A 54,754-nucleotide genomic window follows, 5' to 3' on the forward strand; every position below is an offset into this window, starting at 1 on the left:
AGGAGCCGGCTCGCGTCGTTCACTTCAAAGAGCCGGCTCTAAGAGCCATTTCGTTCGCGAACGACCCATCACTACCCTGAAGCCCTGCCCCATTCACTGTATATACACATCACTGTGGTTTCCCTTCTGTGTTAATAAATTGTAAACCTTTGCTTACCAGAACGCTGTCTGCATCTGAATCCATCTGTTAGCCCTGACACTGGATACCTGGAAATCAGTGAAGGGACCATTAATGCTTAAACATGTACACAGGTTTGAGAGCAACCACCCAAAAGCTTCTGCTAATAAACACTAGTCTGTGTTTGTGATGCAAATGTTTCTGGCTGTGTTCACAAACATTTAGTAAGGTGAGTGAGGAATATTAATACTTATTATTAGATCATTAGCAAGACTAGAACTTGACTGCACGCCAAGGTGGCAGTTCAGCCATTTGGTTCATGCTGCAGCAGCTCATGAGTGAATGAACATCGTGCAATAAAAGTACTTCTAGAAGTACATTTTTGCAAAAACGTACATTGTGGAGGAATGTAGGGAAGACACGAGAGAGCGCAATATTTTACTCAAACGTTAATCGCTGCATCACACAACTGAACATTCAAAGCGCCAAAACCTAACCCTCTCACTTCCCGTTACACTGGGTATGAGTGGAGCTACCTGGTGGTATGTACTTACATTTATTTAAATTTACTTGAGTAGGGTAGAGTCATGCTAATGACCTAATAATTTTATTCAGGTGTGTTGCAGCAGAGATGCATTTAAAAGCTTCAGGACACTGGCTCTCAAGGCCTGGAGTTCGACACCCCTGCTTTACACAAAGATGGGTTAAATCACAGTGCAAAGAATGAATGAATAAATAAAATATAAAATATAAATAATTATTAAATAGTCTTACACATCAATGCCATTGGTTGACTTTTGAAGTATTTGAATCCTTATTGGGCTCCCTGAGTGACAGAAGGATTAAAACACTTTAAAATCAGTACTGAAAATATGTGCAGACATTACTAGATAGATTTTGGGTTAGCCTCCAAGTAGGGCTGCTCAATTAATCGAATTTTAATCACGATTACGGTCTGGGCTTTCAACGATCATTAAAAATGACTGAGCCGATTATTAGCCCCTCCCTCGTGCTTTACTCTCGCGCTGCTCCGTGTGGCAAATCGAGCGCACCTCTCTGCATTTCGAACACGTGTCACAACAATGAAGAGCAGCGGTCTCCAACCTTTTTTGCGCCACGGACCGGTTTATGCCCGACAATATTTTCACGGACCGGCCTTTAAGGTGTCGCGGATAAATACAACAAAATAAAACTAGTACCGGTACCGAAAAAAAGAACATTTATTCATAACACACGTGAAAAGACCCAGGAAAACCGAGTAAACGATAAAAATGATAACAAAATAACGCTGAAAACCGATAAAACCCCTGAAAACTATACATTTCACACCTGAACCTCAAGTCTCGCGGCCCGGTACCAAACGACTCACGGATCGGTACCGGTCAGAGGCCCGGGACCGCTGATTAAGAGGACCCGAGGGAAGCTCGGAAAGCTAAGCAGAAGTTATTTGGAGAGGAGAGTGACTGCTGTTGGTTGAAAAGAGAGGTAAAAAAAAACTTCAGTGGTGTGGAAACATTACGGGTTCGCGGAATCAGACGTGGATCAAGTAGACACAGTGTGTAAACTTTGCTACAGTGTCGTAGCTGCACCACAGAGCAACACTGCAAAGTTCACTAAACAGATGTTTAGATTTTTCATTTATTTTTTGACAATCAAGTCATTATTCAATACATTGTTATTGTTAAATAAATATCGTCAAATAATCGAGATCTCAATTTCAGTGAAAATAATCGTGATTATCATTTTTGCCACAATCGAGCAGCCCTACCTCCAAGAGTCAATAAATCACTATCATGTTAATAAGATAAGACACATTACAAAACGACATACATTAAGTAGAAAGTGAAAAGGTAACTTTTCTTCAAGCAGCATAGTGGAGCAACAGAAAAAGACAAACCCCAACACCAGCACTACTGCAGCTATTACAGTGATTGAGGAAAAATCTGTGGAAAAAACAGAAAAAAGTGACACTGACCAACAATAATACATCACTCATGGATTGAAGGAAAAGGCAGAAGTACTGAAGTCATTGTTATTAGAGTCCAGTCAAGTATCATCCATCTCTAGTCTAGTCTGTGGTATACAGAAAGAGTTTCTCACCACCAACAGATGTTTTTTGGACCTCAGGAATCGTCACCATCATCTCCCTCTGAGGAGCAGAGAGCACTCGTGCTGCACATCCCACCTGTGTGCTGTGTTTACGTGAACCTGAGAGCACAGCTGTAGTGGTGACAGTGAATGTAGCGTTGGTGTTGGACACACTGACAGTGTTGTACTGTGAGAAGCTGAGGTCTTGTTGTGAGACACTGAGTGTTACAGTGGGAGCAGGTCGACCAGTGGCTGAACAGGAAACAACCCACTCTTCAGTAGAGTTTGACTCTCTGACATCAACAACAGGTTCATGCAGCTCTGTGAAGGATCAGGAGATATTGCAAGGGATATGTTGTTGAAAGGAAATCAGTAGCACATTTAAAGACATTAATGCAAAAGTTCTTACCATAGACTTGGAGGCAGGTTATACCTGTGAAGGCTCCTTCAGGATAAGTGTTAAACAGACAGTGATAGCAGCCTTCATCCTGCTCTGTTACATTCCTGACGACTATGGAGCAGTTCTGCAGTCCAGTGTATTTAAACTTGACTTTATCGTTAAAGCCATCATTCACTCTCTGACCAAACTGCTTGCTGTACGTGGCGACATTTGTCTCCACATCAGGAGAGATTTTCTGCCATGTGACCTGAACAACATCTTTAGTGTCCAAGAGCTGACAGCTGAATTCAGCATCTTCTCCCACTGCTGCCAGCACAGTCTGCTGTGTTTGGATCACTGCTGTTAGAGCTGCATGGAGAATAACATGAGTTAGAGATGTGGAACTGAGAGGTATTGATGGGAGGGATAAAACAATAATTCGGGTCATGGAGTAGTCTGTGTTTTAGGCTCAAACAAATTGACATATGGGGTACCACTTAAATGTGATGTAGACTATAAATATAAACCCGACAGTCATCGTTTCATACTGTATGTTTCAGGTACATTTTCTTTCATCTATAAAAAAAAAAGTAACACAATTCAGTTATCTACCAACTAAACAAAGAAAGTCAGATAGACGTACAGATCATGTCTATATTGGTTCTGTTGGTCCATGACCAATTCTGGAGGTCTGTACTGCATTTGAACTATTTCAACAATTTGGAGGTCCAACCATGATTTAAGCTGGACATCATTATGGCGTTCAACATTAGAACCTTGGACTTGATGTATATTTTTTGGACATCATGTAGATATCTATGACAAGTGCAGGGAATTTACAAGATTAATTGAGGTCTTATTTTTTATTTACAAAATATCAATATTGGGGTTACAAAACAATCCCTTCAGTGGACCAAAAATGAATTATAAAACCCATCACTTCAACATAACCAATACCAGGACTGGTATCGCTCAAAGGCGTAGATTTGGCATGGACAGAAGGGACATGTCCCCACCAATATTCAACGATTATTGAATTGTCCCCACCAATAATTTGATCTCTTCGAGTAAAGAAAATCAAACCCGATAGAAAGAAAAAACGAAAAAACGATCTGTCAGCGTCTCATTCACCCAGCGGTGCAGAAAGAGTTAAATTATGTTCTCTACTGGAGTCCTACATCATGTGACAAATATGGCCAATGTGATTGGCTGTGCCTTTCAGGGAGCTCTGTTTAGTTTTAGCAGCGGCAAGCATGCGCTGTGAGGAGGAGAGGAGGACAGCAGCAAAGAGGAAGAACCTGGATATAAGAAAGTATTTTTCAAAGAAACCTGTAAGTCACTTAAAGTAGTGATGGTGAGATGAAGCCTCATGATGAACTGAAGCTTTCCACCCAATTGGTCGACTCATGGTTCGAAGCATTGTGATGATTCATTTGCTCTACTGCGCCATCAAGTGGACAATTCAAGTGAAGCGGGCTCTGTGATTATAATGATGTGTAAACCTCTAAACTGAATAAATAAATTGTTTTCTTGGTTATTTATCCCGAATATTGTCTCAGTATGTGTGATACAAAAGAGAAAGTGGAAACTATCAGGACAGAGTTTTGGTATGATTGTGTAACTGTTAGCCTCAGACAGTCAGTCAATAGTATAATTCAGATCATAGATTAGTACATTTGCATATTTTTATAACTATAAAAAGAAAGCTGACACTTTCGAGACTTTATCTAATGTGTAAGCATCACAGCAGATGCCTTAGATCAGAATCAGTGAGCTGTCGGCTTTCAGCCCCGACCGTGTCCGTGCTGTCTGGTGAGAAAGGCGACATCTCACTGATTCTGATGCGTCGGCGCTTTGTGTTTACGTCTTTGTGCAGAATTGGTGTACCTGCTCTCATTTACTGTTTTAGCTGTTTGGTGGTGGTTGAAATGTAGTAATATTTATATTAATAATCGATTCAGGATTTTAATGAATCGATATCACGTTATCCAAGCTAGAATCGATTTTAATCGATAATCAAAACCCGCTAGTACCTGTGTAATCATGTTTATGTACATCTGGATAATGACACAAACTAGTATTTGGCGCTTCACTTTTTAATAAACTAAAAGACATAAATCAGATTATAGGATCTGTAGTGTTGTTTATTTATATTATGGTGCTTATCATTTGTGATATTTATTACTGTGTGCATACTTTATTAGGAGAGATAAAATAAAATAAAAAATCTCTTCCTTCCTGGTTCCATCGAAGAAGAAATGCTCAAGTAACTATGTAACACGTACGTAATCCAATTCCATAACACAGTGTGATGGGAAATCAGCTGTGTTTTTCTGCCCATTTTATTTCGAATCTGGCGCGAACCGGTGAACCAGTCCCTGAATCAGTCACGTGGTACGGACTGCCCGCGAGGCCTCGAACGTCACTGCATACGTAATCAAAGCAAGCCTCGATACGCGCTTCACAGACACGCCCCCGAGATTACCCGACACACGATTCGACGCTTCGACACACAGGACACATCACTAACTTAAAGCCAAACTCATAAAATGTGTCCATCATAATAACGTTACAGGCTATGCTAGGCTTTGGCCCACATCAGTCTAAAATTGTATGTAACCACGAATAACGTGTTTTGTAAACTAACTGCACAGCAGGCAGCACTATTAGTTCTCTCAGTCTCAGAGTAGCATTTCTAATTTTGATTGAAACTGTCAGAGAAAACGGCAGCCTCGAGCGAGCCAGGGTATTAGTTTACAGAGGCTGTTAAAATTATATGTCTAACGTTAAAATGTTGGTGACACAATAATTTCATCCTAATGGCACTGACATATTCATAGGGTTAATTTTTGAGACAAAATGTCATCAGGTAGTCATGATTTTGCAAATATCCCACCCTGTAGTGCAGTTTGCACAAATTGTTGTAAAAATGCACTCACCCTACAAACATTACTGACGAGTCAAGATCTGCACAAAGTGACAGAAACACTGAAGCAGCTCCACATTTTATTCTTATTGTCATGTATGTCCTATTTGTCAGGTGATAGAAGAACCAACACAAAGCTCAGAGAGTAATGGTGACACAACATCACAGGTGAAACTGGATGATGACTTGTTGGTTCATGACTGTATTTGAAGCACATGTGTGACTGCATGTATGTTGGATGTCTCACTGTTATTGATCAGGTGACAGAGGCAGCTCTGCCATGTTGTAGCTCGGACAGAGGTGAAGAGGTCACAGGTGACTGACTGATGATTTGGTGCTATAGATTAACTAGTATTTATTATCATGACAATTGTTAGGCTGCTGATGTAAATTGATTCATTAGTGTATATTTGACAAAGAATCTGAATTGACACGTCTCACTTTTTATATGGCACGAATCCATGTGTTATTTTATCAGGTAGCAATATGTCCTAGTGCAGTCAGAGGGGAAGAGCCAGGGCCAAAGGTGAGGCAAAGCAAGCACAGAGTAATACTTTTAATCTGAGGATAAAACACATGTACTGAGGCTGAAAGAAACTTCGGTGCTCTCAGAAGACTAAAAAGATGGCTAAGGTTAACAATGACTCAAATGAGATTAAACAATGCTGCTGTATGTCCACCAGCAGAGACTGGACAGTACAGATGTAAAACAAATGTGCCAGCAGTTTATCTCGGTTAACGAGAGGAGAAGGCATGTGTTTGGCTGCTTCACATAGTGGACATTGAGTTGTTGTGTGGGTCACCAGTAGTCCATGTCTGTTGCTGTAACAGTAGTTCATGTTTAGAATAATGTTAAGTCTTTAAAGTCATATTCTTTTATTGTCATGACCGTATTTGAAGCTATTTTTATTTCAAATTCAAATTCAAATTCAAATTTTTATTTGTCACATACACAGTCATACACAGTATGATATGTAGTGAAATGCTTGGACAACTGCTCGTGACCTAAAGAAAAAAGAAAAGGCTATGAATAAGATAGGAAATAAATAAATATGAAAATAAAAAAGGGTAAATTTAACCAGGAAGGAATAAAATAAAATATAAAAAAATTAAGTTAAGAATGAGATAACTGTACAACACAAATTAGAATGAAGGGTAAATTTAACTGGGAAAGAATAAGATAAAATATATAAATTAAAGTTGAAAATAAGATAACTGTACAACAAAATACAAAGTATAGACATTTATAAGAATGTAAGAGAAATATAAATATATATACACACAATAACAGCAGCTGCAATCCACATTATACAGTGTCTTGTGCAGTGCAAATATGCTTAAAGTGATGAAGTGTAAACAAATGTCCAGAATGTCCAGTGTGTGTGTAAGAACTATATGTGTGGGTCAGTACTGTGTGGTGGTGTGATTGATTTTTGTATGATACCTGATTTATATGGAATATGGCTGAAGTAAACTAAAGCCTAAAATACTTAGTCAGTCATTTGTTTAATAGTAATTTAACATTATATAATTCACATATAAAACTATGAATTGTGATTTTAAATGCTTTAAAAGCATGTAGAATAGCATATGTAGGCAAGTATATTTCTCCTCTTTTTATTAAGAAGCAAAAACAAAAACAGGGCAGAGTTCGGCGGTTGAATCATCCGTCCCCATCAATGCCAAAACCAAATCTACGCCTTTGGTATCGCTACTATCAATATTTGGATCAATCCGGCCACGTCTAACTCGTGCTACTGTAGAAATTCCCATTGATTTTTTCCCAGAGGCCTCCCCTTCTGTGGATTACTGGTATGTTATTTATTAATTTGTGCCTCAATTATTTCAGATCAGTTATTTCACTGGGGAAGCCCTAAATTGCCCACTTCCTAATTTCAGCACTGTTTGATCTTTCTCTTTAGCATGTATGTAACTTTGGTTTGTTGAGATTTTGCTCTCAAAACAGTCTCATTAATCTGAATGATGAACAACTCATGACACAGAAAGTTGATTTTGTTCTTTTTTATTAGGCTGAGTGTTCAGTGGGAGAAACGTTTTGTCACTCATTCAAACAAAATCTAAACTCTTCAGTAATTGTATCTCCCTCTAATTCTGTCTAAAGACAATCTCTTTGTCACTTCAGAGAAAAGTTCTCACATTTTAGGATCAATTTTTAATTATTACAAGTGAAGGTTCTTGTTTTCTTTTTTTTTTTCTCTTGTCACAATAAATAACTTTAAAAAACAAAAACAACCATACGAAACTTACCTTTTGAAAAGGCCATAAAAAGAAAAAACAAACACATAATCCCACAGTCTGACATGGTGCACGTTTCCGTGTCCCCACTGGCTATTGTACCACGTATTGAAACAACGTCGTACAATAGCCAAATTATTGAAAACTCAAATGTCCCCAAAGGAAGAATCTCCCTTCCTCGTGGGACATTCCAAGGTGTGAATGATCAACTGAACCAAGTAAAGTACAAAAACTTCCCAGTGCAGTAGAGTTTCATCAGTGTTTCAATCAGCAAACTCAATAATTATTTTTCTGCATTTTGAAAATTCAGTAAAGCTGTAGGTGTCAACATTTGTCTCCACATCTTGTAAGATTTTCTGTCATGTGACCTGAAGGACGTCTTTAGTCTCCGAGAGCTAACAGCTGAATTCAGCATCTTCTCCCACTGCTGCCAGCACAGTCTGCTGTGTTTGGATCACTGCTGACGGACTATGAGGCTTTCATAGTCCGTGTTTCATGTTTTATTTAAAAAAACCCAACAACTACATAACAGAACTCATTGAGGTACACACTGAACTTACAGGACAGAAACAAACCACCAATCCTATTGCAGTAGTATATCTCCAGTAACAATACCAGCATTGGTATCAATACTATTGATAACTGCATCAATCTGCCCACATCTAACTCGTGCTATTGTAGAAATTCCCTGTGAACTTATACATTTTCTCAGAAGCCTTCCCTCCGTGCATTACTGGTATGTTATTTATTATTTTGTGCTCCGAGTTCAGTTATTTCACTGGGGAAGCCCCGTAATGCCCACTTCTTCATTTCAGTACTGTTTGATCTTTCCCTTTAACATGTATGTAACTTTGGCTTGTTGAGATTTTAGCATTACTTCTGTCACCAACATTTTTAATGTTAATGCTATCTTTACTCTGTCTCAGGCATAACTGACTGAGATTTCTTTGGAAAAGTTCTCACATTTATGACCTTTTTAGGAGCTTCTTGTTTTGTTTTTTTTTCCTGTCACAATAAATAACTTAAAAAACCAAAAAATGACAATATGGAATAAAACTTACCTTTTGAAGAGGCCATTAGAAAAACTAACAAAGGTATAATCCCACGGTCTGACATGGTGCACCATTTGCCATGTCTCTGTCCCCTCACTGGCTATTATACAATGCATAGAAACAAATTAGAGAATTCCACTTAGTCCCTTCCTTGTGGAAATTCCCAGCTGTGAAATATACACAAAGTAAAGTACAAAAACTTCCCAGTGCAGTAGAGTGTCATCTGTGCATTCCTTGCAGGGCTGAAATCTTTTAAACATCCATCTAAATCATTATTTTTCTGCATTTTGAGAATTCAGTAAAGCCTCTTCATCGCTTGGTAATTTTTATTTTTTAATACCTGCTACTCGAATCAGAAGCTAAGTTGCTCTTGGATGAAAAAGTCACATAAATAATATATTTTAAAAACAACAACAAATATATGTATGTAGTTAATTCTCTGCCCCCCTTTTATGGGTCGCCAAAGCAGATCACCTGCCTCAATTTCACCCCATCCATCCTCTGCCACACCAACCCTCATGTCCTTTACTACATCCATGTATCTTCCCTGAGGTCTTCCTCTTTTCCTCCTTCTAGGCAGCTTCAGCTCCAACACATTCACCCTCCCTCCTCTGCTCATGTCAAAAAGAACATAAAGTCACATGTCTGACCACCACCATCAGTTTCAGCTCTCTTCTCTTCTGCTCTTTCACATAGTTACGGATATAGCTGACCTCTCAGGTGGAGGCAATATTCATCCAGAGGAGAGCTGCTTTACTACAAACTAGTGATGGGTCCAGCAACACTGGCGCACCGACGCTTGTATCAAGCTCACGCAGCGACGCCTGTATCGGTGCGTGCGTCGCTTTAAGAAAAAGTCACGTGATCGATACAGCTGCTGTCTCGCTCATTGCCAACGCGCCAAACTGTGTCGCCACCAAAAAACCCACAAAATTACTCTCGCAAAGATTAAAAAAAACAAACAAAACATCTCTCCATAACATAATTGAGCCAGAAAGAAAAAGAAATGTTTCTGTTGTGTGGGATCATTTTGATCTTTTAACTGCAAATAATATAATATAATAGTTTGTCTTTGTTTCAGTGTAATCTATCAGGACAGGAAAATCAGCAATGTGACTTGAAGTGTAAATTATTTATTTCATTTTATGCAGGTTAAATGTCGCATCTGTTCTGCTTTCTTACACAAACAAAAGCACCTCCTCAGTGTTTAGGCATTACAGAGCCAAACATGAAAATAAGACAAACCCACCGAGAATGAACACAGATTGGCCTATATAGACAGTGAACAGCTTTATCGTCATTTTTTTTTTATTAATAAAAGAGTCAAGGGTGAAAATGAAGTTTAGTTTCCAGATTTTTTTCTTGCTGTGTCTCATTATGCCAGCAGGTGGCAGCACGTTAGTCGAGTCGTCTGTGTCGCTGCTCCGTCCATGCGCAGAATCATGTCAGGAAAAGTCGGGAGCCAGAGTCCAATTTGGGATTACTTTGAATATGACTGTGTTTTGGATAAAGCAAGTGTCTTGTAGTGGAAACAGACAAATTATGAGGGACATTTCTAAAGGGAAAAAAATCCCACAAACCTTAAAGTGCACTAGAAAAGCTCACACAAGAAGGCTAACCTAGCTTACCTTGAGAAGGTAAGGGAGCACACTCAACCCTCATCCCCAGAAAACAGAAGCTAACCCCAGGCAAGGCAGCGTGATGCATCCCGAGACAACAGGACGGGGATATCTACACAACTGTGTGAGTCAATTACCTTCAAAAAGTTTATCAATTCACTTGAACCAAAATTACGAACACCCGGTGCTGCGAGAGTTAATAGTCTCATTGGGGCCAAGATATACATTTTATAGTTGCCTGGTATCAATGGTTGTTCATCTGCCTTTATTTATTTATTTAAAGAACCCATAGGTGGGAATGTGAGTTGTCTGTCTCTGCGTGTTAGCCCTGCGACAGACAGGCGACCTGTTCAGGGTGCAGTATGGTAGCTGGAATAGCAACATACCCAAGGATGAGCAGAATGACTGATATGATGAAACTGGGATTTTGTTACACTTAATTATTGCAAACACAACTAAAACTATAACTGAAACTAATCAAAACTAAACTGAAACTAAGGATTTTCAAAAAAATAAAAACTAAACTAAACTAGCAAACAATTGGTAAAAACTAATTAAAACTGATATAAAATTGAAAATCTGAAGTCAAAACTAAATAAAAATGAAAACTAATGAAAATTGCAAAACTATTAAAACCCTGTTCTGGACCAGGCAGTCCTGAATTTTATTATAAAGGACTGCCTACCCCTTAGTATTGTGGAGAGTGTCAGAGAGAAACATTCCACGATCAGAGGATCCTTTAACGTACTGGGGGATGAGGAAGACATCTTATCAGACCCTTATCCACCTGGCTTTACAGTTTTTGTGTACCCCAGCTTCATCTGTGCCTGTGAGTTGTCCAAAGCTGGGAAAATGGTGTAAAAAAACGCAATAGACTGAATGCTAAAACATTGGATAAACTTATTTTTCTGAATAGAAATTTATAATAAACTCTGAGTCAAATGGGTAATATTGCATTCACAATACTTTCATTTTAATTTTCACTTAATGTCATTCACAATATATTTTAAAGATGTCTACAATATTTGCAATGTAAAAGATATAAAATAATTCCATGGAAAGTATAACACCTTACAGTGTATAAGTATGACTAGGTCATTGAATCAGTGTTGTGAGTCTCAAGTAAGTTGCCTGCAATGATATTTAAGGTCCAGCAGGTGTCAGTATGGAGCAAAACAGCAGCACTGTGTCGACACAGTCTCGATGCAGTTTGGGGAATGTGCTGAAACATCTTCATGAGGCCTCATCTACCCATCACTACTACAAACTAATACACCATGTATGTTAGATGGGCAGAAAATGGCATCCAAGAAAGTAATAAGTTCTAATAGTGACCAGCAGAAAACCACCACACACACTGAAAATAAGGTACACAAGATTTATTTTTCCTCCAAAGCAGACTGGTGGCTGAGGACACAGTTCCGGTCTGCAATCCAAGGCCCAAAGCTGCCACGGTTGGAATTATTAGCCTGGTTACAAACAGGAAAAGGTGGTCACTAACAGAGATGGGCAGTAACGCATTACTTGTAACGCGTTACTGTAATCTGATTGCTTTTTTCAGGTAACGAGTAAAGTAAGGGATTACTATTGCAAAAACGGTAATTAGATTACCGTTACTTTCCCGTAGGAACGCTGCGTTACTGCGTTACTAAAACTGTGATTTTTTTGCGAGAATGTCTCATGACAGTGACGTAAGCGAGTGCGACGTTCGTGACAACAGCTGTGTGCAGATCAACAATGGATCATATATCGAGTGCAGGAGAGAGTATGAGCGTGCAGCGTTTAAAGCGTGGAAGTACTGACCTTACTTTGAGTTTGATTCCATAAAAAGTGACAAAAACATTAGTGTCCGTTGTGCGTGGGAAGAAAACTTCTTTTTACAGCGGAAAAAAACCCCTAAACTTCCAAGCAAGCACCGAGTAGCTACCACGTAATGGGAAACTCACAGAGAAACTCGCGGATTCTTCCACTGACCGCTGCGGCACACCTGCACCAGGGTAACCCTCCGCCTACCCCACTCCTGCTTTACAGGTGAAAATAGAGCAACAGGACCGCTAGTCTTTGACTTTATTTATTTTCTGCTGTGTTTTACTTGCATCTATTTGAAAGAGTGAGTGTAAACACACACACACACACACACAAAAATATTATTTTATGTGCTGGAATGTGCAGAAAATAGGTTTAAATGTTAAACAAATTTCTTCCAGTCAGAGAATGTTGTATATAATTAAATTTTTGCTTGATGCATAAAGTTAAAAGATTAAAACTAATAAAACAAGTTTTAAAAAGAGACTTTTCCATCTGATTACATTTTGTATGATGATTATGTAGAAAAAGTAGAATTGGGCTGAAAGATCTATCGCTTTATTACCTATTCAGGTTGTAAATCGTGTTTTTAAAAAGTAACTAAGTAACTAAATAATTAATTACTTTTGAAAATAAGTAATCAGTAAAGTAACAGGATTACTTTTTGGGGGAAGTAATTGGTAATTAATTACTGATTACTTTTTTCAAGTAACTTGACCAACACTGGTCACTAAGAAGAACAAGCAGCCAAGCACATATAAATTTTGCATCTTCCTGAGAAAGGCTTTCCAACCACCTTATCAGGCCTTGTGTTTTTAGAGAATGGGTTTCCACACCAGATCCTGGGAGTTCAACTCTCAAGCTCTTCTTCCTCAAGTCTTGAACTCCTCTCATTGGTTACCTCTGAATTCCAGAATAGGGTGTTGCTCCTTGAACTCAGCACATCAAAAGTTTCCAATCCAGACTTTTTATCACAACAAGTCCACATAAATCCTGATTAAAACGAGTCCTCCCTCCAGTGTCATTTGATTATTTTAAAAGGAAAAGCTTCCAGGCCAGGTTAAAACTATTTTCCTTTGAAATGTTTATTTCTCTAACTGGAGTCTCCAATTTTAACTGGCTTCCCTTCTGCAACTGTGATCTTTCGATCCATCTGTATAAATCTGTAAATAGTCACTGTACCATTCTATTATAAAATTCTTGACAAATATCTGTTGTAATTCTTCTATTCTTCTATAAATGGTAAAGCATTTAATACTTTAAATGCTCTAGCTCTATTATCCCCAACCCACCCAAAACTATTTTTAAAATCTTTTCTCTTCCCCAACAATTCTCAAACCTTTCTTAACAGGATGATTTTTATTATGACCTTTCAAATGTATCCAATTGTTAACTATTAACTTGTCTTCTAATATATAGTGGAATTTCTTCTGATTCTACCTGTAAAGCACACATTGGCATTGTTTTAACTGCCCTTAAGCAAAGTCTCAGTGCTTGAGTTTGGATAACATCCAATTTTTTTAGCCAATTTTTATCCACTGACCCATACCACATGCCCAAAATCTATTCTTGAGCAAATTAACGTGACAGACCCTTTGTCAACCCTGCTAAAAATGTTATATTATATATATAAATACATATATTTAGGGCTGGATCGCATCATCCTGAATCCTCCCTTAGTTATGATGCAATAGATGTAGGCTGCTGGGGGATTCCCATGATGCATTCAGTATTTCCTTTTCAGCCACCTTTCTCACTCAACATGTGTTAATAGTCCTCTCTGCACTGAATCACACTTTTTATTAACCTCTGTCTCTCTTCCACAGCATGTCTTTCATCCTCTCTTCTTTCTCTCACCCCAACCGGTCGCAGCAGATGGCCGCCCCTCCCTGAACCTGGTTCTGCCGGAAGTTTCTTCCTGTTAAAAGGGAGTTTTCCCTTCCCACTCTCGCCAAAGTGCTTGCTCACAGGGGGTCATATGATTGTTGGGTTTGTTTCTCTAAATGTGTTATTGTAGGGTCCACCTTACATTATAAAGTGCCTTGAGGCGACTGCTGTTATGGGGCTATATAAATAAAACTGAATTGAATTGAATTGACATTTCAGATGCTTCTCACACTGTGGCACAGTTGAAGGTTCACGAGAGTTATACAACTTCATCAAAAATGTAAAATTCAGATCAAGGCTACTTCTTTGTTCATTGCATGTAGTTTCACTTCCCCTGTCCCGTCATTAGTCAGTCAGCTGTTTCCTCATGTGTCCTCACTTCCCGTGATCACCTCCTGTGTGCATTTATGTCCACTATATGTCTTTGTGAGGTCGTCTGTTATCTCCACCATAGTCACAGTCAAAGTGTTTCCTAGTTTTCTTAGTTTTTCTAGGTTCCATGTTTTTCACGTGCCATCATCCAAATAAAAGATTGCTTTTTGTTAAAACCTGCAAATCTTCTTCAAACTCTGCTTCTAGGTCCGTTCAACAAAACACACTGGCGTACCTTGCTGTGATGTGATAGTTCAGCTTTTTAATTCACTGAAAAGAGACCTTAGACTGGGTGTCTTTCTTTTTTGTTATAATTTTTTAAGAGTTCGAAATGTATTCCTTACATAAATAAAATTTAATTTTCTCTATAGCACTTCATGGATTTAAGCAACACACTATAGTTGTTTATACAAAGCATAAAGGTAAAAAAAAAACAATGTATAGAGTGTTATCTTCATGTTAGATGTCAACACAGTATTTGCGGCTCCCAGTGTTTTCTTTTCCGTGGAAACCAGATCCAAATGACTCTGTGGGTGTTCAAAGTTGCTGACCCCTCGTCTAGAATAATTATAAAAATACAGAATTTAAAAAAAATAAATAAATAAAAGTGGGAACAGTCTTTATATAATCTTTATTAGTAATTTAGTCCCGATTTGTCTCTAATATTTCTGCATAAGATCTATTGTTTTATTCTGGCTCTTTACAATTTTTTGTTATATTGTGCATTAAAATAAATCATTATGATAGTCCTACTTTGTCAGGCTATATTTCCCTAAGAGGACCTTCACATAAAAGGCAAGAACAGCAATGCTGCACCCCGAACCCAGGAAGTATCTCACACAACACGCACGATTGAAAGGCCCTATTGATAATGTGCAAAAACTACAACATTACATTACATGCTGCACTCCAGTGTGACTTTCACATCAAGACAGGGACACAGATAAACACAAATCCTGTATAAAAAGTACAAATATGAGAAATATGAACATTATAAAAAGAAAATCAACACTGACCACAGCACAGCGCTTAAGTGTAAAATGCTTTAATGTATTCACATCCATAAAATAGAGCCAAAATTATAACCCAGGCTGTTTAGAGTTTTGAGGGTTTGACCTCAAAAAATTGAACTAACAGGAAGAGAAAAAAACGGAGGTTTTCATGTGACTGGAAGTACAAGGCTGTGCTGTCTATGTGGTCATTATGTTTAGAAACAGGAAGTGTAATTGATGTGATTCACACTGAAAGACGGAAGAGGAGGGATGTTATGTGATCACCAGATTTTTTTTTATTATTTAATGAACTAAAGCGAAAAGACACACGTTACAGTGGATGATGTTTTGCTTTTTGAGAGCACCACTTTGGTGATCACATCTTCTAAGATAAAAAGTGCTGTGGGGCGACTGTTGTTGTGATTTGGCGCTATATATATAATACTGAATTGAATTGAATTTCCTATATAATTCATGACCTATTTCAATGGTTTCATCTCTCTATACAATCAAAAATAGTAAAACACTGTTAGACTAGCCTGTGAGGATTTAGCATACACACACAAATGATAGCTGATAGCATCACACAGTTGCTGAAGATTTGTCTGCTCCACACAAAGAATGACAATCTCCTGTTCCAGTACGTCTCACAGCTGCTCTAAAGGACTGAGGTCCTGAATTTGGAGACCTGTGGATTTAAACAGTTTAAAGTCAGCGCTGCAGATATTTACAGATATATGTGGATGTGGACTCTTGGAGTCAATTCATATAATTCTTTTAATAGGAAGAGCCACATAAAAGGCATATATTAAGTCAAAAGAAAAAACGTTACCACTTTTTCTTCAAGCAGGAGTGCAATGAGAGCAGCTACTAAAGCAAAAACTGTCAGTCCTGCTATTGTAGCTATTACAATCACTGAGGTGGAATCTGTGAGAAAAGCAGGAACAATGTTACAATGGACAACGCTAATACATCAATTATAGATCACAGGGAAATGTAGGCCTACTGAAGTCATTGTTAGTAGATGCAAATTCACTCAGATATCATCACTTTATAAATCTGTGACTTTGAAAGAGTTTCTCACCATTATAATCAGCAGTAGAAGCAGCAAACACCTGCTGGACCTCAGGAAGCGTCACCATCACCTCTCTGTGAGGAGCAGAGAGCACTCGTGCTGCACATCCCACCTGTGTGCTGTGTTTACGTGAACCTGAGAGCACAGCTGTAGTGGTGACAGTGAATGTAGCGTTGGTGTTGGACACACTGACAGTGTTGTACTGTGAGAAGCTGAGGTCTTGTTGTGAGACACTGAGTGTTACAGTGGGAGCAGGTCGACCAGTGGCTGAACAGGAAACAACCCACTCTTCAGTAGAGTTTGACTCTCTGACATCAACAACAGGTTCATGCAGCTCTGTGAAGGATCAGGAGATATTGCAAAGACTACATTGTCAAGAAGAAACCAGCTTCTGATGCATTTTATAGTATCTTTATTTGATTGAGTCTAATCTGCTTGAAGAACGTAAAAGTTCTCACCATAGACTTGGAGGCAGGTTCTACCGATGAAGGAGCCTTCAGGGTAAGTGATAAACAGACAGTGATAGCATCCTTCATCCTGCTTCGTCACATTCCTGATGACTATGGAGCAGTTCTGTAGTCCAGTGTATTTAAACCCAAATTTCTCTGTAAAGCCATCATTCACTATCTGACCAAAGCGCTTGTTGTAGGTGGCGACATTTGTCTCCACATCATGTGAGATTTTCTGCCATGTGACCTGAAGGACGTCTTTAGGCTCCAAGAGCTGACAGCTGAATTCAGCATCTTCTCCCACTGCTGCCAGCACAGTCTGCTGTGTTTGGATCACTGCTGTTAGAGCTGCATGGAGAAAATAAATGAACGGTTAGATGTGAGAATGAGGAAATATTAGTCAGTGAAAGAAGCAGCTTTTCTCTTTTAACCCTTATCCTGACATGAAGTCAAATATTAACATGATAAAACAATCAGCATCAAAGAGAAACACTGGTTACTGTTTCCTACCTTTTGGAAGGACTCCACAGACAAAAAGTAGATAGACAAGCACACAAAATGTCATTGCTGTTATAAAGTGTCAAAGTTTGAGATGAACCCGAGAGCTCTGTGGATATAAAAAGATGTCAGGTTTGTATTGAATAAATATATGCATGTACTACACAAAATTTAGTGCAGACATGCAACACAATGACTGGCGAGTTTTAAAAACACAACTTCAATTAAAGAAGTTACTTCTGTTTTCATGGTTTTCTTTCCGCTTTTTCTCAGGGAAAAAAAGTTAAGTATAAAGTTTGAAATCAGAACAGCCAGAAAAAAATGGAAGTGAAAATGTTGCTGTTTGCATTTCTCGCATTCCTCATCTGAATCAGATCCTCAAGACAAGATTACAAATAACAACACCTCCACTTCGCTGGAGTCCTTATTTCAGTGTCTCTGCGAAGTTCAGATCTGGATGGCCTCAAATTTTCTCGTGATCTTCTTGTGATCATCTTTGGACCAAGCTGCAATTCTAGCACCCCAGATCTCGACCTGCGCAGTTTAGCACCTTTTGTTAAACTGCATGCAATAAATTTTGGGGTTATACGAGATAGTAAGTTTACTATCAGAGTTAATAAACAAATTAACTCTGTTGTACAGTCATCCTTTTTTTAAATTGAGGCTCTTATCCAAGGTGAAATCCTTTTTATCTTTTAAAAACCTAGAACAAGCAATTCACGCTTTTATCTTATCTCAACTGGACTACTGTAATTCTCTATATGTAGGTGCTAGCCTGTCTTGTCCAACACGGCTCCAGCTGGTCCAGAATGCTGCAGCTCGTCTCCTGACACGTTCAAAGAGACACGAGCATATTTCCCCAGTGCTCGCCTCACTTCACTGGCTCCCAGTCCGCTTTAGAATTAAATACAACATTTTGTTGTTGACTTACAAAGCGCTGAACGGTCAGGCTCCAGAACATCTGTCTGACTTACTGCAGCCATATATACCCCCTAGAGATCTAAGATCAAGTGATCTCTCGCTCTTGGCCACTTCTAAATCGAGGCTGGTCCACAGAGGTTACTGGGAATTTGTGGTTGTGGCGCCGAAAATGTGGAATGATTTACCTCCACATTAGAAAGGCCCCGACCATCAGGCTTTTCAAATCCCATCTTAAAACACATTTATTCTCACTGGTTTTCGACATCGCATGAGAGTTACCTGTCTGTCCACCTAATCATCTTTTATCAGGTATTTGTTATTGATGTTATTTGTTACTGTGTAATTTTTTCCCTTCTTTGTACAGGTCAACATTTTGTTGTTATTATATGTGCTATAGAAATAAAGTGAAGTAAAAGTAAAACCTCAGTAAATAAGTTTTTAACAGGAATGCATGAAAAATAAGTAAGTATGCATCCCATCAGGTATGAACTGGTTTTATCTGAACTGCACACACTCAGACTCTCAAATGACAAACCTGGTTTTAAAGCCTGAGAAGATGAAATGTATTAATGTAAATCAAAATGCAATTTTTGATTAAGGGAGAGATTAATGGACAGTGTCCGTGTCAATGAATGCCATCGGGGTTTGTCAGAGATAATATTCTCATTTTGTAACTCTGTCACAGCGCATTACCTCCATTAGATAGTTGGAGGATCGAGGGTCTGCAGAATGACACACAGATTGTAAAATCTTCTGTGTATCGTTTCATCCCCTGGGAGGCGCTACAGTTTCATTCCTTCATTAACGCTCAGCTTGTAGTTTTTAACACTCTAATGCATAAGAGTCCTCTGATTGCAGCACATGTATGTAGATGTAACATGTTGCTGTCACTATATTAAAGGAGAGGAAAGTTCAGCAGCTTCAAACTCAGTTTTCCTCTAAAGGTTACTTTGTTCCACATGACTTGTTTAAACCAGCAACATCATCAGTTCAGTTTTCCTGCTACTAACTTACAGGACTAAACAACAACAACAACACTATGAGTTTAGAATCTAATTTGGATTTTGTCTCCACTGCAGTTACATCTGCCATCATTTAGTTCATATGAAAACAATGTTAGTGTTCGATGTTCAAGTCTGAAGTCACAAAAATCTGCTGTTCCAGTTCCTCTGTAAAATGGACTAATATCACTAAATTATCCATTTATGACTGTTACATGCTGTTGTTGTGTGGCCATTGCCTTGAAATACGTGAAATATATTATTATTATATTAATGAAATAATTACGTATTTTAAATAAAGTTGGAAAATGCTTCAAACATTGATAAGAAGAATCCACACAACAAAATAAAATAAACAAACGAACATGTCACAACAAACAATTTGAGACAGGACAGCTTTACTGTCAGTGTGCGAGGACAAAGTTACAGCAAACATCCCTCCTGGAATGAGGCGTGTGATTAGAAAAATATGAAAATACATTATTTATCATCCAACAAAAGGTTTAAGATTTAACACTGTCAATTCTTCCAATATTTGTCTAATACTTCAAAAACAGAGCTGGCAGTAACACGATAACATATGACTTCAGGGAGTGGCATTGCATCTCTCTCTCTCTCTCACACACACACACACTAACAAATCAGCTAAAAACATTAAGATTGGTGGTTTTCATGTGACCATCATGAGGCTTATGCGTAAGTTCACTAAGGAAGCTCTGTAGTCACACGTCTGTCTGCTTCCCAGGTGTTTGGCAGCTAATGTAAGTTTTACATCACTTCCACTTTCCCATGCTTGTCAAGCTGGTTGTTACATCACGGATCTAGTCCAATCAGCACTCAGCCCTCCTTCTTTAGGCCAATCAGCCTTCACTCCATTTACTTAAAATCTCACTGCGCATCTGTGATTCTTCTTTTCAGATGCCTTCATACAGCCCACCTCCTCCCCACCACCACCACCTTTCACTCATCTCTCAGGCGCCATTCAAGCCTCCATCTTCATCTCCACCACCAGCATCTATACTCTGGGGGTCCTGCCCTAATCGCGATCACAGCTGTGATTGTTCTGCTGCGCTGGACCATCGGAGTCTAACCACCAATGCATGAACTAGACGCGTGGTTTCTCTCTCTCTGTCTTTAGCTGTTGGTCACATTTATTTGCAAGTCAGCTGCAGACTGATGATCCTAAACTATTTCAGCCGTCACACGCTGATGTTGAACTACACCCGCTGCATCATATCTGCACCTAAACGGCAACTTGAAACAATACTTAAATCTTCATTTCATACATGTAAAGTGACACAATGCATCATTAATGACATATCAGCATCAAAGATAACTGAATAATAATAATAACCTGTCAATAAACTATTAACATAATCACATCAGTGGTTTATAACACAAAGATGTTTTTAATCTCCAGTCACATCAACAATACATTTGTTCAGCACTGCTCAAAATTCAGTCTTCCTGCTGCTTCTGAGGAGAACATCAGGTTGTTGTTTTGGTGATTTCTCTCAGACGTTCCTTCGTTTCTGACCTCACTGCCCTCTGCTGTGAATAAAGATGCTTCAGTCCTTCAATGAAAATAAGAAATAGTTTTATTTGATCACATGATTAAAGTACTCTGAGAAATAGCCTGGACAGAGGAAAGTGGGCAAAGTGTTTAAGTGTTTGTGGTTAGTGTTAGATTAGGCTTGAAATTAAAATGATAACAGAGGACTATGGACACATATTAGAAGAAATAAAAAATGAAAATAAAAAAGACATTAAAAAATGTCAACAGTGCAGAAAAACGGGATAAAGAGTGACTTACTCCTGACTGTCTCTGATCTTAGTTTCAGCTGTCTTGTTTATCTTGAGATTCCTGTGTGAAAAACTGAAAGATTTTAAAACAGTTAAAGCTGCACAAAGATTTATCAGGAGAAAATGCAACACAGACACGTTTTAATACGATTACCTGTTGTGAGATTTTGTTCTATGATGGGCAAAGATGAGTGCAGCAACACAAATAAAGGCAACCAGCAACACAGAGGACAGAATGACTGAAATCCTGATTGCTTTTGAGAAAACAGAGGAAAGAAGGAAAAATTAATTCAAACATAAAATAAAAAAAGATGGAAAAAAAACTGAACTCAAAAACATACAAATGTGAATTCACCTAAATTTCTGCGTTTAGATCCAAAGTCTTCATCTAGACCTGGAAAAAAGGAAACATTACAATCACAAAGTAATCATCAATTATAAATCAGTGACTTTAAAAGAGTTTCTCACCATCATCATCATCATCACCACCACCACCATCACCACTACTATCATCAGGAATCGTCTCCATCACCTCTCTGTGAGGAGCAGAGAGCACTCGTGCTGCACATCCCACCTGTGTGCTGTGTTTACGTGAACCTGAGAGCACAGCTGTAGTGGTGACAGTGAATGTAGCGTTGGTGTTGGACACACTGACAGTGTTGTACTGTGAGAAGCTGAGGTCTTGTTGTGAGACTCTGAGTGTTACAGTGGGAGCAGGTCGACCAGTGGCTGAACAGGAAACAACCCACTCTTCAGTAGAGTTTGACTCTCTGACATCAACAACAGGTTCATGCAGCTCTGTGAAGGATCAGGAGATATCATCACATCAATCCACTATATTATTTTTAGTCTCCTGTTGTTGGTTAAAGAAGGTTAAAGTTCTCACCATAGACTTGGAGGCAGGTTCTACCTGTGAAGGCTCCTTCAGGATAAGTGTTAAACAGACAGCGATAGCAGCCTTCATCCTGCTCCGTTACATTCCTGATGACTATGGAGCAGTTCTGTAGTCCAGTGTATTTAAACTCAACTTTATCTTTAAAGCCATCATTCACTCTCTGACCAAAGTACTTGTTGTAGGTGGCGACATTTGTCTCCGCATCAGGAGAGATTTTCTGCCATGTGACCTGAAGGACGTCTTTAGTCTCCAAGAGCTGACAGCTGACTTCAGCATCTTCTCCCACTGCTGCCAGCACAGTCTGCTGTGTTTGGATCACTGCTGTTAGAGCTGCACAAACAAATAGACATGTGAGGCATGAGCACCAAGTGTGTGTCTGCTACTTATCAGCTGCAATAACACCTGTAGGTATCTCACTGTAACGTTTTTCATAATCACGTTTCGAGTTTATTTTCAATTTCTTATGTTATATTGGAAGTCTGTTTACTTCTTCTTTGGTTATTATTAGTAAGGAGTTAGTTGAGTTTCAGTCTAGTTGAGGTTTTATCTATGTCCCTGTGTTTGTCAGTCTTTTTCTGTCTTTTGTGTCAGTCTTTCATGTGTTTCTTGTCTGCGTGTTTCAGGTTATCAAGCTTGTCTTCTCGTGTCCAGTCTCTCCAGGTTTCCTGCTTTATTTCGAGGAGTCCAGTGTTTCCATGTTCAGTGTGTTTTGTTTTACTTCCCCTTGTGGCGTAATGTTCATTTGTATCAGCTGTGTCTCCACTTCCCTCGTTACCTTTGTTTGGATTATTTCATAGTTACGTTGGTTGCATGTTCCTGTTCAGTTTCATCGTTTTCATAGATAGTTTTAGTTTTTCCCAGTTTAGGTTTTAGTTTTGTTTCGCCCTAATGTCATCTTGCCTGGTTTTCTGTTTTTTGTGTCAGCAACAATAATTTATTTATTAACCTTTATTTAACCAGGAAAATCCCATTGAGATTAAAAACCTCTTTTTCAAGGGAGACCTGGCCAAGATAGGCAGCAGCAGGTGTCTCACAGTTACAGAAATTACTCAAACACAGGCAGCAACAACACACATGCAACAATAAGTGAAAGAAATAAAGGCTCACTTTTGGTTAAACTTCAGTACATTTCTCCTGTGCCTGCTTTTGAGTCCGTTCCTTAAACACACGCCGCTCAGCTGTGTCAAATGTTAAAAACATTGCCCCTGCAGTGGTGCTCTAGAGGGCCCGGTTCTCCTTCATGCTTGCTTCATAGGGTTTTTTTTAATTAATTTGTGCTTCGTACACAACAACATTGGTACAATTAATGTTAAAAATTCATTTATTCTCTTTAACTCAAACACTATACTAAAATATAACGACAGCATCCATCTTGTCATAAAACGACTAAACAGCTGATACATGAACAAAATAACTCACAAGCTTTCAAATTTGAGCATTTTTATTTCCTTGAAATCAGGTTGCCCTCATGTAAATGTGTTAATTTACATTCATTCAAGTGGCTACCAAGTGTTTTCTTCAAACACCTGACAAACAAAAAATGTCATATTTAACGATATGTTCACATTTAATAATATCCAGAGTACCTTTTAGTTAGAATCACTGCCTTGTGGTAGTTTTGCCTCAGACAAATGGTTAAGGTGTGGTTTACATCCATGTCTGTCCACTTATGGTACAGTATACACATGTAGTCTGTTATAGCCAAACACCTTTGATTACTGAATCAAAGGTGAATTACATTCACTTCATTAATGAAGTGAATGTAATTCACATTTGTCTGAACATTTGTCCGAGATTAACTCTTTGGGGTCTTTACCTTACAATATAACATACTTGACTGTTTAAGTGGTGCCACATGATTAAAACTGAACAGATCTAAAGTAAATGTTCCTGAACTTTGGGTTTATTCGAACAGGATGGATGGATAACCACAGGACTTTTCCCCATATGATAACTAAAACACAAAATAAATTAAGACAGATTACTGTCCCAAACTTAAAGATAAAAGTTCATTTACTGGACTTGTTTGGTCAGTGAGGAGCAAAGTACAATTAGAAGTGCTTGATCTGATGAAAAGTTAAACTGTAAACAGCAGCGTAGTGAATAAGTATCCTCAGCAGTGACAACACTTAAACATCATAGTTCAAAATCCTTAATGCACACCTTTTTCTCCACGGTGTTCAAATGCTCTTAGCTGTTTAAGTAGAGGAAAAAGTCTGACATATTTCATGACCATTAAATGTTAGACAAGACTCTGAAAACGAGGTTACGGTTACAAACAAAAACCTCTGCTTGTGTGCACAGACCCTAAATCACAAATAATTAGACAATAGTAAGACAAATTACTACAAAGTGACACCAGAGGCTGGAGAAGAGCAAGCGTAAAGTGACACATTGTGTGTGCACAATTTCTCTTGTTACCACTCTTCATATACCAGTGTGACAAAGTCCTGAATGCAGCCTGCATGTTAGTCCATCAAGGTCCATCTGAGCTTTAAATGAATCTCAGGCTCAGCCATTGAGACTAGTCGCAGTTTATTCTGAGGAAAAAAAGAGAAACAACATTCGTTACCAACAATGACAGTAAAACCATTGTGTGGCTCCGCCGTCCGCTTGTTTATTTTCCACATAAACCTTTCACAATAAAGCTCAAGTTTCTGTGGAGACTTTTCAAAATAAATTGAAATGATATACATTATTGTCAAACATAAAATTTCAGAATATGCATCAAACAAATGACCTCAAATAAAAACATCAAGTAACTATAAATGGCGCTTACAGTCACCATGCAGATGAAGGCACAGTGAATACCAGCATGGCCAGCAAGGATGAGGCAGAACCAGCTAGCTCCAAACAGAAGGACCAGTCAAAAGAAATCGAGGACCTTATTGTTAAACGAGGGGCTACCTCTGTAGCATGGACATGGTTTGGTTATGAAAAGTCTGACACGGACCAGAAAACTGTACTATGCAAATTATGCCACAAACTGGTCCCCACCACCACTCAAACACGACAAACCTCTTTAACCACCTACACAAGAACCACATGAAAGAGTTTCGAGAGAGTTTACGAATGAAAAGCAAAAAAGAGCCATCAGGTGCTCAAAATAAACCTTAGACTCAAACGTTAGAACAGGCTTTTCTAACGTTTCTAAAAGCTTGATATAGACACAACAGTTTATAATATGCCAGCATCCCCCACAAGGCATATAAATCCCCTGCACACCAGCACTGCGCTTACATTATAGTTCAATCAATAAATAGTTATTATTGATTTATTATTGAATTCATTTCGTAATAATTATTAGTATTTAATCACATTAGCACAGTGGGGTGACAAAAATATTCCACACACTAGAAATGCTGCTCAGCATTTCATAAATTACATTTTCAACAAATGTTGGAGTAAAAACACAGTTACAGGGAAAATGTGTCTGTCTGTAAATATTAACTAAACATTTCTATGTGCTACAAAATAGACATAATTGTAAATGTGCTGAGGTGAAACTATACTTTCAATAATATTACCACTACAGTCTGTTAACCACCAAAATAATCTATGCTGGTCAGCTAGCTAAAAGTATTTACTTTAGCAGCCCAAATCAGAGGCTAACATTAGCATTTGCTAGCGTCAGCCAGGAAGGTCTGAGGCTTAAACTAGGGTTAGTGTAACTTTGCCTGAAACCCTTTAAAGTGTACAGAAGAGCCAACTGTAAAACAGTTGTCCTAGAATAATTTCTAGAACCATGAAGTTCTCACTTTTCCCAGTTATCCACATCCCTGACTTTTGCTAATTAGCTAGTTAGCAGTCACAGCTGTGTAATGGACTATGTGCACGTTAGCATATGCTACTTCCGGTGCGGAAACTCCTGTGGGGACGTTTGTTTCCGGTATCCTATTCGCGCCCTGTTTACGGTCCAAAACAAGTTAAGCAAATAAATAAATAAAGCGGCGATTCACATTTCTATAGATGTCTCGGGCATTTACCCAATATATCTGTAAATGATGTTCATCGACTTGTCGATATTTTCCCCCCACGCCTCAGGGGAAAAGAGAAAATGGATTCAAACGTTATATTTCTCAGCTGTCCGTCGTTTATCGCGGGTGTTATGTTCTAAAAATAACCAGCAATATGTGAAATCAAGTAGCCAATTTTATTTTTTGACGGTGCAAAACGTTTCGTGGACATCGTGGACATACAGCACTGCACTTCAGAGTCACACTGCTAGCGATAGATGCAGCGATTCTGTACTGTACAGGAGAGACGGAGGAGATCGTCTGCAGCGATCAGGACGCAGGACGTAAATAAGCATGCAAACTTGCACTAAAAATCTGCGAAACAGCGAGGTGAAAGGTGAACCGCGTTATAGCGAGGGACCGCTGTAATTTTGAAGGTAAGTCACAACATACCCTTCGTAAATACTAATGTATAGAAACCGTTACCAGCAAGCATTAATTTTTTGTGTGGCTTTTTTTCACGGTTTGTTAACATGCTGTGTAGGTGTGTACTTGACTAGCTGATATCGACATAACGGGGAAAACACCTGGTTTGACTATTGTTCACCTGTAGTTTGAATGCTGAACATTTGCCTGTTTAAATCATAAGACCAGTCACTATACAGAGATGTGCTTCTGAATGTGGACGATGTGTCTTCTGCTGCAGTTCTGCTTGTGTTTAGTGATGTAAACAACCGATCGATCTAAACTCTTTAAACGTCAAAATTGATCATTAGATTTTTATGACACAACAGTGGTGAGTGTTCCCACCTTCTGCTCTTTGTAACTTAACGCGATCGTTCCGTTTTCGAGTTTTGGACATCAATTTTGGAGTATATCTTCGCAGTAGCGATTGACCGCAAAGTAAAGCTACCGGAAATGTACAACCCCACATCCGGTCTCAAACCAGGAAGTTAGCATTTTCTCGTGCACAGGGTCCATACCCAGAGAGACACAGACAGCTAACTGTAATATTTATGAAAACTGGTTCAGCCACTGAAGGGCAAAACTGGTGGTATCACGGTAAAAATTATTTTTTAACATTAACTTAAATTAACATAAATTCATGTTAAACCTAAATAACAATTATTTTAAAAATGAGTCAGCAAAATATTCCTGACTTGTCTGGAGACAGCCGAAACCAGTTAACAAATAAATTAACAATTCTTTCTAAATAAAAATGCGTGGTCTTTTGAAAAATATTCTTTTAATAAAAGAAAACATGAGTTTTAATACTTACCACAGAAATTTTAATGCAGTTTCTCCAACTCCAGAGTTCAAAATCCAGATGAAGCCTGAAAGAAGCCTAATGGCTGCTCTTGCGCTTACTTTTCCCTCCTTTTCGGGTTCTTTTTCCCACAATGCATTGCAGTAGTTGAGACATACAGAAAAATACCTGTAAATGACTAATACGGAAAATTCCTTCACGTTTATAGAGTAGATTGTACTGTATTCTTTTTTTTACAGTGTATAACAATCAAGTGGACCAGTATAGCATAAGGTCCACTTCTGATTACTACAGTTCTGGACAGGACAGGCAGAAAATAATAATAGTAATTCTTAGTTGTAGTATGAAAACGGCCTATCTCATATTTTGCTATCTAACATAAAAAGTGGGAATCAATTAAACATTATGTTTTTACAAAATGAACAATACTCATACTGTACCAAACATCTCCTGACTGCTGAAGATTTTAATGAATACTAGAATGGTGTATTGGGTATACTCCAGTGATAATGTTGTAGAGTAAAAAAAAATATGGGAAGAGAAAATTAATTAATAAACATCTTCACTAAACCAGTATTAAGAACAGTTTTTTCTTCCATGTGGAGCATCAGCTGCAGTAAACGCTTAATGAAAATAATCCATATTCACAGAAATAAAATCTAATGCCTCCACTGTTCATATAGAATCTCTCATGGCTTCAGATAAAAAACAAAAATCATACTTGTGACCTCTTTGAGATCAGTTTCTAATAATTACGAGTGAAACGTTTTTTCTCCTCCCATCCACAAAACACAGCTTTAAAAACAAATCGGAGAATACTGAACACAGCTTACCTTCAGAACAGACCATTAGAAGAGAAAACAAATATATAATCGCACCATCCGCCATGCTGTAAAGAGAGTAAAACGAGCTGTTTCTATAGTGTGCATTTGGTATTTTAAAGACAAAAAAAGAAAATTACATTAAGTGGTTCTTACATATGAGGTGGGGGGATTCCACGCAGTTGTGGAGTTTTTCTGTGTTGTTTTTGCTCACATGTAGTGTTGACTCATTTTTTAGAAACTTTATTTCACCACAGCAGCAAGTTTATTTATTCCGGGTAGATAAAAAATAACCCATATTCAGTCTGTAGTGAACGTTATGATGTATTATTAGGGGCAAATTAAGAAGAAAAAAAATTGATGTTGAGAATAAAGTTCAAATCATGACATGCCTACAACGCCTTGGAATTGTCACGAGGTGTTCTCTGTGAAGAAAAACTCTTCTAAAACCAGAAGATCAGTAGAGGATTCAAGGCAATAGAGAATATAAAAACTAAGTTTCTAAAAAATAAATTATTCCACATGAAAACAACAATAAAATCCCAGCAGGGGCAAGGCTCCGAACTCCGCTATCCTGTGCTCAACGTCTCCTGTCTCGTTGTCTCCCGAGATAGGACGTCCTTCCGTCATTGAACTCCTCACCACCGAGGCTGTTTCTCAAGACTAAATACAAAATCCACAGGAATTATGTACAGATTTATTTCTTTATTATAAATGGTAAATTTGATTCTTTTTACTGAATCGAGTTTTAATGAGTCACTCACCAAAGTAAATCGGGTTTTTTGAGTCATTTGAGTCACTGAGTCAGTTGACCAGAGAGTGCAAAAAATGTACATTTTCACTCAAACTTAATTTGTTTCTCTTTTCATGTAAATCCCACTGCTAAGATGAATGATTCTAAAAGAAAACAACTATTTTATAGAGCAAAAAAGAGCAAAAACTTTTCTAAAATTAAGCAATTTCCTATCAAAATTGCTTAATAAACATTTATTTTATTTTATTTTTCTTAATTGTGTTAAATATATATTTTCTCATCTAAATGTCCACTGAGCTGTGAGCCAGGGGGCGGTAATGGGCCTTAACATTGTTTGCCAACCAAGAAGAAGAAGAAGCTGTGAGCCAGGAGGGAGGGGGTGAGTGAGTCCTGAGTGATTCGCTTACGATTCAGCACAGGAGGGAGGGGTTGAGTAGCTCAAATGTGCTGTTAGCATGTTAGCAGAGCGATGCTACTGTGAACCGAGGAGCTATTTTCTTGATGTGAGCTTCTACTCAGGGTTTTTTCTTCCAGTTCAGAGCAGAATTTTTTTTGTTACGATACTGGATGTTGTGTTTTTCTCCACAATTTTAATTATAAGCTAGATACATTGCTGCTAACAGCAACAGGGATGAGTCACTGAGTCAGTTGGGCTTGTGAATCATGATTCATGAGTCAGTAAAGTGATTCTCGAGTATTGAACGATTCGTTCATGATTCGCGCATCACTAATTCAGACGTTATTCTAAGTTTCGCAAACCGTTACTAAATCCGGCCCCAGATACTACTCTTAGAGCCGACTTTAATTTTCCACTTAAGTTGTAGACTTGCATTTTTTTTTGTTGGCTGACAATACTGGAATATTTCAGTCAGCTGGGGCCCATTATCAGACATCACGCGCACAGAGACTGTGTCATCTCAGGGTTTTTCTCTTTCCTCTGCCACAGGGCTGAGTCTCTCCCTCCCTCTCTCTCTCTCTCTCTCTTTCACACACACACGCGCTATCACTCGTGCTTCGTGGACTTACCCGGAAACTTCCTCTTGCACAGTCTAGTTGCTTAGTTTAGTTTCTCAGAACTAGATTTGCGTGGGCAGCCTGAAACTGATGACTTATTGTGTGGTTGGTTTGCGGTCTGCTTCTTGTTTACATTTTGGCCGGGGCACCCATCTCTGTTTTTTGTTTTTCTTCATCCATTTTTAGTAACTATCGCTAAAAGCTTGTTGAATCTGTCCTTTGGGACATTAAGCAACATCGTACAACAACACGTTCTCCAACACAAGCTGACTCCAGACTGGAAAGATCGAGCACTGATGTCTCCTGACATACGAAAATTTAGGCAGACTGACGGTCAGCTGCTTCTTTCTGTTGTCAAAACGGAGTCAGAGGTTCGATTTAAATCAGACTAGTTTGCTTTTTTTGGCTGGCTGTACTGACATGCTGCAATAGTATTTTAATTTGAGGCTTTCGGTCTCATCCTTGTTGAACGTAAAATTTAAATAACGTCACTCTGAGTCTTTAATAAGCTGCCAATTTGAGAAACTTTACAGCACGTTACTCATTATTATCCCCTATTCACTGTACAGCGGAACATCCCGAAGCACTTCAGGCTTATTAACACTCTGAGCCAGAGTTTAACAAGTTTAATTCTGTGCTGCTGTTTCTGTTGTAGTCCTAAATTTTAGTGTTACAATATAACAGTAGCACCCAACCCAACACCACAACTGAAGGGTGTCATGATCTGGATGTATGACTGGAAAATTTCTAGTGATGGGATTTCCGGCTCTTTTGGCTCCGAACTGGCTTTTGAGGTTGTTTTGTTGCTTTAATTAATTTATTATTAACAACAACATAAAATTATGCACAAAAGGAATTACTAATGTAAAAAAAAACCCTGTGGTTTTATTTATATATGTTTATATATAAATATATGCGGTGGCCCCTTGAGACAAAGCACGTACAAACTCCCAAACACATTTCTAGCTTTAACTGAACTTCCAAAACAGAGCTACCTAGATCACTTAAATTACACAATTGAAAGCATGTGTGTATTGTTTGTGTATTTATACACAAGCACTCATATATATTCAAATAATTTAAAAAATGTTCATTTACCTGTTACTACCACACACTACCACACAACACTGCGCCTAGCATTCTGGAGCACTTCTGTTGTGTTTTGTACGTGCTTCAGAGTTTTTAACTGTTTTGGAGTTTTTACGTGTTTTGTCTGTAGGGGCCACCGTAAATATACTTTTATTTATTCACTCCACATAAAATGTAATAAATAAATCATATAATACAAAAAACAACTATTCACATTTCAACTTTTAACTATTTAAATTTTCAGCTTTTTCCTTTTACAAATTTAAAGTGAAACAACACAAAACACTGCAAACCACAACACATTTAAATATAAATTATAATATGAAAACAAAAAGAAGATGCACATTCTCTGTCATATGGACCTGCATGAATAAACTTTCTTAATCCTTTATCATCGGACATGAAAATAGTTGTGGATGATTACTATACCTTTCTAATGTGACGTTGTTGTCCCTGGCTCTTTCTCTCTCTCTCCCTCCGGCTCTGTTCCTGTGCTACTGCGAGTATAACTACCCTCCCTCCCCCCTCTTCCCAGCGCAAAGCACAAGGCTCGCATGCAGAGTGAAGCGGAAAAAAAGTGCAAGAGAGAGGCTGAGAGAAAGAAAAAAAAATCCACGGCTCCCAATTAGGAACCAGCTCGCGTCGTTCACGTCAAAGACTTGGCAGTATGTTTTGACTAGTGATGGCCAAATGAAGCTTTCTGAAGCACTGAAGCTTGTATTGAAAAACGGTTCATTACTCGAAGCTTTTCAACACAGTCCTCTCTGGTGACATCTGGTGGCCAAAAATATGAGGAGCAGCTTGAATCCACAAAATAAAACCAACTGCTTCATTATGATTGCCCACTCTACAGAGTGGAATTCTGTCTGATATTGGGCCACCGCTGTGTTGCTTTGAACGTGTATTCTTTGGTGGTTAAAAAAATGTGGTTTATTTGTTTAATAAATAATTTTGACCAGTAAACTCTCCTTGTTTAAACATGCACCATGGTTTGGTCTTTCTTTGCTTTTGACTTCTTGATGTTGGTAAATATAATAATTGAAAAATACCACATTACATATAATATACATATAATAAGGTACAGCACATCATGGAGTAGGCTTCTGCTGTGAGGTCCCGCCTCCATGCACTTGTGCAAGTGCTAGACGGGTATATTTATAAATAATATTATATTAGGGGAATTTTCCAAGACATATTTTTGACCTGGGGGTAGAATTGATTGTAAACTGGAAAGGGAAAATGCTTATGAACTTGCAAATTAAAAACATGATGCATTTAAAGTAGCCCTTTTTCATTTTTATTTAATAAGAGAATTTGTTCTAGTGTGCGATGGCTGAACCTGTTCCTTTTCGTGGAGATAATTTCTCCTGCCTTAAAGAAAATCCCTTCACATGGCACAGAAGAGGCTGGAGTGCAGAGAAACTGGCAGAGATGCAGTTATACATTCTACCTGGGCCCCAAAAACCATCAGATAAAGAGAATAAATAAATTCAATTGCTGCACATTTGGCAGACTAACATTTTTAGATTATATAGAATATATTTAGAATATATATTTTATATAACAAGAATATATATTTTTACAACATTACATGTAAAGAGTCAAGTGGAAGTTTTTCAAAAGCTATTTAATGATATTTATATTATGGAAGCAGATTTTTGACATTTTACTTTTTTCCCGTTTTCAGATCAAATAAACACGCACAAAACAAAAGCAAACAGCCAGAACACAAAGCTGGAACACCCACCAGATTGACCAAAATCAACTCAAAATTCTCCCACACAACAGAACCACCACTATTCCTCGCTGGCTCCAAATCTCTCAGTGGAATGATCAGTAGTTTGCTATCTGTCACCATCAAAACACTCCACAAATCCCGAGAATGATTCATTTCCTAACACACTGTGTGCTCTCTGTGACTTTAACACTGTGCTGTGAGAAACGAACGTGTTATTATGGTGACGTTACGGCGGGAAAAGCATTTTTGCAGCTCAGTGTTGAAGCTGCAGTTCACAAGAAAGGTTTGCATGTTTTGGCTGTAACACGTGAAGCTTAGCACAATCCTATATTTGAAAGTGTGTGACATTTGCCAAGTATAAAAGGTGTTTTCTAGCGGGTTTCCCTCGCTTACGGCCATACCACCCTGAACACGCCCGATCTCGTCTGATCTCGGAAGCTAAGCAGGGTCGGGCCTGGTCAGTACTTGGATGGGAGACCGCCTGGGAATACCAGGTGCTGTAAGCTTTTGCACTTCCACACACAAACTGCAGGGGCGCCGCTGCTCACTCAGTGGAGGCAGCTTCAGGAAAAGCTTCATGACAACGCTCCTGATTGCATTTCGCTTTTGTGCAAAATAAAAACAAAAAAACAACAAGAACGAAATATTTAGGAAATACACGAACTTATTTATTCTGTAAATGTAGAAAATGTCTATGGCTAGTCCGTCTGGGCTCAGTAATGAGGAACTTGTTAACCTTGTGCAGCGGGCACAGCGTCAACCTGACACCCATGTGCAACGAGTTTAAACTCTTATTGGCTGCCGACTGCGGCCCCGAAGAATAGTGAATAAATGCGCATCAGTGTGCTACCCTGAGCAGGGAACACGATATCACGGAGTTTCTAACATGGAGCAAGGTGAAGGTGACGCTACTATGCAGGACCGCCCCTGCTTAGCTTCAGAGATCAGATGAGAACAGGCGTGGTATGGCCGTAAGTGAGAGGCTTCCTCGATAACGGGGTTCATGTAGATACTGTAACCCATTTATTGGGATTTAAAAAACAATTTAGAGTGAAGGATATTGATTCGTTTCTACTTTTATTTTTAATAGCTGCACATGACAGCACAGTTATAATGCATACTTAATGCTGCAATATTCACGTCATAAACAATTGTGAGTGTTTGCAGAAAAACATCCACAGGTGCTCTGTGCATGTACAGTGATATTGATGTAACGCTTGAAGAATTTGACATTACTACACCAGTGGAAGAGCTCTTTGCACAAACTCACTAACCATCCTATTAGAAAATGAGCTTAAAGAGTGCCGCCTCAGATCCGTTTCAATATTTAAACTGTCATTTGTGTGTTGAAGTGCAAAAGCTTACAGCACCTGGTATTCCCAGGCGGTCTCCCATCCAAGTACTGACCAGGCCCGACCCTGCTTAGCTTCCGAGATCAGACGAGATCGGGCGTGTTCAGGGTGGTGTGGCCGTAAGCGAGGCACGGCTTCAGAAACAGCCTTTTTGTAAATGCTGTGATGACACAGTCATCCTTACGTTTTGATGTCCTGTATATAAGTTGAATTGTCCAAAGCACAAAAATGTTGGACTTCCAAACACACTGTGTGCTCTCTGTGACTTTAACACTGTGCTGTGAGAAACGAACATGTGTTATTGTGGTGACGTTACGGCGGGAAAAGCATTTTTGCAGCTCAGTGTTGAAGCTGCAGTTGACAAGAAAGGCTTGCATGTTTTGGCTGTAACACGTGAAGCTTAGCACAATCCTATATTTGAAAGTGTGTGACATTTGCCAAGTATAAAAGGTGTTTTCTAGCGGGCTTCTTTCGCTTACGGCCATACCACCCTGAACACGCCCGATCTCGTCTGATCTCGGAAGCTAAGCAGGGTCGGGCCTGGTCAGTACTTGGATGGGAGACCGCCTGGGAATACCAGGTGCTGTAAGCTTTTGCACTTCCACACACAAACTGCAGAGGGCGCTGCTCACTCAGTGAAGGCAGCTTCAGGAAAAGCTTCATGACAACGCTCCTGATTGCATTTCGCTTTTGTGCAAAACAAAACAAAAAAACAACAAGAACGAAATATTTAGGAAATACACAAACTGATTTATTCTGTAAATGTAGAAAATGTCTATGGCTAGTCCGTCTGGGCTCAGTAGTGAGGAACTTGTTAACCTTGTGCAGCGGGCACAGCGTCAACCTGACACCCATGTGCAATGATTTTGAACTCTTATTGGCTGCCGCCTGCGGCCCCGAAGAATACTGAATAAATGCGCATCAGTGTGCTACCCTGAGCAGGGAACACGATATCATGGAGTTTCTAACATGGAGCAAGGTGAAGGTGACGCTACTATGCAGGACCGCCCCTGCTTAGCTTCAGAGATCAGATGAGAACAGGCGTGGTATGGCCGTAAGTGAGAGGCTTCCTCGATAACGGGGTTCATGTAGATACTGTAACCCATTTATTGGGATTTAAAAAACAATTTAGAGTGAAGGATACTGATTAGTTTCTACTTTTATTTTTATTAGCTGCACATGACAACACAGTTATAATGCATACTTAATGCTGCAATATTCACGTCATAAACAATTGTGAGTGTTTGCACAAAAACATCCACAGGTGCTCTGTGCATGTACAGTGATATTGATGTAACGCTTGAAGAATTTGACATTACTACACCAGTGGAAGAGCTCTTTGCACAAGACTCACTAACCATCCTATTAGAAAATGAGCTTAAAGAGTGCCGCCTCAGATCCGTTTCAATATTTAAACGGTCATTTGTGTGTTGAAGTGCAAAAGCTTACAGCACCTGGTATTCCCAGGCGGTCTCCCATCCAAGTACTGACCAGGCCCGACCCTGCTTAGCTTCCGAGATCAGACGAGATCGGGCGTGTTCAGGGTGGTGTGGCCGTAAGCGAGGCACGGCTTCAGAAACAGCCTTTTTGTAAATGCTGTGATGACACAGTCATCCTTACGTTTTGATGTCCTGTATATAAGTTGAATTGTCCAAAGCACAAAAATGTTGGACTTCCAAACACACTGTGTGCTCTCTGTGACTTTAACACTGTGCTGTGAGAAACGAACATGTGTTATTGTGGTGACGTTACGGCGGGAAAAGCATTTTTGCAGCTCAGTGTTGAAGCTGCAGTTGACAAGAAAGGTTTGCATGTTTTGGCTGTAACACGTGAAGCTTAGCACAATCCTATATTTGAAAGTGTGTGACATTTGCCAAGTATAAAAGGTGTTTTCTAGCGGGCTTCCCTCGCTTACGGCTATACCACCCTGAACACGCCCGATCTCGTCTGATCTCGGAAGCTAAGCAGGGTCGGGCCTGGTCAGTACTTGGATGGGAGACCGCCTGGGAATACCAGGTGCTGTAAGCTTTTGCACTTCCACACACAAACTGCAGAGGGCGCTGCTCACTCAGTGGAGGCAGCATCAGGAAAAGCTTCATGACAACGCTCCTGATTGCATTTCGCTTTTGTGCAAAACAAAACAAAAGAAACAACAAGAACGAAATATTTAGGAAATACACGAACTTATTTATTCTGTAAAATGTAGAAAATGTCTATGGCTAGTCCGTCTGGGCTCAGTAGTGAGGAACTTGTTAACCTTGTGCAGCGGGCACAGCGTCAAGCTGACACCCATGTGCAACGAGTTTGAACTCTTATTGGCTGCCGCCTGCGGCCCCGAAGAATACTGAATAAATGCGCATCAGTGTGCTACCCTGAGCTGGGAACACGATTTCATGGAGTTTCTAACATGGAGCAAGGTGAAGGTGACGCTACTATGCAGGACCGCCCCTGCTTAGCCTCAGAGATCAGATGAGAACAGGCGTGGTATGGCCGTAAGTGAGAGGCTTCCTCGATAACGGGGTTCATGTAGATACTGTAACCCATTTATTGGGATTTAAAAAACAATTTAGAGTGAAGGATATTGATTAGTTTCTACTTTTATTTTTATTAGCTGCACATGACAACACAGTTATAATGCATACTTAATGCTGCAATATTCACGTCATAAACAATTGTGAGTGTTTGCAGAAAAACATCCACAGGTGCTCTGTGCATGTACAGTGATATTGATGTAACGCTTGAAGAATTTGACATTACTACACCAGTGGAAGAGCTCTTTGCGCAAACTCACTAACCATCCTATTAGAAAATGAGCTTAAAGAGTGCCGCCTCAGATCCGTTTCAATATTTAAACTGTCATTTGTGTGTTGAAGTGCAAAAGCTTACAGCACCTGGTATTCCCAGGCGGTCTCCCATCCAAGTACTGACCAGGCCCGACCCTGCTTAGCTTCCGAGATCAGACGAGATCGGGCGTGTTCAGGGTGGTGTGGCTGTAAGCGAGGCCCGGCATCAGAAACAGCCTTTTTATACATGCTGTGATGACACAGTCATCCTTACGTTTTGATGTCCTGTATATAAGTTGAATTGTCCAAAGCACAAAAATGTTGGACTTCCAAACACACTGTGTGCTCTCTGTCACTTTAACACTGTGCTGTGAGAAACGAACATGTGTTATTGTCGTGACGTTACGGCGGGAAAAGCATTTTTGCAGCTCAGTGTTGAAGCTGCAGTTGACAAGAAAGGTTTGCATGTTTTGGCTGTAACATGTGAAGCTTAGCACAATCCTATATTTGAAAGTGTGTGACATTTGCCAAGTATAAAAGGTGTTTTCTAGCAGGCTTCCCTCGCTTACGGCCATACCACCCTGAACACGCCCGATCTCGTCTGATCTCGGAAGCTAAGCAGGGTCGGGCCTGGTCAGTACTTGGATGGGAGATCGCCTGGGAATACCAGGTGCTGTAAGCTTTTGCACTTCCACACACAAACTGCAGAGGGCGCTGCTCACTCAGTGGAGGCAGCTTCAGGAAAAGCTTCATGACAACGCTCCTGACTTTTGTGCAAAACAAAACAAAAAAACAATAAGAATGAATGTTATGTTGCGGCAGGGATTTGTCCACCAGGGGGCAACAGTTGTTGGAGAGTTTTCAGTCTGTGGGGCGCATGCCCCGGTTCTCTTAATAAAGAAGTAACTGTGAGTTAAACATGGTCTCCATGGTTCCTTAGTCCTAGGATATTACATATGGCGACGAGGATAAAAGCCAGGTGTTGCTGTGAAGTTACACCGTGATAAGTGACTTATGAAGTGAGGTTGGCAAGTGGTACAGCGCTAGCATCTGTTGGAAGCGGAGCGTAACCCTCGGTGTGGAATAATGGCTACCACTTTGGGCTCGGTGGCACCGTTCGACAGCGAGCTGCAATCCTGGGAGGAATATTGTGAGATTTTGGATTACTTCTTTGTGGCAAATGATATTAAGGAGGAGGAGAAGAAGCGAGCGGTACTGTTGAGTTGCGTGGGCGCACAGACCTATGCCCTGATTAGGAACCTACTCAGTCCGGTCAAGCCAGGGGATCGGTCTTATGCTGAGTTGGTGGGATTGTTGAACAATCATTTTCACCCTAAGCCAAGTGAAATTGTGCAGCGGTGGAAGTTTAACACACGAAATAGAAGGCCGGAGGAAAGTGTGGGCGATTATGTAGCGGAGCTGAGGAAGCTTGCACAGGACTGCAACTTTGGAGACTCCCTGACGGTGATGCTGCGGGATCGTTTAGTATGTGGAATAAGCGACGACAGGATACAGCGCAGATTGTTAGCAGAGGATTCGCTAACATTTGAAAAGGCGCTGAAGTTTGCTCAAGCAATGGAGGCTGCTAACAGAGACATTGTGGATTTGAAAAGCATGACGGAACAGTCGCGATTCACTAAAGGATTAGGAGCGGTGAACAAGATGGAGGACGGCGGCTCGACGTCACAACAGGTTGTCAGGAAGTGCTACAGATGTGGAGGGCTAAATCATGTGACCAAGGACTGCAGGTTTGTTTCAGAAAAATGCCACAACTGTGGAAAGGTGGGACACATAAAAAGGGTCTGCCGAATGAAAATGGAACAAAAAGGAGGGCGTGGCAGACAAGGTAAACAAGCCCATTTCTTGGAAGAGGAGAATGTGGAGAGTGAGGAAGAAGGAGCTGAAATGCACCACATAAAGGCAAGTGTGACTATGTATAATGTGCAGGAGGAGATTAGCATCCCAAGGGAGGAACCATTCAGACAGAAGCTAAAAGTAAATGGACAGAATGTGACATTTGAAGTAGACACAGGCTGTGGCTACACTATCATGTCGAAGGAGTCATTTAAAAAACTTTTTGAAGACAGTAATGCGCCCAAAGTAAGCAAGTGTGGAATCAAACTGAGAACGTATGGAGGCCACAAGGTACCCGTGTGGGGAGCAGCCCAAGTGCAGGTGGAATTCAGAGACAGTAAAAAAAAACTGGATGTGGTGGTGGTTGAAGGGGCTGGAACTAGTTTGATGGGTCGGGGATGGATTAAGGCCCTCCAATTAGATTGGCAATCTGTACATAAGATAGAAGGCAGAGATGATGCCTTACAGCGGATACTGGCCAGACATGAAACAGTGTTTAAGGACGAGTTGGGAACGCTGAAGGGGTTTGCAGCAAAGATACATGTCGCCAGTGATGCCAAACCGTGCTTCTATAAGCCCCGATCAGTTCCGTTTGCTATGAAAAAGAAAGTGGAGCAGGAACTGGAGAGACTGTTGGAGGAGAAGATCATCCAACCAGTGAAATTCTCAGAGTGGGCCGCACCCATCGTACCCGTACTAAAGCCAGACTCCAGCGCCAGAATTTGTGGTGACTACAAACTGACTGTTAACAAGGTGTCGCCTGTAGAACAATACCCCATTCCACAAATGGAGGACATGATAGCGGGGCTGGCGGGAGGAGAAAAATACACCAAGTTAGATATGAGTCACGCATATCAACAGGTTGTACTGGATGAGGAATCTAGAAAGTATGTCACAGTGAACACACACAGGGGTTTGTTTACATACACCAGGTTGCCATTTGGTGTGAGTTCAAGTCCTGCCATTTTTCAGCGCACCATGGAGAGTGTGTTGCAAGGTCTGACCAATGTTGCAGTGTATCTGGATGACATCATCCTGACGGGAAAGAATGACAAAGAACATCTTCAAACACTGGATGGAGTGCTGCAGCGCTTGGAGGAGGCGGGCCTGCGCTTAAAAAGGAGCAAATGTCAATTCATGGAGAAGGAAGTGACATTTTTAGGACATCGGGTGGATAAGACCGGTTTACATCCAGTGCCAGCAAAAGTGAAAGCAGTGCAGGAGGCGCCACCCCCAAAATCAGTGACAGAGCTCAAAGCTTATTTGGGGTTGTTGAACTTCTATAATAAGTTCTTGCCAAACTTGTCCACACTGTTGGCCCCACTGCACAAGCTTCTGAGAAAGGGAGAACCATGGTGTTGGGGACCAGCACAGGAGAAGGTTTTCTGCAAATCAAAGGAAATGTTGCAGTCAAGCAGTGTATTGGTACACTATGAGGTTTTTTCTCGTTTGGCTCTCAGCGGAGGCGGTCGCACTTTTCTCCTCTCCTCCTTACCCTTATCTTCCCTGCTTAGCCTCTCTGTCCTTGTCTGTCTCATGTGCATTACTTTTTCCCTGGAACAGTCTCTCACTGTCGTTCTCTAAAACCTAAAAGAGAATTATGGATTTGATCAACTGGTCTCTGAATGCTATTGACACCCTCTTCTCAACGAGAAGTCTGGGCTCGGGAGAGCCCGAGTGCCCTGGAGGGACTTTGCTGGATACACGATGGACGGGTGGCAGAAATGGAGGCTCATGTGCCTGGCGGGACTGTCGATCGAGGACGCTGAAGATATTTACCTATTCGGAACCATGATAACAGGGTTCTTGCCGATCGGAGCTGGCATGGCCCTGACTTATCGGAGAAATAAGAGAGCGGAACCGGCTATTCAAACCCCCCCAAGGCTGCCCGCTGGAATCGAAGCGACGGGACGAGTCGCGACCTCTCACAACGAACGCAGCATGGTTAACACCTTGGAGACGCTTACAGCTGCTGTGAAGGCTCAAAACAACACCATTGAGCGTATGGTGGGATACATCAGAGAGGGCCCTGCTCAAAATGACAACCTTGAGCGAAAGTTGGATCACATCACAGAACGGATCACTGCAGTTGTGAGGTCTCAGAATCAAAAGAATGATAACACCACGGATCAGAAGTTTGATACCATCATGGGGAGGCTCGCGGCTCTCCAACGGGAGATCGAGAGACCAGCATCAGAGTGTTAAAAATCGGCTTTGAAAATTCTCAATAAATCAACAAATTCGGGATCATAATGCGGACACCACCACGGCGCCAGCTGCACAGGCCCAAGGCTGAAGCCGGACAAACACTCCCTGATAACGACTGTGTGATGACTATTCTCCCCATCCCATGCAAGGCCACCTGGGTTGGCTGGAGGACTGTTTACTTAGCCTGATAGGGCGAAGGACACTGTCTCAGCTGAACTATGGACACGCACACACTTACACTGATAAGCACTCACTCATCTCCCCTTCCCTTTCCAACGCCTTCGATGCTTGTTACCTCCTGGGAACACGAGGCGGGTCTGGGCCCGCGCTGGCGAGTCGGCGCAGTGGCAGGATGTCTGCTGTGTTGCCTGGGATTACTCCTCATCCCCCCACCCAACCCTGTGGCTTGTTATGTCTTCATAATGTTGTGCTGTGAACATTCATGTGCTTTTTTTGTGCAGAGGAGTTTTTTTGTTTCCTGTTCTCATGCTGTCCTACCATGGAAGCACAGCATGAGTAGGGGTCTCTTTTTTTCCTCTTGTACCTTCCCATTGTGTGTACATTTCAGTGTTTTTTTCCGTAACTGCCGATCTCCGACTTGTAACCCCCATGTAATGTCTGTGTTATGTGTGTAAGGTCGGGGGGGGGGGGTGTCTCATTTTACTGCGGGGCAACCTGTATGTGACAAATAAATTCTGATTCTGATGAGCAAAAAGATTTAATTCTTTCTTGCGATGCGTCCCCCTATGGAGTGGGAGCAGTACTAGCTCACCGCATGCCAGATGGTCAGGAAAAACCCATTGGGTTTGCATCACGTACCCTGAATGCAGCAGAAAAGAACTACTCACAGCTGGATAAAGAAGGATTGGCTGTAATATTTGGTGTACAGTATTTTCATAAGTACCTGTATGGCAGGAAGTTCATGATTATCACAGATCATAAGCCATTGATAAGTTTGTTCCATGAGTTGAAGGCTGTCCCTCAGATGGCGTCACAGAGGATCATGCGATGGGCGGTGTTATTAAGAGCCTATGAGTATGTCATTAAATACAGAGAAGGCAAAAATAACAGTAATGCTGATGGTCTGAGTCGTCTCCCTCTTCCAGAGAACCTCCCTAAAGAGGTAGCAGCTGAGGACCAAGTGTTGATGGTAGATCAGGACCAGGAGGGCGTGATGACATCTGAGCAGCTGCAAAGATGGACAACCAAAGATCCCATACTCTCCAGAGTGCGTGAGTATGCTTTGAGAGGATGGCCCACTACGCAGCATCCTAATTTTCAGCCCTACAGACAGAGACAACAGGAGCTGAGTGTGCAGGATGGGTGTGTGCTGTGGGGGGCGAGGGTGGTGATACCAGAACGAGGTCGACGCCCCCTTTTGGAACAGCTACATCAGTCACACCCAGGAATGAGCCGCATGAAGGGCCTGGCCAGAAGCTACATGTGGTGGCCGCATATGGAGAATGACATTGAAGACAAGGTGAGGTCCTGCAGTACATGTCAAGAACATAGACACAGGCCGCAAGAGGCACCGCTACACCCCTGGGAGTGGCCAGAAAAGCCCTGGAGAAGGATACATATCGATTATGCTGGCCCGTTTTTGGGTAAAATGTTCTTAGTAATAGTGGACACCCACTCCAAATGGTTAGATGTGTATCCAGTTCCATCCGCTACAGCAGCTGCAACCATAGACTGCCTGAGAAACTGTTTTAGCACGCACGGCCTTCCTGAGATGGTGGTCTCAGACAATGCCCAGTGTTTTGTAAGTGCACAAACTAAAGAGTTCATGGCAAAGAACGGAATCACTCACGTCACCTCCGCTCCATATCACCTAGCATCCAATGGGTTAGCAGAAAGAGCAGTGCAAACGTTCAAAGAACTCATGAAAAAGAGTACTGGAGACACACTGGCAACCAAGTTAAACAGGGCTCTGTTTAGTTACAGAATCACACCGCAGTCCACAACAGGGAAGTCTCCCGCTGAGTTGATGATGGGCCGGAAGATGAGGTGTACTCTTGATCTCATACACCCTGATTTGAAACAGAAAGTGACAGCAAAACAAGACACCCAAAGACTGTATCATGATAGACATGCCAAGGAGCGCATGTTTGTTATTGGAGACACAGTATATACCAGAAACTATGGCAGAGGACCCAAATGGATACCAGGACTTATACAGGAGATGACGGGGCCTGTTTCCTACTTGGTGATGCTGGGCAATGGGACAGTGGTGAGGCGTCACGTAGATCAGCTGTTTGCCCGCCTGGAGCCGTGCCTGGCAGCAGGAATGCCTGAAGGCCACCCAGGTGAGCCTCCAAAGGCAGCCCCAAACATCGGCGCTGAGACAGGAGACGAGGATGAGAGACACATGGAGGTGCAAGTTACACCAGTGGTGAAGCCACATATGGAGAGTAGTGATTCACAGGAATCACCTGCCACTGGGTTACGGCGGTTGCAAAGAACCAAGAGACCGCCGGAGCACCTGAGAGACTTTGTGCCGTGATTACAATAATAAGAAGGAGATTACGGTGAACTGTTATAGGTTAACCTAAGACTGTTGGACTAAAGGTTCATTATTACAGAGTGAAATTTCAATAAAGGCTGGGGACGGGGTTGTTGCAATTTTATAAAGGTGAAGTTTTTGTTTATGGGTATTTTATGTTATGATTAAAACTACAGAGCAGTTTCAGTTTAAGGGGGGAGGAATGTTATGTTGCGGCAGGGATTTGTCCACCAGGGGGCAACAGTTGTTGGAGAGTTTTCAGTCTGTGGGGCGCATGCCCCGGTTCTCTTAATAAAGAAGTAACTGTGAGTTAAACATGGTCTCCGTGGTTCCTTAGTCCTAGGATATTACAATGAAATATAAAGGAAATACACAAATTTATTTATTCTGTAAATGTAGAAAATGTCTATGGCTAGTCCGTCTGGGCTCAGTAGTGAGGAACTTGTTAACCTTGTGCAGCGGGCACAGCGTCAACCTGACACCCATGTGCAACGAGTTTGAACTCTTATTGGCTGCCGACTGCGGCCCCGAAGAATACTGAATAAATGCGCATCAGTGTGCTACCCTGAGCAGGGAACACGATATCATGGAGTTTCTAACATGGAGCAAGGTGAAGGTGACGCTACTATGCAGGACCGCCCCTGCTTAGCTTCAGAGATCAGATGAGAACAGGCGTGGTATGGCCGTAAGTGAGAGGCTTCCTCGCGAACGGGGTTCATGTAGATACTGTAACCCATTTATTGGGATTTAAAAAACAATTTAGAGTGAAGGATATTGATTAGTTTCTACTTTTATTTTTAATACCTGCACATGACAGCACAGTTATAATGCATACTTAATGCTGCAATATTCACGTCATAAACAATTGTGAGTGTTTGCACAAAAACATCTACAGGTGCTCTGTGCATGTACAGTGATATTGATGTAACGCTTGAAGAATATGACATTACTACATCAGTGGAAGAGCTCTTTTCGCAAACTCACAAACCATCCTATTAGAAAATGAGCTTAAAGAGTGCCTCAGATCCGTTTCAATATTTAAACTGTCATTTGTGTGTGGAAGTGCAAAAGCTTACGGCACCTGGTATTCCCAGGCGGTCTCCCATCCAAGTACTGACCAGGCCCGAACCTGCTTAGCTTCCGAGATCAGACGAGATCGGGCGTGTTCAGGGTGGTGTGGCCGTAAGCGAGGCACGGCTTCAGAAACAGCCTTTTTATACATGCTGTGATGACACAGTCATGCTTACGTTTTGATGTCCTGTATATAAGTTGAATTGTCCAAAGCACAAAAATGTTGGACTTCCAAACACACTGTGTGCTCTCTGTGACTTTAACACTGTGCTGTGAGAAACGAACGTGTTATTATGGTGACGTTACGGCGGGAAAAGCATTTTTGCAGCTCAGTGTTGAAGCTGCAGTTGACAAGAAAGGTTTGCATGTTTTGGCTGTAACACGTGAAGCTTAGCACAATCCCATATTTGAAAGTGTGTGACATTTGCCAAGTATAAAAGGTGTTTTCTAGCGGGCTTCCCTCGCTTACGGCCATACCACCCTGAACACGCCCGATCTCGTCTGATCTCGGAAGCTAAGCAGGGGCAGGCCTGGTCAGTACTTGGATGGGAGACCGCCTGGGAATACCAGGTGCTGTAAGCTTTTGCACTTCCACACACAAACTGCAGAGGGCGCTGCTCACTCAATGGAGGCAGCTTCAGGAAAAGCTTCATGACAACGCTCCTGACTTTTGTGCAAAACAAAACAAAACAACAACAAGAACGAAATATTTAGGAAATACACGAAATTATTTATTCTGTGAATGTAGAAAATGTCTATGGCTAGTCCGTCTGGGCTCAGTGGAGAGGAACTTGTTAACCTTGTGCATCGGGCACTGAAATTAAGAGCAATTGAAAATCAATTTCTTTCTTTTCTTTGATTATAATGTGCAAAGACTAGCCATAAGAGGAGTCTTATAGGTTGTCCTGATGAGACGATGTAATTGTTTTACTTTTCTACTGGTAAAATCTGAAGGATTATTCATGCCATGACACTGTCATTTACAGACAGGCAAGAAATTAAAGGCATGCCCTGAACTCTTGACCCCTACACAGAGAGACATTGTTGCACTTTGCTGCCATGTTAGTGTTCACTTGTCAAAGGTAAAAGAGTTGTACACTCATTACAAAGTTGCTATGAGAGATTATGTTTGTCCTGTGACAAATAGACTGAATAGTTGATTATGAAAATGGCGTGATCATACACTATGGCTTTCACAGTCACCTGATGTCAACCAAGATTATCTGGGGAAATTTGACTCACATAACAGATAACAGCTCTGTTAGTGTTTCCTAATCAATTCCAGGAAACACTGAAGTTGTTGCAGAGGCATGTGTTGTACAAATACTTCCAAAACTTGTCTTTGCCTGCTTGTACACATTGCTTCTTTGGTTCAGGTCTGTTATGTGTTTCTACATAGTTGTGTCTTCTAAACCTATTGGCAGAGAATAACTTAATAATAAAAAAAAATACAAAACACATGTCTAAGGTAGATTAAAGCCCAACTTGGGCATTCATTAAGTAAATCCACAACTCACAGTTACTGTAACACAGGACACTTTATTAAAGGGGATGAAACAGGAATACAGGAAAACAGCACTGCAGGATAGTCAATCAGTGAACTGAACTACAAAAAGTCAAAAGTGTCTATCAGGTAGGCTGGAATCATACACGTTACCATCAACAATATCATTGTGAATGTTACACATACTTAAAGAAAGTTTACAACGAGCGGGATGTACTGACAATAGCCAAACACGGGTAAATGTGTAGTAAATGGCAGTGCGGTAAATGTGCCTAGTATGATATTAAATACACTTACTACGTCATATATCTCAGATCGTTTGTAACGAGCCACGGAAAGCAGTTGTAGCCACTGAAAAGACTAGAAATGGGCGTAATACATTAGATGTCGGCTAGCGCGCGGCTAACATTTACCACAAAGAAAAAGGGTTAAACGCGTCGTGTAATTTCCGCTAAATCTAGACTCTGGAACTTAACGTAAACACAGAAGAAATGCCAGTTTCCATTAAAAAAATAGCGGAGTTGCCGGCTTCTTCGCTCTTCCGCTGCGTGTTGTTGTTGTTTTGGTGACGCAACTTCCGCCGAACAGACGATTGGTCGTCTACAGTGGGATTCGGCGCTCCTATTGGCCCGAGTCTACAGTGTCTACGCTCATCGTAGACTCCGGCCAATGAAAAGACGTAACGGTCTACACACAGCGTAGACTTTGCAGACTTGACTTTGGCTACAACTGTAGCTGCCTCCACCAGTGTGTGAATGTGAGAGTGAATGGATAGTGGCATTGTAAAGCACTTTGAGGGGTCCCGAAAAGCGCTATATAAATTCAATCTATTATTATTATTATTATTATTATTATTATTATTATTATTAGTTTATTAAATATTACACATTCTGAATTTTCAAAGATTTCCCATAGATCAACTAAAACTGACTGGGCATTTTGGATTGCAAATTATAATATTGGTCTTGAAAGCGATCGTAATGATTCAACAGCATAACTTTGTAATGGAATGAAAATGACCTTTTGAAAAGACCGCCAGTAAACAAGCAAAACATAAAAAATTGTCATCCTGAAAAATTCACATAAGGTGCCAATAAATACTTTTACTTGATAACAGATGGGAACCACTCAAGTTCTAAAACATAATTTAGTAGTCAAGAACGGGAAATAATCTCTGCTACAATGGGCATATAAAAATGGAGGGATAAAATAATTCAGTGTCCCACAGGGATAAAATACAAAGTCCAAAGCCAGGGCTAGCTATGCCACAAATCACACTTCACAGGTTGATAACTTCTCCTGGTAACAATAGTTTTCAAGATCCACCATGTGCGTAGCAGGCTGGCAATTATACGGGCCTCAGCGAGGTATTGTAGGCCGTGGCACATAGACAGAAAATATCGCAGCGGCGTTTGCAGTGTGGGCTGTAAGAAGAGTATGAATGTAATCAAACAAGCAATACCACCTCCAGACGAAAGCACAGAAATATGGAGGTGAATTAATATGCAGGTGATTCCAGGGAAACTCAGGAAAAATGCACACGCAATAAGCATTTCCAAAAAATATCCACACTTTAAAACCCGACGGCAACCTTTTATCCACAAAAGAGGGTTTTGTTCTGGCACAAAACATTAGTTTGTCCGGCCCGTGGACATATATAATTATCTGATTTGGTTACATTTGTGTTTGTTAATAAATGTAGTGATACTCTATCATATCAACAGGGGCAATTTTCTTCTCTATAATGAGAGAAAGGCTGTGCACATGTTAGCACAGACATAACAGCAGGACATAAACTCTTGAGAAATTAATAATAAAAAAATCACAGATATTATAGAAAGGAAATAATTTCTGTGATCCATTGTCACCTTGCTGAGGAGAATCAGCCATTTCCACAGAAATGGTTCAAATATAACAGCTCGATCAGATTCCAAAATACATGTGAAACAAACTGTTAGAAATAAGTCAACTTCTGATTTACACTACACCTGACAAGCGATTTAACTGTTAAAGTCAACATAAACTGGTGCTTCACGCCACAATGAAGCACCAGTCTGCACAAGTCTGTTGCAGTTTCATCTCTGTATGTGTAAAGCTGGAAAAGGAGCACCCTAGAAAAGGGCGGAAACAGTTTATTCCTCTCAAAGGACGTGTTTAGACCGCACTAGCTGAATTCAGCATCTTCTCTCAGCACAGTCTGCTGAGTTTGTCTCTGACAGAAATTTACAGATGTGATGACTGAACTAATCTCTACAAAACAACAGGGAGGGGAAAAGGCTTCAGATCAATGTGCATTTAATCATTCACTATTTTGGTTATGGACTAAAATATATTTTTGTTTGGTGGTTTGACAGAAGGGGAAAGAGATTCAAGTCAAACTAAATTAACGAGACAAGCGGTTATAATCTTGAATGTAAAGCGCCATCTCGTGGCCATTTTTAATGAAATAGCAGGTGAAAATCCGCATCACACACTTTTTTCACATTTGTGAATATGGCATCTATTATTTACCAAAGTTATTTAAATAGCTGTGCAAAGACGTCTCATGCTGCTTCTTGTCTGATCTCACTCATAATTATTGAATTATAACTGCGTGGTTAAAGTACTCAGAGTGCAGTAAAAGGACTGAAAGTGAGCAAAGTATCTGAGTTTGTGGTACACTGGATTGGACCTAACAACAGAAGGATAAAAAGCACAACAGAGACAAGTCAGAAAATTTGCATTGTTTATTTATTTATTTTGGACAGTTACGTGCAGTAACACAGGCCACAACCACAGATGCGATTATTAATATCTTAAGAAAAAGACGGAGAAAGATGTAATAAATTCAAGCACTATAAAGGTAAAACAGACTGAACAGGAATTTATAAATATGTGAAAGCAAACATACTAAACTCTCTGGTGATAGATCCAGATTTTTCATCCAAACCTAGAAAAAGAAACCCAAACATTAAGATTGCTGTGTGATCGTTTATCATAATCAATGATTTTAAAAGAATTTCTCATGATCATCTTCTTCATCTTCAGGAATCGTCACCATCACCTCTCTGTGAGGAGCAGAGAGCACTCGTGCTGCACATCCCACCTGTGTGCTGTGTTCACATGAACCTGAGAGCACAGCTGTAGTGGTGACAGTGAATGTAGCGTTGGTGTTGGACACACTGACAGTGTTGTACTGTGAGAAGCTGAGGTCTTGTTGTGAGACACTGAGTGCTGAACTGCTGTTGTTAATGTGAATTCATCCCCACATAAATGAATAATTGTATAATAATGAAATTAAAATGTTAAAAGTGCTTCAACCATTACAATAAAAACCTACACTAAACAAATATGTGACAACACACAATTCAAGATTCAACAGCTTCATTGTCAATGTAAAAATAGAAAGTTACAGTAATGCAGTTTTTAGTGTGGTGTTCAAAAGAAGATAACAAAAATATTAAAAAGTGCTAATAAAAATGTAGTCCAATAGTGTTCATTTAAGGTGCAAAATACTTGAAAAAAAAAAAAGAATTAAAAGTTTACATAAAGTTCTTGCAGCAGCATAACAATCCCGAGCACAGCAGCAAATCTCAGCAAAATGCCAGAAAAAGAAAAGAAGCAAATTTGCAACGAGCAAAGTCCAAAACTCATCCTGATAAAAATGCTGCAGCACTCGTTTTAACGAGCAACAGCTCTCTACTGTTACAACATGTTGTTGCTGTTAATCATTAATATAATCATTTTCAATACAATTTAATACAGTTGTGCTTCAAATAGAATAAAAAATGTGACATGACAAATAATTAGGTCACACAAAAGGCTCTTACACTCAAACAGATATACGTGTGTTTGCTACCATATATCAGCAAGAGAAGATACGACCTCTCCTAGGAGGTGTGTGATCTATGCCAGAACCCTCTGTAGAGGAGTGAACGCACCCCCTCTTCCTGCTACACAGAGCTGTTACAGACCTCCTAGGATGAGACATTCTTTCAATCTACAAATGATTACATACTTCTCAGCATATATGAGTAAATATTTATTTACAGCTCAAGTTTTCTTGCTGCTCCTGATGGTGGTTTTAGGGGATCATTTGTTGGGCTCTTGTTATTTGGTGATCGTTGTCTTATCTTCTCGCTCTCCATCTTGATTAAAGGTGTTTGGTGCCTTTAGATAAAAACAAAATATGAGATCATTACTACTTTCAATAACGCCACCATATTTCTAAAGCATCTGAATTCTGTTTGTCGTGTAAAAACAATATACAACAATTTAAAAATACATTTAAAATGTATATTTAAATAAAATGGTACAAAGACAAAAAAAAAAGAAATATTAAAACTGAGACATTTTAATTATATGGAAAAAAAAAATTGAATTTGATGCCAGGAACACATTTCAGAACATTTGGGACAGAGACAAAAAAGACTGAAGATATTATGCAATGCATACAAATATCTGGTGAAGTATGTTATAATCAATGAGATAAACTGGCAACAGGTAACAGAAATGATATATAATGATATGATATAATAAAATATAAAAAGAGCCCCAGAGGTAGCTGAGTCTTTGGAAGTGTGGTCAGGCAAAAGCCTCTGTTCTCTGAAATGCCCCAGGTTTACACATGAATGTGAACAAACAACAACACTTCTGGAACAATCTTTGTCCAAACATTGTAGGGTTTCCATCATCTGCTCTATTTAAAGAGAATCTGGAGATCTCTCTGCACACACTGAGTGATCATCATCTTTGGACTCTCGGGCTACACTGAAAACACTGTGACAGTGAACAGAAAACCAAACTAGATCCAGGAATGACACCACCCTCTCTGGGACCGTGGGACTGACACAAAGTCCAAAACTGTTGTGTGGTCTGACCGATCACCACCTGAAATTCATCTTAGAAATCATGGACCACATCCTCAAAGTTACAGAGGAGAGGGACCATCTGGGGTGGACTCGTGCACATGGTATTGGCTACCTGGCCATCGGTGAAGAGACCATCAATGCTGAAACATGTAGACAGGTTTGGGAGCAACCACCTGGAAAACATCTGCTAATACTAGTCTACTTCTACTAGTGTATGTGCAGCAGATGTTTGTGGCTGGGTGTTCAAAAACATTTAGTAAACTTAAGCTCCTAAGACCCGAAATCTTCCACGGCATGCATTTTTAATTTGGCCCGATGAATATTATGAATATTGAGGCCCAATGAATGTAAAAACAACACCCACATATGAGGATATTGATTTAAAATTTTGATAGGACAGTAGAAGCATAATGTCCTCGTAAGTGGATATCAGGTCCTTGTAGAGCAAAATTTAGTATTTTGGTCTAAATAACCCAAAATGTGATGTCCACATATGTGGATGCCAGGTCCTAGCAGGTTAAATGATATTCCAATGAATTAATGAAAAAATAACAAAAAGAATTTGAATAATTATCAAACAGTCTTACCCATCCATCTTATTGGTTGACTTCTGTGGTGTTTTGCTCTTCTCATGGTCCCTGAGTGACAGAGGGATTTAAGTTTAAAGTCAGTACTACAAATATCTGCAGATATTACTGGATAGATGTGGGTTTAGGCTCTTAGAGTCATAAATCATTATTATATTAACATATCCAGGAATGACACCATATATTATCATATTAACAAGAAGACACATATTAAACCACATGTGAAAGTTACCTCTGCTTGTCTTTTTCTTTAAGATGAACAGTGACGAGCAGAATTACACAACCAAGGACCAACATCGCTACTACAGCTGATACAATCATCACGGTGGAATCTGAGAGAAAAGCCAGAAAAATGTGACTCTGAACAACATGGATACATTAATCATGGATAAAAAGGAAATGCAGAAATACTAAGTTCATTGATATTAGGTCTCAGTCGAACTAACCCAGATACCATCGATCTATAAATCTGTGACTGAAAGAGTTTCTCACCATATTCATGATCAGACGTCTGTTGGACCTCAGGAATCGTCTCCATCACCTCTCTGTGAGGAGCAGAGAGCACTCGTGCTGCACATCCCACCTGTGTGCTGTGTTTACGTGAACCTGAGAGCACAGCTGTAGTGGTGACAGTGAATGTAGCGTTGGTGTTGGACACACTGACAGTGTTGTACTGTGAGAAGCTGAGGTCTTGTTGTGAGACACTGAGTGTTACAGTGGGAGCAGGTCGACCAGTGGCTGAACAGGAAACAACCCACTCTTCAGTAGAGTTTGACTCTCTGACATCAACAACAGGTTCATGCAGCTCTGTGAAGGATCAGGAAAAATCATCAATATGTTCTTACAAACACACCAGCTGCAAACACATTTATGTCCAGTATGTTTGTTTGAGGTAAAAGTTCTTACCATAAACTCGGAGGCAGGGTTTCCCTGTCAGAGAGCCGTCAGGATAAGTGTTAAACAGACAGTGATAGGAGGCTTCATCCTCATATGTCACATTCCTGATGACTATGGAGCAGTTTTGTAGTCCAGTATATGTAAAGTTAAATTTATCTTTAAAGCCATCATTCACTCTCTGACCAAAGTACTTGCTGTAGGTGGCGACATTTGTCTCCACATCAGGAGAGATTTTCTGCCATGTGACCTGAAGGACGTCTTTAGTGTCCAAGAGCTGACAGCTGAATTCAGCATCTTCTCCCACTGCTGCCAGCACAGTCTGCTGTGTTTGGATCACTGCTGTTAGAGCTGCATGGAGAAAAACAGTTAAAGATGAACTGAGTGGTCTTGATGGGAGGACTGAAACAATAATTCGGGCTAAGGATTAGACTGAGTTAAATTTATGGCACTAAATAATAACAATGTATCAGGTTTCAGATATGTGAATAAAATAATGTACTTCATTGATATTATTGATGTCTAATATGGAATTTAATAAACAAAAACAGTGCTACCAGTAAGATGTGTGTTATGTTTCTTTTTGGCAAATCAATTAAATTCACAATATTAATAAAGACGTGCAGAAGTATTATGTAGTATCTACATGTGTTCAAAAGACAAACACTTGGCTCTCTAATTATCCTCTATGTTTGTCATTCAGAACTCATCCAAATTACAAATGATAAATAAAGACATTAAAAAAGGTGCATCTCCTTGATGCTCTCTCTTTCACCTCCACGTTTCCTCTTACAGTTGTTTATGCCAGGAACTCTTCTGACATTACATCTTTGTGTTTGACATTTAGCAACAATGATCCTGCTTTTGATCAGCATTTTAATCAATAAAAAGGAGGAAGAAATGGTTAATATAATATCTGAGTATTTATTAATAGTTATCTGCATCTTATAACTGCTGAAATCAAGCCGTGACAAACTAGTTTGAATCATTTATCTACACTGCAGAGTTTTCAATATAATGCTGGAAGTTTTACTATGTGATACCGATCAGTGTCTAACAATGCCACCTGTGAAATCTGACATGAAGAACAGGTCCATGAAGCTCTGCAAAGGATGAAGGTTTCAAAATATAACATGTGTGACAGTTTTTACAAGCAAGTCAACTTTTGGCTCACATGCTGGTACACCTGGTTGGAAACAATAAGATTTGTGACAAGTGACTTAACCATTAAAGTGAATATAAATTGTGACTAATTATTGTTAATCAATTACTGTTCACCAGTCACTGCTCAACATAGTTGTCATTTTAATAGACTGATTACCAATAGACTATGTTCAGACTTTAAATATAATACATTCAGCCCAATGAGACGTGTTACATTGGAAAATAAAAAAAACAAACAAACAATTACCTAATCTGCCTTTCTAAATTATAATTATTACTGTTGGTACTGGTATTGTCAACACCAGCTCCGTATTAACTTGCTATTGGCTCATTACCAAAAATTAGAGTATTGAGTATTAAAGTATTAAACACAGAATTGATTGACTGATTGCTACCCGGTGTGAGAGCTTAACTTGCATCCAATTGTTCTCTGCAGTCCCTCATCAACTAAACGCCTACTGTAAAAGCTGCGTCCGTTAAAACAGACCCTTAAAACGTTTAAATATCACCGTTTTATGGCATTATGTCTGTATGGGTTTGTGTAGGACAGCTTCTGGGTCGCGGTCTACCTGTTAGTGACATCTGGCGTTTCTTTTTTTGTCAGACTTGATGTAAATGCAGCTTTTATGTTCCAACCGTGAAAATGAAAGTTAGTCGAGATCACGCTTCATCAATTTTAATTTAAGCTGATGACTTTCTTTAGTAACACTTTCTTAACTCTAACTTTATAGTCGTTCTATATATGTTAGAGTGATTTCTTCTGTCTATCGCCCAGAAACACAGGAACCATCCGTCAGATCACTTTAGAGCAGAATGACTACAGCAGATCAAATCCATATAAATAAATTCATAAATGAAACAGTGTATCTCACTCACCGTTTGAAAAAACCGCCAGCAAACTAAAGACAAACGTGATCGCGCGTCCTGCCATGTTGTCTGTTTACCGCTAAATTTCAAAACTTCAAACTGCAAGAGACGCTCGGCCAGTCCATGTCACAGGGTGTGTAGTGAGAACGACAAAGCAAAACATGATCCCTCTCATTGATCACAGCTACATAAAATACAAAGCATTCATTGGGAAATCGAATAAGTCACTGTTTTGATAAACATTTTACTATTTTGGAAAACCTCTCGGCCATCTGACATCACACTTATTCCTCGTTGTCCCCTCTTCAGTGGAACAGACCAACAACTTACTTTCACTTTCG

The 54,754-nt window shown here is 40.1% G+C and overlaps 4 protein-coding genes and 9 non-coding genes across 14 annotated transcripts; 5 read left to right on the forward strand and 8 right to left on the reverse strand.

The window, feature by feature from the left end:
* Positions 1–932: 932 nt before the first annotated feature.
* LOC148096438 (OX-2 membrane glycoprotein-like) lies at positions 933–8,883 on the reverse strand. The gene is made up of 5 exons (XM_087836397.1): positions 8,829–8,883; positions 2,616–2,954; positions 2,219–2,527; positions 1,949–2,061; positions 933–944 (listed from the first exon to the last, which is right to left on the reverse strand). Exons 1-5 carry the CDS (start codon positions 8,881–8,883, stop codon positions 933–935), a joined length of 828 nt encoding a protein of 275 aa, XP_087692523.1.
* Positions 8,884–15,334: 6,451 nt separating this feature from the next.
* On the reverse strand, positions 15,335–17,693 carry LOC102778216 (OX-2 membrane glycoprotein-like). The gene is made up of 5 exons (XM_087835613.1): positions 17,530–17,693; positions 17,029–17,367; positions 16,580–16,906; positions 16,328–16,422; positions 15,335–16,183 (listed from the first exon to the last, which is right to left on the reverse strand). Exons 1-5 carry the CDS (start codon positions 17,582–17,584, stop codon positions 16,154–16,156), a joined length of 846 nt encoding a protein of 281 aa, XP_087691739.1. The 5' UTR covers positions 17,585–17,693; the 3' UTR covers positions 15,335–16,153.
* A 3,099-nt stretch (positions 17,694–20,792) lies between these two features.
* Positions 20,793–28,371, reverse strand: LOC102779251 (uncharacterized). Its single transcript, XM_087835986.1, has 8 exons — positions 28,338–28,371; positions 28,194–28,249; positions 22,129–22,467; positions 21,711–22,040; positions 21,598–21,636; positions 21,397–21,496; positions 21,253–21,303; positions 20,793–21,013 (listed from the first exon to the last, which is right to left on the reverse strand). The coding sequence occupies exons 2-8, from the start codon at positions 28,246–28,248 to the stop codon at positions 20,881–20,883; spliced, it is 1,047 nt and encodes a 348-aa protein (XP_087692112.1). The 5' UTR covers position 28,249; positions 28,338–28,371; the 3' UTR covers positions 20,793–20,880.
* Positions 28,372–33,163: 4,792 nt separating this feature from the next.
* LOC148096439 (5S ribosomal RNA) lies at positions 33,164–33,282 on the forward strand. The gene has a single exon (XR_015717272.1). It is a non-coding gene; the product is annotated as a 5S ribosomal RNA (ribosomal RNA).
* An 852-nt stretch (positions 33,283–34,134) lies between these two features.
* On the reverse strand, positions 34,135–34,253 carry LOC148096440 (5S ribosomal RNA). The gene has a single exon (XR_015717298.1). It is a non-coding gene; the product is annotated as a 5S ribosomal RNA (ribosomal RNA).
* Positions 34,254–34,601: 348 nt separating this feature from the next.
* LOC148096441 (5S ribosomal RNA) lies at positions 34,602–34,720 on the forward strand. Its single transcript, XR_015717273.1, has one exon. It is a non-coding gene; the product is annotated as a 5S ribosomal RNA (ribosomal RNA).
* Positions 34,721–35,570: 850 nt separating this feature from the next.
* On the reverse strand, positions 35,571–35,689 carry LOC148096442 (5S ribosomal RNA). Its single transcript, XR_015717299.1, has one exon. It is a non-coding gene; the product is annotated as a 5S ribosomal RNA (ribosomal RNA).
* A 348-nt stretch (positions 35,690–36,037) lies between these two features.
* On the forward strand, positions 36,038–36,156 carry LOC148096443 (5S ribosomal RNA). Its single transcript, XR_015717284.1, has one exon. It is a non-coding gene; the product is annotated as a 5S ribosomal RNA (ribosomal RNA).
* An 851-nt stretch (positions 36,157–37,007) lies between these two features.
* LOC148096444 (5S ribosomal RNA) lies at positions 37,008–37,126 on the reverse strand. Its single transcript, XR_015717304.1, has one exon. It is a non-coding gene; the product is annotated as a 5S ribosomal RNA (ribosomal RNA).
* A 348-nt stretch (positions 37,127–37,474) lies between these two features.
* On the forward strand, positions 37,475–37,593 carry LOC148096445 (5S ribosomal RNA). Its single transcript, XR_015717300.1, has one exon. It is a non-coding gene; the product is annotated as a 5S ribosomal RNA (ribosomal RNA).
* Positions 37,594–44,545: 6,952 nt separating this feature from the next.
* LOC148096446 (5S ribosomal RNA) lies at positions 44,546–44,664 on the reverse strand. The gene has a single exon (XR_015717312.1). It is a non-coding gene; the product is annotated as a 5S ribosomal RNA (ribosomal RNA).
* Positions 44,665–45,010: 346 nt separating this feature from the next.
* On the forward strand, positions 45,011–45,129 carry LOC148096447 (5S ribosomal RNA). The gene has a single exon (XR_015717313.1). It is a non-coding gene; the product is annotated as a 5S ribosomal RNA (ribosomal RNA).
* A 3,671-nt stretch (positions 45,130–48,800) lies between these two features.
* LOC148096448 (OX-2 membrane glycoprotein-like) lies at positions 48,801–54,502 on the reverse strand. 2 transcript variants are annotated; one of them, XM_087835614.1, is made up of 7 exons: positions 54,423–54,502; positions 52,395–52,733; positions 51,981–52,295; positions 51,721–51,820; positions 51,489–51,539; positions 50,045–50,200; positions 49,165–50,004 (listed from the first exon to the last, which is right to left on the reverse strand). In XM_087835614.1, the coding sequence occupies exons 1-6, from the start codon at positions 54,475–54,477 to the stop codon at positions 50,077–50,079; spliced, it is 984 nt and encodes a 327-aa protein (XP_087691740.1). In that variant the 5' UTR covers positions 54,478–54,502; the 3' UTR covers positions 49,165–50,004; positions 50,045–50,076. The 2 variants fall into 2 exon arrangements, with proteins under 2 accessions (XP_087691741.1, XP_087691740.1); XM_087835615.1 differs by lacking the exons at positions 49,165–50,004; positions 50,045–50,200; positions 51,489–51,539; positions 51,721–51,820 and adding an exon at positions 48,801–49,136 and having other exon boundaries at positions 52,072–52,295.
* Positions 54,503–54,754: the final 252 nt, after the last annotated feature.

Source organism: Neolamprologus brichardi, chromosome 23 (genome assembly GCF_056152115.1).
Source record: "Neolamprologus brichardi isolate AB-2024 chromosome 23, ASM5615211v1, whole genome shotgun sequence".
Classification (NCBI taxonomy): Eukaryota; Metazoa; Chordata; class Actinopteri; order Cichliformes; family Cichlidae; genus Neolamprologus; species Neolamprologus brichardi.

Bases quoted from the DNA above. Each gene is read 5' to 3' on its own strand.
- LOC102778216 (XM_087835613.1), bottom strand. From the start codon at position 17,584: ATGACATTTTGTGTGCTTGTCTATCTACTTTTTGTCTGTGGAGTCCTT. The intron at 16,907-17,028 runs GTGAGAACTTTT...GATCCTTCACAG, and splicing joins AACCTGCCTCCAAGTCTATG to AGCTGCATGAACCTGTTGTT. The intron at 16,184-16,327 runs GTAACGTTTTTT...TTAAATCCACAG, and splicing joins TCCTGCTTGAAGAAAAAGTG to GTCTCCAAATTCAGGACCTC.
- LOC148096448 (XM_087835614.1), bottom strand. From the start codon at position 54,477: ATGGCAGGACGCGCGATCACGTTTGTCTTTAGTTTGCTGGCGGTTTTT. The intron at 52,734-54,422 runs GTGAGTGAGATA...TTCTCCATGCAG, and splicing joins GCTGGCGGTTTTTTCAAACG to CTCTAACAGCAGTGATCCAA. The intron at 51,821-51,980 runs GTGAGAAACTCT...CTTTTCTCTCAG, and splicing joins GACGTCTGATCATGAATATG to ATTCCACCGTGATGATTGTA.
- LOC148096438 (XM_087836397.1), bottom strand. From the start codon at position 8,883: ATGTCAGACCGTGGGATTATACCTTTGTTAGTTTTTCTAATGGCCTCT. The intron at 2,955-8,828 runs GTAAGTTTTATT...TTCTCCATGCAG, and splicing joins TCTAATGGCCTCTTCAAAAG to CTCTAACAGCAGTGATCCAA. The intron at 2,528-2,615 runs GTAAGAACTTTT...GATCCTTCACAG, and splicing joins AACCTGCCTCCAAGTCTATG to AGCTGCATGAACCTGTTGTT.
- LOC102779251 (XM_087835986.1), bottom strand. From the start codon at position 28,248: ATGGCGGATGGTGCGATTATATATTTGTTTTCTCTTCTAATGGTCTGT. The intron at 21,637-21,710 runs GTGAGAAACTCT...CCTTTTTTCCAG, and splicing joins TGGTGATGATGATGATGATG to GTCTAGATGAAGACTTTGGA. The intron at 21,304-21,396 runs GTAATCGTATTA...TTTTTCACACAG, and splicing joins AGAACAAAATCTCACAACAG to GAATCTCAAGATAAACAAGA.